Source organism: Taudactylus pleione, unplaced genomic scaffold (genome assembly GCF_031769625.1).
Source record: "Taudactylus pleione unplaced genomic scaffold, aTauple2 ptg000081l, whole genome shotgun sequence".
Lineage (NCBI taxonomy): Eukaryota > Metazoa > Chordata > Amphibia > Anura > Myobatrachidae > Taudactylus > Taudactylus pleione.
The window spans coordinates 1809585-1881673 of record NW_028284483.1 but is presented as its reverse complement, the minus strand read 5'-3'; positions in this window follow the sequence as shown (position 1 = coordinate 1881673).

Below are 72089 nucleotides of genomic sequence, written 5' to 3'. Positions count from 1 at the left end.
AATGTGCGCATGTGCGAGACCCGGCTAGCGATGGGCGCTACGGGTTTCGCACCAAAAGAGGGTGGCTGCCGATTTTGATCGACCGCTCGCACCGTTTTGGAGGCAGGCAGGGGGGGTGGCTGGCCAAACGGAGACATTCCCGACGGAATGCCTGCCGTTCGGGGGTGGCCCCACTGACATCACGAGTGATGTCAGTAGTGAGCTTCCGGCTCTACTAAGAGCCAGAAGCTCACTGGGGCTTGCGGCAACAAGACCCTACCGCAAGGGTCTCGTCGCAAGCCCCGATGGTCGAGACCATCACGACCATCACCTGGCCGCTCGCAATAGCTGTGGGTTGCCACCCACAGCTATGTGAGCGGCCCGGAGGCCGCACAAAAAAAAAAACTACCTGATTCAGAGCAAGAGCTCTTTCAGAGCGTCCGGCTCTGAATCAGGCTCAACCATGGATATCTATTAAACCATACCTGTTGGGGTACCTTGAGGTCCTTGTTTGGGAACCACTGATATAATAGATATCTATACAAATGTCAAAATATCACACAAAAGTAATTCCATGTGAATGCATTGCTTGTCCACTGTAAATGTCGCCCTGATGCAATTTTCAACCGTTGCCGAGAAATCTGTTGGTACGCAAATAAATGTTAATAATAAAATAATAATTCTGCATGTTTTTTATTAAGATGCATATTTAATATGTTAATATGTTTAATATGCTTAACTCATCCTATTACTTTCACCTTAACTGTAATTGTGCTACCAACGTTTCCATAATGAATTCATACCACACACAGACACAAATGAATGTAATCACATCATGTATACCGTGCAGACACCCTTCATGCTTATAGCTTACAAAGACAGAGAGGCAATTATAGCCTGCACACAAGACATGGGAGGGAAATGTTAGGGAAACGATGTTTGTGTCATTCTAAATGTAGTGATTAAATTAAAAGGATGTGTTTTATTGAATTAATCACATAGGGCTAGCATTATTATTAAGGGTTCAGGGAAGAAGTATGAATGCCTATCGGCACTGGACGTGCACAACAGCATTGAAAATTAGATCTATAAAACTGTAATTTCATATTTGTGCCTGTGTGGTATTATGTGTATATACTTCACTGGCTTTCCCAAACTACTTATTGCAAAATATTCTTCTTTCATCACAATACCTCACATGTATCGTTAACTCTTTGCTTGTCCCCAGTGAATTAGTAAAAAAAAATGCTGCTGTTAACCCTTAATTTCTTTTAGGATGGTTTGTGTTTGGTAAAATTTTTGTCTAATTAAATAATCTATGTACAAAGCCTTGGAGAGAGATAAAATGGGTGGAGATAAAGTACCAATCAATCAGCTCCTAACTGCCATGTTAAAGGCTGTGTTTGAAAAATGACAGTTAACGGCTGATTGGTTGTTACTTCTCCATCCACTTTATTTCTCTCCAAGGCTTAGTCAGTAGAACCCCAAGGTATCTAGTTACTAAGCAGTGTTAGGAGACAGAGTGAAAAGTGATAAGGTGCCAGCCAGTCAACTCCCAACTGTCATCTCACAGGCTGTGTTTGAAAAATGACAGTTGGGAGCTGATTGGCTGGCACCTTATCACTTTCTTATCACTTTTCACTCTGTCTCCTAACACTGCTTAGTAAATAGACCCCCAAGTCACTAATCATCCATTTCTGGTTAAAACAGTAAAGGTTACCTAGAATAATAATAATAATAATAATAATAATAATAATAATAATAATAATAATAATAATAATAATAATAATAATAATAATAATAGTTGTTATTATTATCATTATTTTATTTTTATTCTCAAAGAGGACTCAATAGACTTTACATTTGCAGAAAATAGTAAATCATTAAATATAATAGAGACATTTACATTTGCAGAATATATTGAAACCATGAAACAGTGAACTTAATAACGATGTCTACATTTGAAATAAAATGCAGAAATCATAAACACAATACAACAGTGAGGCAGCCATTTTGGGTCATCAGTTCCAAAGTTTGTTCATTCTATCAACAAAGGTGCCAGACACAGCAGCCATCTTGGATGCACAACATAGGTTACAGGTGGGTAGTACTTGTATATGTGAAACAAATTGTGGATATAGGCCCTCATTCAGAGCCGTACGCTCTGAGCAGAGCGCACGCTCTGAATGAGGGCCGGGCTCCATTTTCATGGAGCGTCCTCCTGGACGCTCATATAGCTGTGGGTCACCACCCACAGGCTATACGAGCGTGCTTTTTGATGGCCGCGATGGTCGAGACCATCGCGACCATCGAAATTGCGAGCCGGAGCCTGCGGTTGAGGTTTTCAACCGTAAGCTCCGGAGTGATTTTGGCTCTATCAGAGCCAAAATCACTCCCACTGACATCACTAGTGATGTCAGTGGGCCGGCTTCTGACGGGAGGCGTTCCCGTGGGAACGCCCCCGTCAGGGAGGCACGCCCCCGGCACGCCCACCAAAGGGGGCGTGCTGTCAATCAACATTGACAGCACGCCCCCTTTGATCGGACACAACGAGCGAAGGACTTTCCTTCGCTCGTCGCGTCTGGCGCATGCGCACGACGGAGCTCCCTCCGTCGTGCGCATGCTCAGTGCATAACATCGACCCACTTGCGAGCGGACAGCCGCTCGCGAGTGGGTCTGAATCAGGCCCATAATGTGGAATAATAGAAGCGGGGATACAGGATACTCATGGAATCATTAAATCCATGGGTTGTTCGTCCTACTAAAGTACCAGGTTAGGCAACCATCTTGGGGGCACTACATAGGTTACAATGTGTGAGATAAATAATACATGGAGATAATACATACCAAGAGCAAAATAATATTCTATGGCTCCACTGATATAACTTCAATTTTTCCACCCCACATGTCAATAGCAGGGTATATGAACTCATTATACTGGATTCTAAAACAATTACTAAATATAACATTGCAAAATAATAAATGAACGGTAACCCATAGCAACATGAAATATATTAGATTTATCTCCTGCTAGCCTAACACAGCTAATACTGTCTATATACACACAGATGTAGCCATCAGGGTCGGACTGACCAACAGGGGTACAGAGGAAACCCCCGGTGGGCCCTACTGCCTGAGGACCCCATCCCCTCCTCTAGGGATCAGGTTCTAGACTGTACACTTAAATTATACATTATACATATGTGACATTATACTAAACAGAACTATGGCGTATTTTCTACAATGCATTGCTTTTATTAATTTGGTACATTATCATGCATGCATTAGCAGTATTTACCATATGTATTTTTAAAGGGACCCAGAACATCCACTCTCTAATGGTTAGCCAAGCCTCTATGGAGGCTGGCCACACCCCTTCTGGCACTGGCCACACCGCTAAGTATGGACCTCCATCATTGCATTCGCCTGGTGGCCCTTCATGCCCCAGTGCATGTGTGGGTGCAGAGTAACACCCTGCACCTATTGTAGATACGCCTGTGGTGCCTCACATTTTCTCCCTGGGGGGAATGAAGATGGGGCGGATGTATCAAACTTTGGAAACAAATAAAGTACAAACCAATCAGCTCCTGTCATTTTTAGATGACCTGTAAAGTGTCAATTTTGAGCTGATTGGTTGGTACTTTATCTCTCTCCACTTTCTCTCTCTCCAAGGTTTGAAACATCTCCCCATGTTGGTCTCGAAGCCTTGATGATCAGAACTTTGTCATGGCGTTCTCTAGCCGTGGGCACGTTGCTCGCTGGTATGTTGAGTCAGCCATCAGCCAGACAACAAGACTGCACTGTGTGTGGGTATCCTGGGCCTACTAAAAGATTATTTTCTGTGGTTTGCGGCACATATGTATTAGTTACATTTTGGTATTATTAAATGAACTTTACAGAGGTTAATCCATCTGGTTATTCCTACGTTTCATGAATTCCTTCAAGATGAGCACAAGTAAAGATTAGGCTGAAACATTGGTCTCCCATCCTATTAACTAGTCTGACAGGATTTTTACAGTGGGGATTAAGACATTTTAGAGTTTATCTAAGCTTTGAGGCGAGGGGGCCACATAGCTACAACAATGGGTAAAGTGTTACATTTGTGAGGGCTGTTTTTCACATCTCCCTCATATTTATAACTTTTCTATTCTTTATGAAGACCCATGGGACCACTTCTATAGGCTTGGAATGCTTTTTCCGACAGCAGTGAACATGTAGCAAAGAGGTTTTTTTTACAATGAGGTTTATAATTAACTGCTGGATTGGTAACAATGGCCAGAGGTCAAATTAAATATATAAGTGCATAAAATATTCTTGCTGTCTCTTGTTAGTAGCATTAATATGAATATGACACAATACTGCACTGAATAAGATGTAGTTGAGTTATTACTATATATTTTTTTATTTCTGTTGTTTTTCTGTTGTTCATATAATAAATAAACCTCACAGGGTTGAATTCACAAATGTATAGTTTACTTTTTACCATATATATATATATATATTTTTTTTTTTTAATAATAATTACTATTTTGCAGTCAAGGTCATTCCGAATGTATGGACCCTAATCGATTGCATGGAAAAACTGATCTGATTGGTTGTGACTCCTAGTGACAGGGCCGGCTCCAGGGGTATGAGCACCCTGTGTGGCGGCCTGGCACGTAGCGCCCTGCAATTGCGACCAAATTGGGGTGTGTGGCCTCATTACCATAGGCCACGCCCCAAAGTGACATTATTTGGAAGAGTGCCAGCTTGGCACACTTCCAAATAACATCAGGCTGGGGGTAAAGCCCAGCCCTCCGTCACTGGCTGGGCTTCCCCCAGCCCTCTCCCGCCAGCGCGCCATCCATTCGAACTCCAGGGGTCCAGCACCGCCGCACAGCTGCGGCGGTGGGGGTCACCAACCTCCCGATTTGACCACCCGCAGGCTACTTCGGCCCACGGGTGGTACAGCGGGACAGTACTGTCCCGCTGAAATCAGGATGTTGGGGAGGGGTGCGCCCTCTATGGGTGGCGCCCCTGTGCGACCGCACTGGTCGAACACCCCTTGAGCCGGCCCTGCCTAGTGGGATAGGTGGAGACCGTGAATCCTATTTCCTGGTCACTGCGTCGACCAGTTTATGCAATGACCAAGTGTCAGGAAATATTCAGCCCAGAGTGGTATATTTCAGAGACTGCTAAAGACCTTTGGGGGCCATAGTCATCATACTAATTTAGAGAACCATTTGTCAAAGAAGAAATCATAAAACAGTACAGTAATCCAGGCCCCATAGTGCCCACTAGGCACTGGTCAGGAGCTTAGGTTGCCTAATATATGATCCAGCTCTTATCTGCTTGTTTGGACAAACTCACCGCACATAGTAGGGTAACGGTGGGGTCACACCGAACAAATAGATCTCAGCATGAGTGGGTTGATATAAAGCTGAATACCATTATTAGTATTCCCCTGACACCTGTGTATTCACGTTAGCTGCACGGCCTTAGGGCACAAACTCACAACTGTTTTATTGTATGAAATCCAGACACCTGTGGATTGAATTTGGAGAACAAAAATGAGGCACGGCTATTACTGTAGGTTCGCAGTGCTGTGTACAGCCCTGTATTTCTGTCACTGCAGCCTGCGCTGCTCCTCCCGTTCACAACTGCACAGGACACATCTGAATGAGTCTGTAGCATCAACTACCCCATTTTATGATCTGTTAGGGTGTATTATGTTCAATGTTCTTTGAACAACCTTAAAAGTGATGTTCACTTTTTTAATAAGTAGGAAACTCTAATGTTATAAATACTTTATATACCCTGGGAATATCTTATTTTTTTTCAAGCATTTATTAAAAGATGTGTGGTTTGATTTGGAGATAATCAAACTATTGGCCTAATATCGCACAACCTCCCATGAAAGTAGAGCAGAGTTTTCATGCATGTAATTATTTCACTGCTACAAGGGCAGTACCATAAAGTGAACCAGAACATGTGGGCAAACTAGATGTGTGTCAGGTCTGACACTCTCTGCTAATATAAATTATGTTATTTTGGCTCCATAGTGGGAGATGTATCCAGCATTGGAGAGAGATAAATTGGAGAGAGATAAAGTACCAACAAATGTATTATTATTACAATTTATTTATATGGCGCCACAAGTGTTCCGCAGCGCCTTACAAAGTATTTAAACATATAGGTGACCAAAGACTTACAGTACAATACAATACAATACAATGCAGAACAAGGACATGGATAATATACATTGCTACATTAGCGACCATAACACCCACATAAGCAGCAGAGCTAAGCAACCAAGTGTTAGGTGCCCTAGTGGGAAGTAAGAAGTAGATGAAAGTAAAGTAGAGAGAAGCACAAGAGGGTAGAGGGCCTTGCTCGTAAGAGCTTACATTCTAAAAGGGAAAGGCAGACAAACAGGTGTGACACAGATGGGGTAGACAGGGAGGAAGGAGCATATAGCAGCAAGTTAGGATGAGTGCTGGAAGGCTTTAATGAAGTAGTGGGTCTTGAGAGCATGTTTGAATGATTGTAGGGAGGTGGAGAGTCTGATGGGGAGAGGAAGAGAGTTCCAAAGGTGTGGAGCAGCACGGGCAAAATCTTGGAGGAGAGAGTGAGGAAGTAATCAGTCAGCATGAAAGGCGGGGTGCATTATTTGAACAAAGAGGGCAGACAGGAGATTGAAGGGAGATTAGACCAGATATATAAATGGAGAAGATTGGGAAAGGGCTTTGTAAGCAAGGGTGAGAACCTTGAATTGGGTTCAGAAAGTTAATGGGAGCCAGTGGAGGGCTTGTAAGAGAGGGGAGGCAGATGTAGAGCATTTGGAGAGGAAGATGAACTGAGCAGCAGCATTGAGGACAGACTGGAGAGGAGATAGATGGGATTTGGGGAGGCCAGATAGGAGGAGGTTACAGTAGTCCAATCTTGAGATAACCAGTGAGTGTATGAGGGTTTTAGTAGCATCCTGGTTGAGATAGGGTCTGATCTTAGAAATATTTTTGAGATGAAAATGACTGACTGCGAAAGGTTCTGGATATGTGATTTGGAGGAAAGGGAGGAATCCAGCATGACTCCAATACATCGCACTTTGGGGCTAGAGGCAATAGTTGTGTCATCAATTGATAAAGAAATAGTGGGAAGTGAGGTTATGGTGGAGGGTGGGAAGATGATCAGCTCTGTCTTAGACAAGTTTAAGACATAACTGGGACATCCAGGAAGAGATAGCAGAGAGACAGTTGGAGATACGAGTCAGTAGAGAGGGGGAGAGGGCAGTGTCACGTAGACCAAGGGAGTGAAGGATTTGCAGCAGGAGAGGGTGGTCCACAGTATCAAAAGCAGCAGAGAGGTCAAGGAGAATGAGCAGAGAGCAATGGCCCGTAGATTTGGCAGCAAGGAGGTCTGCTTGAATGCAGAAGGGACAGTTGAGGGGGAGAGATTATGGAGGTGGGCAAGATAGGAGCAGGCAGAAGGAGAAAGGTAGTGGAGGAGGCAGGAGGAGATATGGGTAAGAAAGGAGGTGGAGGGGGAGAGGACTGGATGAGGGCCATGAGTTCCTCTCCAGATACAGGGAAGTAGGATGTCAGAGTCGATAAAATGGATGGGGAGGGGTGATCCAGAAAGGAGGAGGTGGAGAGCTGGGGGGACTGGTTGGATATGATGTCATGACGTATGGAATCAATTTTAGATGTGAAGTAGGTAGCAAAGTCAAGGACAAAGAGTGAGAAGGGGTGAAGAGACTCTGGGGATTTGAGGACTGGGAGGAGATGAGGTTCTTGAATAATGACTATTTGGAGATGGAAATGGCAGCACTGTAGGATGACAGCATAAATTTGAAATGGAGAAAATCTGCCTTAGAATGTGATCTTCTCCACTGTTGCTCTGCAGTTCGCGAACACTTTTGGAGGTATCTGGTGCATTGAGAATGCCAAGGTTGAGGTGTGAGCAGTGATCGCCGAAGCAACAGAGTCAAGAGTAGAAGTAAGGGAGGCATTGTATAGGGAAGCAGCTTGTTCAGGGCAGGAGAGAGAGAGAAGATAGGGGAGAGAAGTGAGTCAAGCAAAAAAAGAAAAGGAAACTGTGTAGAAAGCCTCAATGTTACGCTTAGTGATGGTGGCTTTAGGAGGTCGAGGAGGGGAAGGGAGAGGGATAGGTTAATAGAGAGAAGGTGATGGTCAGAGAGGGGGAAATGGGAATTGGAGTAAATATCACTATGATTAGTGAAGACCTGATCAAGCGAATTCCCATTCACATGAGAGTGTGAGGAGGTCCATTGGGAGAGGCCAAATGACGATGTGTGGTCGAGGAGTTTGGAGGCAGAGGATTCTGTGGGGATATCAGTTGGAATATTGAAGTCACCTAGGATAATGGAGGGAAGGTCAGAGGAGAGAAAGTGAGGGAGCCAGGAAGCAAAGTTGTCAAGGAACTTGGAGGGAGGGCCAGGGGGACGGTAAATGACAGCTACTCAGAGATGTACTGGTTGGAAGAGGCATATAGCATGAACTTCAAATGTAGAGAATGTAAGGGATGGTTCAGAAGGTATGAGTTGGTATGAGTAACCAGGGGATAGAAGGAGCCCAACACCACCAAGATAGTAACTCCCAGGCCGGGGTGTGTGTGAGAAGGTGAGGCCCCCAGAGGAGAGAGCTGCAGGAGAAGTGGTATCAGAGGGTGAAATCCAGGTTTCAGTAATGGCTAGGAAATTCAGGGAGTTGGAGATGTAAAGGTCATGGGTGGGGACGAGTTTATTACAGACTGATCTGGCATTCCAGAGGGCACAGGATAGAGGGACAGAGCTTGTGGAAGAAAAGTGAATGAGATTATCAGGGTTGCTGTAGCGTGGAGGTGAGATTAATTTGGGGGACCGAGATGAATAGAGTGTAGTGATCGTGCGGGCTCCAGTGCTAGGTGTGGAACCTGTAGGAGATGGGCAGGGAGGGAGAATAATGAGATGTGGATGGAGGTGGGGTGAAATGACAGGGAGATGAGGGTGGGAGGAGAGATTAGCAGTGTGGTAGTAGGGCCCCGGTGAGGTATAAGAGAATTAAAGTGGAATAATTGGAGAAGATAGGGAGGAAGGCAAACAGAGCAGGGGAGTTAATGGGATAAGGAAGTGGAGGAGACCAGGGGGAAAGGATAAAGATAGATTGTAAGCTTGCGAGCAGGGCCTTCCTACCTATATATCTGTCTGTTATTACCCAGTTTTGTTCTATTAATGTTTACAATTGTAAAGCGCAACGGAATATGCTGCGCTATATAAGAAACTGTTAATAAATAAATAAATAAAATAAAGGTGGTAGCAAGGGGCAGAACAAAAGATTAGGTACTGTAGACACTGAGTGAAGGGGGGAAGTTGAAGAAAACATGGCCATGGTATAGATTAGGTAAATAGGGGAAGGAAGAGTTAAAAGTAGGAATGAAGGAGTGTAAGAGAAAGTGTAGATTTACAGAAATGCAAACAAAAAGTACAATGTGGGAAAATGTGTCTGTACAACAAAAGTTTATTAATGAGTATATTAAAAGTGGCGATTTGATGTTAGCAGAAAATGAATAATGAAGTAGACAGTGGTAGTAGCTAGTTGATGTAAGACTAGGCACACAAGCTAAGGTAAAAATGCATTATTAGAGAGGTTAGCTGACATTAACACAGATAGAGTATGCATTAAGATTATATAAGCACAGAGCTAGCACAAATAGTAGCAGTTGAGGCACTCGGTTTTTGTAGTGTCCAAACAGGAAGTCAAGTGATGAAAGTCCTGGTTATGTAGGCTAATTGATCTTGTAGTAAGGAGATTGTTAACTCACAGTGGTTGTTCAAACTTTATTCCAGTGTAGTTTTGGTTTTTGAAAGAGTGTAGATTGGTTGTACTCCTTCTGTTTCACTTCAGTTTAACGCCAGTATAATGCCAAAATTAGATTTAAAATATAAAGTGCAAAGGTCAGTTGGAAGCTGATTTGTTGGTACTTTGGGCCTCATTCAGAGGCGGTCGGAGGATGCAAGCGGTCGCTCAGAAACTGGGCGGCCACTTGCATCCTGACCGCCCGTCTCTGTTGCGGTCGTTAGGCTGTGGGTTTACACCCACAGCTCTAGCGACCGTTCGGGTGATGGTCGCGATGGTCAGAGACCATCGCAACCATCGGGGCTTACGACGAGACCCTAGGGTAGGGTCTCACTTGTCGTAAGCCCCAGAGAGCTTCTGGCTCTGTCAGAGCCGGAAGCTCTCCACTGACATCACTAGTGATGTCAGTGGGGCCTCCCCCAAATGGTAGGCATTCCCATGGGAACGCCTCCGTTTGGGCTACCACCCCCGTCCCGCCTTCCAAACGGGGTGAGCTGTCAATCAACATCGACAGCTCGCCCCATTTGGAAAGAGACCCGCTACGACCAGCGCTGTCGGCCGTAGTGGGTCTCACACATGCGCACGAGGGAGCCGGCTCCCTCGTGCGCATGCGCACTGGCCAAACATCGAGGCAGCAGTGCAGTCGTAGACCGTACGGCCACCTCTGAATAAGGTCCTTTATCTCTCTCCAAGGCTTGATACATCTCCCCCATAGTGCCAGGCAGATCAAGGGACAATGTGTGGTTGATGCCAGTGATGTGCTGCTGGAACGCTGGAAATAGCATCCTTCATTGCTCCAGTATCAACCCAATTTCACTTCTAAATCACGCATTTTAGTTTGCAGACCCATAAGGGTGCATATTAAAATTAGAGTTGAGTGGTTTGGATTTTCTCTCCATGTTCGGATCTCAGAATGAAGCAAAAAGTAATCTATCATGGACATCTGTGCTGAAATGTCTGTGAAAGATTACATTTTGCCTCGTTCTGAGATATGAACCTGGCGGGAAAATTCGAGCCAAAACCGAACCGATCAGCTCTGACTAAAATACGCAATTTCAATCGTATTCTTTCTCTGAAATGTACAGACTGATCTACCACTCACGATCCCAAGGTGATAGCCAACCAGTTCCGAGATTATTATAAATCCTTATACAATCTCACACCCAATATCACCTTTGGCCCTCAAGATCTAGACACAATTCATCAATATTTAGAATCCTGCGGCCTGCCTAAATTAACTGCAAGACATAATGCCTCTCTTAATCAGTCTATTACAGAAGAGGAAACAATTTTGTTGATCAGCTGCTGCTGTCCCAGATGGGATTATTGCCCTTTATTATAAAAAATTCTCTGAGCCATTACTTCCTACAGGTATGCTTAGGCTACTCTTCTTTTTTTTTTTTCCTTTTTTTTTAAATTTCTTATTCGGATTGAGGGAGATGCCATGATTCCTGGAGTTCTGTAAACAGACGCACCCCCGATGAACAAACCATCTGACCCAGTCAAAAGTGACCATCGCTCATCCAGTTTTTAAAGGACAGTGTGGAGAGTCCAGGAGGAAAGTCCAAACTCCCAAGAAAGGAAGTGAGAGGGGAAACATTAGATGAAATATGGGGGAGACGTCGCAATTTCTGCCAAGCGCGTAGTGTAGGTGTTATAGTGGGATGTCTAACAGTTGGTAGTTTGGGAAGCCATGGAGCAAATTCTATGGGCTGAGCCAGACTGCTTTCCTCTAACATGATCCACTGTTTGAAACCCTTCGCTCGAGTCCATTCAAGAACATGATTAAGCATTATAATAGCTAGTGATGTGGGGAAGCTGCAGACCTCCGTCTTGTTTATGGCGGTAAAGGATAGCATGTTTAAAGCGTGGTGTAGAGGTGTTCCAGACAAACCTACGAATAAGGCGTTCCATATCCGTAAACCATGCTGGAGGTATGTGGATTGGGAGGGTTTGCATTAAATATAAAATTTTGGGCAAGGAATTCATTTTGATCACATTAATCCTGCCGATCCAGGATAAACGAGTAGTACGCCATTTAGCCAAATCAGTGCGGATAGTTTGTAATAATGGTAAAAAATAATTTGAGAACAGTTGGGATAGGTCTTTAGTCAGGAAGACTCCGAGATATTTAAGTCTAGTGGGATGCCAAATAAAGGAGAAGGATTGTTTCAAAGAATTTACAGAGGAAGGAGCGGCAGTCAGACTCATAGCCACAGATTTAGAATAATTAATTTTAAAATTTGAAAACATGCCAAATTTTTGGAATTCTGAAACAAGGTTCGGAAGAGAGGTACCTGGGTTAGAGAGCACTGCAAGAAGGTCATCTGCAAAGAGTGCTAGCTTATATTCCTTACTGCCTATATGGATACCAGAAATGTTCACATTACTGCGTATCACTCTAGCTAGAGCTTCCATACGTAGGACGAATAAAAGAGGAGAGAGAGGGCACCCCTGCCTCGTACCATTTGATATAGAAAATGAGTCAGAGAGGGATCCATTTATCCTAATTCTTGCAGTGGGAACAGCATATAATGCCAAAATTCTCTGCAGACATGTAGGCCCTAATCCCAAATGACGTAAAAGACCTGACATAAACTCCCAGTCGACCCTGTCGAAAGCCTTCTCTGTGTCAGTTGATAAAATAATAGTCTGGGTAGATGAGAGAGAGGCTTGGTGTATTAAATTAATAACTTTTGTTGTATTGTCTCTGGCCTAAGGCAAAACCAACCTTGTCATCGTGGATCAATTTAGGTAGGAATGTCTTCAACCGGTTGGCCAGGAGCTTAGCAAAAATCTTCATGTCAATGTTTAGGAGTGAAATAGGCCTATAACTAGGGCATAAGGTAGGGTCTTTACCCTCCTTAGGTAAGACAATAATGTGTGCCTCCAGTGATTGTTTGGAGAAACCAGTACTATCTGAGATCGAATTAAAGGCGCGAGTCATAAGGGGCGCCAATCTATCTTTGAAAACCTTATAGTATGCTGTAGAAAATCCATCTGGTCCAGGACTCTTATCAGCTGGAGAGGAGGAGATTGCCTGATCCACCTCTTCAACGGAGAAAGGTGTTTCAAGAGAATCAACCTCTTCTGGTGAGAGCTGGGGATAGTCAAGCGATCTTAAATAAAATGAAATTGCCTCTCGATGGGTAATAATTTCCGATTCTTGACTCAAGTTCTTAAAGTTGTAGAGTTTAGCATAGTAAGACCGGAAGGATTCAGCGATTTGCTTAGTTTCATTATGGGTCTGGCCATGCTCGTCTTTTATAGCTTGAATAAACGTAGTAGCACGCTGTTCGCGCAGCGCCCAAGCCAACATCTTACCTGGTCTATTTCCCCATTGGTAGAAGCGACTACGGCATTTACGGTAGGACAGTTTAATATTATCCATGGAGAGTTTATGGAGGGCAGCTCTAGCTTCCTCCAATTGAGAATAGTAGTGTGGGGATAAGGAAGCTTTGTGGGTAGTTTCCAAGGATTTGATCTCAGCCAAAAGGGCATCCCTTTGCTTCGTTTTCATTGTTTTATAAATAAGGCTACTCTTCAATTCTCTTGATGAAGCCACCACCAGGGCTAATAAAATTGTTATCCCAAAACCAGATTGCGATCCTCTAGAAATGAAGAATCATAGGCCAATTTCACTTTTGATTGTCGACTTAAAACATTTTGCTAAAATATTAGCCAGCCGACTAGTTCCTATCTTACCACACCTAGTACATCCAGAACAAGTCGGCTTCATTACGAATAGTGTATAGGAAAGATTCCTGGACTGCACACCCTGAATATATATAATGGAAGGTGCTACCTGTTGAGACTTATTGCAGGCAAATCACAGGTGCACAACTCCAAATTACTGATTATATATAAATACATTGTGCAATAAAATTTTGTAATCAATAGAGGCTTTTAGCATAATCATGGCCAAGGTTATGGGCCTACCCACCATATCCAGGTAACCTCTGTAGGGTAGGTCCCTAACATACCAGGGTTCAAATCCAGAGCGCAGAACACCTCTAAATCGGCGCAGCTGAGTCACCCCAGGGCATCACCATACTAAGAAAAGTGAAATGTGAAGTAAGAAAGGTAAGAGCAGCTATGGCTGCATAGAAAGGTAATAATAGTGCAAAAAAGAAAGAATGTGTTATAATGCGATGCCCTGAATGTATTTATATATAATCATTCATTTGGAGTTGTGCACCTGTGATTTGTCTGTTTCTGTGCCTGCAATAAGTCTCATCAGGTAGCACCTCCCATTATATATATTCAGGGTGTGCAGTCCAGGAATCTTTCCTATACACTCCATTTAATGTGCTTTATTACACACCTGAGGAAAGGAGACGCCTTCTGCCTGGAATAGCGCCCCTCTACAATACACATATCCCTTTCGATGGCTGACTGATAAACTGAAATACCTAGGAACAGAGGCTGATTTAGATGTCATGGGGCCCTAAGCAAGACATCGATATGGGGCCCCCCTTCCTCAAAAAATCCATAGCACTATATTTTAATTTCTCTCCACCCCTCCTATTGTAGCAAGCAGGGTCAGCCTCAGTTAGTGTATGCCCCCCTTTCCCCATTTGTAGCAAGCAGGGACAAGGTCAGTCAGTGTATTCCCACCCCCACCCCCAATTTGTAGCAAACAGGGACAGGCACAGTCAGTGTACAGTATGCTCACCCCCTCCCCCAATTTCAATCAAGCAGGGCCAGGTTCAGTCAGGTTATAACCCCGCCCCCACTGTTTTTAGCAATCAGGGCGAGCCTGGCTCAATCAGTTTATGTGTCCTCTCCACACCACCCGCACCCCCCATTTGTAGTAGGCGATAGGTACACAAACACTTCAGGCAGGGGCAGCCTGGCAACTGCTGCACCAAATGCACATACCAAAGGGCTCAGGCTCACCCTTTCTCCACTCTCCTCTGGGCAGTGTGGGCACGTCCCGGGCTGGCTACTCTCACAGTGCGTGTGATGTCATACGTGCATGCGTCATGACAGTGCACGCGCACAATACAATATGATGCAGGCGTGCGCTGGAGCCAGGACCCGGCAGCTGTCTAATCACTGACAGCCTGTTGGGGGCCAGGGACTCAGCCAGCTCAGCACTCCGACATTTCCAGCGGAGCTTGTGGTCCACTGGAGACTAGAAATGGCCTCCATGAATCAGCACTGTCGGCGGGCCCCTGGGACCCACCGGGCCCTAAGCAGCTGTCTGGGTTGCCTAGCGGTAAATCCTTTACTGCCTAGGAATCTACCTAACCAAATCATATCCCAACCTGTATGCAGCCAGCTTCCCGAGATTACTCTCCTCCATCAAATCAGACATCTGTGCTTGGAACAAACAAATCTAGGATAGGATGTATGGCTGCAGTTAAGATGACTGTACTACCTCACCTATTATATCTGTGGCAGACACTTCCAATTCACATCCCTACTGAAATCCTGAAGAACCTTCAAATAGAAATCTCCCATTTTATATGGGCAGGTAAGCGACCTAGGGTGAAAATGCGCTTATTGCAAAAAACATCGCACCTCTGGAGGCATAGAGGTCCCGGATTTCATTAAGTACTACCTTGCTACCCAGCAGACAAAATATATTTTATGGCATGCTCCTCCTAACCAAAAAAGTATGGACAACAAATGAAGCTGTCACTCTTTTAGTATAATCTCTTTACAGTCTCCTTTGGTGTTTACCCTGTAACTGCCCTCCTACTATTTCACTTCTGCCGACCATGTACTCGAATCTATCATCTTCGCTCCTCTCACCCCCTCTTGACTCCATTGTGGAATAACCCAGCATTCCCTCCTGGTATGACCTATCGCTCATTCCATCACTGGACTTACTCTAATATCCTCTTCCCACTTGATATCGCCCCTTTCAGCTTCTTCCCTGAATTCACTGATCTCCAATCCCAATTCTCTCTCTCTCACAAAATATTTTATCAACCTTTTCAAATCTGGCATTAACATAATACTCTAAAAACATCATCACCAATCACTGACAAAACACCCATAGAATCATTATGTCAATACCATCACTCCACCAGAGGTCTTATCTCCACTATATATCAAACAATACTCTCCCTTGACCAAACTCGAAAGGAAACACACAAAATGGCTTGGGAGTGGTAGGTGGGCGAGACTCTGACCCCCGAGGAGTGGTCCACAATTAGAATGGAAATCGGCAAAAGCTCGCTTTCGGTACGAATTAAAGAAAATGACTACAAACTGTGTTATCGATGGTATTTAGTTCCCTCTCATTCGCACTCTGAACTATGCTGGAGACTGTGTGGACACCGGGGAATCCTGTTGGTGGTCGTGTCTTCATATCCAACAATACTGGTTCGAAGTCCACAAACTCATTAGAGATATAGTTGGTATTCAAATACCAAACACCCCTTTTTATAGTTTAGTTTCTCGCCCCATCCCTAATGCCATGCAACCTCAACAAAAACTAATTAAACATATTCTAAACACAGCTAAAGGTCAGATTGCAGCAAGGTGGAAACTAACAGCTCCGCCCTCACTGATCGCCACCATTAATGCTATATGGTCCACCTATAGAATGGAACGTATAACCTCGATCATTAATGATACCCCAGATCAATTTGTCAAAGTCTGGACTCCTTGGACAAATCATTTTAAGTCAAAACCTCCTTTGTCGATTATTTAATTTTGTTTTTGAATACGTTTACACTGAAATTTATACTCAACATTGACTGGTACTCCCCCTTCCTTTCCTCTTACTCCCCCCCCCCTTTTTCACCCTCTTCCTTTCCTTTTCCTTTCAATGTATTATTATTAATATTTTTCTTTTTTATTATTTTTTTTTTCTTTCAGTTAGGTTGATACGATACCCATTAGGCATTGCGTGTGTTTGCATTACTGACTCATCATATCTTCTGTTGATATTGCACTCCTGGAATATACTACAGTGTATATAGCTACTTATTTGACTTATCACGCTAATTTGCCTGCCTGACTGCCCAGATATTGCTCCAACCATACTTGTACAATTCTATTATTCTTTTACCTTATTCTTTTACATCATACTTTGTAGCAGGGCCTCTACCCTCTTGTGCTTCTCCTTACTTTACTTTCATCTACTTCTTACCCCCCACTAGGGCACCTAACACTTGGTTGCTTATGCTCTGTTGCTTATCTAGGTGTTATGGTCACTAATGTAGCAATGTATATTATCCATGTCCTTGTCCCATATTGTACTGTAAGTCTCTTGTCAAATTATTTGTTTATGTACTTTGTAAGGTGCTGCAGAACACTTGTGGTGCCATATAAATAAAGGATAATAATAATAATAATAATAATAATAATAATAATAATAATAATAATAATAATATTGAAACATTTTCAATAAAAAGTAAAAGAATAAAAAATAAAATAAAATATGAAATTTCGGGACTGCTGTATGTACCTTAAATGTCCACAGTGTATTGGCGGCATCACACTTATGGTAATCATGAATGTCGGAATGGGAGGGGGCGGCTCGCCCCCCCCCCCCCCCCCCAAACATTTCTAAGGAGCGGAGGTTGCAGACTGCCAGGGCTGTGCAGTTTTATAGTAATAGGCTGCACGGCCCCTGCACCGCATAGAGGAGTTGTAATATGCTGTCTTTAAGTTAAAACACCGCACATTCCTCCTCCATGTGGTGCAGGGGCTGTCAGCCTCTTACTATAAAGCACAGCCCCTGACAGTCTGCGGCCACCGATTAGGTAATATGGAGGGGAGGGGAAGAGGGGGGGGGAGGTGAGGGGAGGGGGATTTGCAGGGGCAGCGCTGGAACGATTTTATGTTTCCCCCCAACAAAAAATCGTTCCGATGCCCCTGATGGTAATTAATAATTTTAAACTGGTTAATTGAAACCTACTCCACTAGGAAAAATCTCTGTCTCCAAGTACCATCTGAAGTGGTGAGAGAAATAATTTCTTCCAGCTGGAGTTAATGTTAATACTGCTGGGTATTTGTACATCGTTTTATTTATATATATTTTTTATTACTATATTAATTCACTTTTTTTTCTAATTTTAACATTTATGTTTTCATTTGTTTAGTTGGTTAGTTTTCCTGGTGTTAGAAATGTGTGTTCAGTTTGATCTTGAAATATCTCAGTGGTTCTCAAACTCGGTCCTCAGGACCCCACACAGGTCACGTTTTGCAGGTCACCCAGCAGGTGCACAGGTGTAGTCATTACTCACTGATACATTTTAAAAGGTCCACAGGTGGAGCTAATTATTTCACTTGATTCAGTGTGGAAACATGGAAAACATGCACTGTTTGGGGTCCTGAGGACCAAGTTTGAGAACCTGTGAAATATCTCATTCTTATTGGCCACACTTGTGCATGGTAATTAATAAACCCAGAATGCAATTTTTTTTTCAAGTTGTTGTTTTATTATGTTATAATTTCCTTATCAAGTTACTCATGATCCTTCTGGAAGGACATACATTCACATAGTGTTGCTCAAATGTTAAGTTCTGAACTCCTGGTGTGTTTGGCTGCTTGTCCCACAATCCCCTTAGCCTGTTGATATAAAGGCAACGCTATGAACATATTCCCACGATCTAGCACTTTCGGCTTCTGGCAAAAATTGACCCTAGTGTGTGTGTCCTTGTGGTGGGGAATATAGATTGTAAGCTCCACTGGGGCAGGGACTGATATGAATGACAGAAACACACTCTGCAAAGCACTGTGGAATATGTGTGAGCTATATAAACAACTGTTTATAAATAATACTAGATTTCCCGTAACTTCCATACTTCAAAGTCTTCAGCTGCTTATTTTGTTTATTTCTAAAATGATTTCACTGATTTCTTCCTGTTTCCGATACTAGTTATAAGAATTAAAATTATTATTTTTTCTTAAAAATTGTATATAAATATTCCATGGAGTCAATAAAATGTCTTTGAGCCCCCATAAAATCTAACTTTCTCAAATCCTGTGTGCTCGCTGCTATCGTTTCATGTTGTAATATTTAATTAAATCTTTTGTTGAAACAAACTGCTTATCTCGCCAAGAGGCTCTCTGTAATCATGGGATGCTGACACAGTTCTAACGCTTAGCCGCAAACATTACAGAATCACAGGAGTTCCGATCATTTGTACATATCTTGATTTCCCAAACGTCCACAATCAAACATGTTTTATTTAAGTAATCAGCATGAATCTTCAGCTTTGTTTTAAAGGCTGTATTGGGTTTATGGAGCCAATTTCTCCCAACTTTGATACTAAATACTCTATACGTGTTAATTTTGGCAACCGTCGTTGATTCCGTAGATATCTTGCTATGTTAACACCACCTACGATTCAACCCTGCAGACTCTCAAGAATCCCAGGGAAGCAATTTCTATCTGCCACTACTTTACAAGGTTTTCTCATGGAAGTCACAGAGAAATATAAGATTCCAACTGACTGTAACTTGATCTCAATTTGTCTGTAGGACCAGAAGATTTTAAAGAAAACATTATTGGAGATGCTTGCTCACTGCATGTCCTGCCGTCCAATTAAATTAAATGGGAATTGGAGAAAGATTTCACTGTGCATTAAAGATATAATAGCAAACAGGACCCTACACAAATAAACATTTGACTACGGTGTGTCCATGGCCAACATCTCCTGGAGGTTGACCTCACTCCCTTTTGTAACTTCAATGTCCCAGCATTGAAAAGGACTGTGGGTTAATAAGATGTGACTTTAGTTAACAGCAGCAATTACTAAAGAGCAATTAATCAGGGAAAGTCTCCAAAAGAGAAGGATAATAAATAAACCAGGAACAATCTGCTGATAATGTTGCCTCCAAGATAAGGAGAAGGTCCAGGTGTCACTGGGAGGTGGGGACAATCTGTCTTCCTTCCATACTTTGTATCTCATTCATATCTATCATTTTCAGTGCAAAGCTGAAATTTATTTAACTAAGCTGCTAAAAGCCATCTCATGCAATGAGTGTTATCTTTATAAGCAATTCCAGAAGTTCACTAATCAGATCAATTGTTCTGGAATAGGTTAAGCTGCTCAAATCTTTTTCTTTGACCACACGTAATTCGAGCTATGGCTTGTAGAACACTGTATCAATTATCTGGTCTGCATTAATGCGTCGGAGTAGGTCTCCATACTTTGTTTAATATTTAGTCCAATCAATTTGATTCTTGTAAGGCGACAAGGAATATATAAGTGATCGCACTATTGCTAATTACTGCTAATAATATAAGAGCAATTTGTATTCTTTGATATTTTTTTTTAAGTTTAGCCTATTAAGGGCTCACCTACTGCTATTTTATTTAAATTAACTTTATATAGCACATATATAACCCTACTGTGTATGTCTGTGTACATGCGTGAGCGCCGAGAGGGGGGGAGCGGGTACAGTTTACCTGGGCCTGGGCTTGCTAGAGGGGCCCGGCAGGGCCCAGGTCTGGCATCGCCCCCCCCTTCCCTCACAGCAGCTCAGCACACAGTTTGTGCTGGGCTGCAGCGTGAGACTGCTCGCAGCTACTGCAGCAGCCGATGCAGTCTCCTATGGCTGTGGGGGGGAGCGATCACACTGATCGCGCCCCCACCTGCTTAGCGCCAGGCTGGGGGGCTTACAGCGCCCCCCCCTCCCCGACACGCTACGCGGCGCTGAAAAAGTTATGTTTTATTGGATTTTTTTTCAAGGGGGCATGGCCACGCTTCCCGCGATTAGGCCACGCCCCCTCCTTTACCCGGGCCTGGCCAGACTCTACACAGCCCTGTGTACATATTGCAGGGAATATAGCTCCACTGGTGCAGGGACTAATGTGAATGGCCAAACGTTCTCTTGTGTATGTATGTGCTTTATAAATAACTGTTAATAATAATGTATAACTGACATGGGGGGAGATGTATCAAAACTTGGAGAGAGAAAGAAATGGAGGTTTCAAACCCAATATGTAAAATGACAGTACACACAAGGTCGACTGACCTATCTGATGATTTGTAAGTGCATATATACTCACCAATCATCCACCCGAGTTGTCCGGCCTGATGTCATAACTGGGCGGGCACTTCAATTTGCCTGCCCAGTTGAGCTATCACTCACCGCCGTGTCCCTGCAGCATGTGTATGGGCGATCGGCAGGTCGCCCGTACACACCAGCAGCAGCACCGATATATCTGCAGATATATCGGCCATCTGCTGTGCTGCAGAGCCGATGCGATATGTCTGTGAACAATGTCGTTCACAGACATATCGGAGTACACACCCGCCGACGCACTCGCAATATATCGTCCGTTCGATTTTATGGCTGATATATCGCCCAGTGTGTACCCAGCTTTAGACACTTAGGGCCTGATTCAGAGCCGCTCGTAAGCGGCCGCTCATTCGTTCCGACCGATGTTCGCACAACTGCGCATGCGTATGGCTTTTAATACGCATGCGCGAACCAGTCAGTGCGGCCGAAAATCATTTGTTCGCTAAATAGCGAATGCCTGCTATTTTGAGTGACAGGAGGAGGCGTATGTGGGTGGTAACAGGGGAAGGTGCTTGAAAACTGGGAGTGGAAATCAGAACGCAGGCGTGCTTAAAGGTCAAAACGGGCGTTTTATGGGTGTGCATAATTAATACAGGAGCTTCATTAACCACGTCACTTGGTTGATTTATAGTCAGAACTGCTCACAAGATTGTGGTAGGAAAAACCAACCACAAGAATAGCGAGCAGTTCATACGCTGTTCGATGTACTCGATTAATCTATTAAATAGCGGACATGACGTATGGTGTGAGCGGCCAGGGGGCGTCTTTTTCAAAATTACGACCGCAAGTTTTGTTCGCTCGTTCAGACATAGAGGCGTGAACAGACCGCAAAGTGCGAACGGTTCATTTGAATAGCCACCCCTTTTTAATGAACGAGCGAGCGCAAATAGCGTCCGGCTCTGAATCAGGCCCTTAGTTGGTACTTTATTTCTCTCAAAGGTTTGATACATATCCTCCTTAAATTTTTAATGCTATGATTTCCGGGCACATAATGGCATGTTTTTAATTGTCGTAGGCAATTAAATGGACTACAATTAGATTGCTACAAATTTGGAAAATACCTTCTGATAGATTTAAAGTTGTATCATTAAATTAATAAATTAAATAATATTTCATTATTATTATTATTATTATTATTATTATTATAATTTTATATAGCACTAAGAATTTTCACAGCACTGTACAGTACCTTAATAAAATCTATAATTAACAAACTGCAATAGGAAGTTGTGCCAATCATTTTGTTGATACTCCAAGTCCTTTTCATGATCCGGAAGTTGTTTCAGATAAACAGCTAGAAGGAATTCTGTGATTACCCATGTAACAGGGAGTGGAATGCTGCCAGGAGTTCTGCCTGACCCCAATTTGTTTACAAGGTGCTTGAGGAAAGCATTTCAGGAGCTTCCGAAAGTCTTGATTTATTCAAGCTTCCTTTTATCAGGGTATATTCAGATGCAAGTTTGAGATGGCTCTTTATAATAAAACAAAAGATTTTATTGTTTTGTTTTGTTTTTAGCCCCCATTGAAAACTGGCCTGGTTGCCAAAACTTCTTTTAGATATTTTTGTGTGTTTTCATAACAGCGTTGCCTTCTTCTATGCTTGTAATCTTGGGTACTGTCCTGTACGGTATAACAGGGGACATACACTATACTGCACAATATAACAACTTACATACACTGTATTGTACAGTATAACAAGTAACATACTGTACATTGTAATGTACAGTATAACAAGGGACATACACTGTACTGCACAGTATAACAACTGACATACACTGTTCTGTACAGTATAACAAGTAACATATTATTGCATTGTACAGTATAACAACAGACATACAATGCACTGTACAGTATAACAAGGAACATACATTGTATTGTGCAGAATAACAATGGACATACACTATACTGTGCAATATGACAAGTAACATACATTGTACTAACCAGAATAACAATGGACATGCACTGTACTGTACAGTATAACAAGGAACATACATTGTACTTTAGAGTATAACAAAATACATACATTGAACATTATAACAATGGACATATTGTACATTGTACTATGCAGTATAACAACGGAAATACACTTCTTAAGAGCTGCAGAAGTTTCAGAGATACCAGCTCAAAACTAGGGCTTTCATGCATCAATTTGCTTTGGACTGTCTACAGGATACTGAGGAGCATATCCAATTGACCATAAGGTTTTCCCCACAAAAATTAATGCCGGGGTTGCAACAAATTTTTTCTGGCAAAACCCTGCGGGAAATTTAAAAAAACTGTACCATAAAAAAAATAATGGGTAATAGTTATAATGGTTATTACTATCCAAAAGAAAAATATATTGTTTTTTTTTTATTGCATCAAATAGCTGATTTGCACATTTTTTTAAATAAAAAAATTATAAAATGCAAACTGTATTTTTTACAGTTGAATAATACGAAAATGGCAAAAAAAGTTGAAAAAAAAGATGATTTTGGGTCATTTTAGGACAATTACAAAAATTACAAAAAGAGAATGAAGCAGTTATTTTTCATTTAAATAAATGCTTTATTTAAATTTGGGATGCAAAAATTACTAATAAATTAAATTTGGGGTAACTTGAGGCCATTATTGTTAATGTAACATGTATTAAACTAATTAAGCTAATTGGAAACTTCCAATTGCTTAATTAGTTATTAGCTTGGGGGTTTAGGGATTCTTAAACAAGTCTTAACAATTTTTCCTTAAAATAATGATTTTAGGAAAAATTTTACTTGCTCTGAAGCTGCGGAAAAAAAAAGCCTTGATCAATTCTATAGAAATTACCTTGCCTGATTTTCTCCCAGGCAAATGAATAGGAAAAACTTTGCGGTTGGGGGAAAAATCCTGCGCCATGCTGTTTGTTAAAAAATCACCTACAATTGGATATGCCCCTATGGATGAGGGGGATTAAGTTTTTTCTTTTAAACATATTCTTATTTTGGAGGGTTTAATTATTATTTTAAATAAGATATAGTATTATTATTATTATTATTATTAATAATAATAATAACTATGTCCTTTACTCCAATGAACTTAAAGGGTGTATACTGTACACAAAAGGTCAGTAACTTATAGAATTGATCAGGAGACTATCCCGCCAACACATGGGTTTGTATGCTTGTCTGTACTCACATAAAAGACCTGAACTAATGGTTTGCGTACATCTCCTATGTTTCTGGGTCTGCGCAGGCACAAGACCCGTCCTGTACATGTGCAGAACTGGTCCTACATGCTCGCTCGCAGACAACCATAGCTGCAGCATGATTGACAAGCTGCGTAATTTCACGGCAGAGTGGGGGCGGCGACCGGACCCTTTCACCAAAATGGGGGCGTGATGCCCTCGTTTTTGGAGGTATGCCAAGCCAGAAAACGGGGGCATAACACCCTTGTTTTTGGAGGTATGCAAAGCACAGGGTATGTGTCAGCGTAAGTAGACTTCTTGGACCGGGCTGTCCAGATCCGTCCTGGCCAAAGCTGCAACCATCATGACTGACTGAGGCAGCGTCTAAAGACACTGCACTCGGATCACAGATTCATGCAGTAGGTGTCTATTTGCTACATTTGCATTTATCTGGTTGGTACTGCACAGCTGCTTCCTTGCAGCTGTGCAATACCGTCCATCTCTGAAATTGAATCAGACCCAAAGTTTAGAAGTATGCCTCTATTATGCACAGCCATTCAAGTGTATTTTTTTAATAGAGGAGGGAGTTGAGGGCAGTATAATACTTTAGAAGTGCTTGATAGGCCTCTGGGACATGCTCACACCCAATCAGATATTGACACATCCTAACATGCCGTGGTAATGCCCTTTTGCGGAGGAGAAATTTTAAATGATGGGAGGTATGTAATAGCATTCACATTATTATTATTATTATTATTATTATTATTATTATTATTATTATTATTATTATTATTACTATTATGTCCGAGCCTGTGTCCATATGGGTGATAATATTTTTTTGTTGTTTCAATTATTTTCCCACACAGGCTTGAACCTCCGACTAAATGATTGTACTTATTGCATTTTGATTTTCATAATATCAATTATTATTTAAAAAAAATGTTTATTATGCTTATTAATGTTCTAAAAAATGTTTGTTTACATAAACTTTGAGAGCCCAGTTTCTTTGGAAAAATGCAATAATGCATAGTGCTGCACAAGAAAAAACTCACAAATGATAATATCTTGGTTTTACATCAATTATTTTTTTCTTTCAAGATAGATACCGTGGGGTTGATTCAGATTTTAGGGGCAATAAAAACCCCAGAGAGATTTAAGGGTAAATTTACTAAGAATTGTGTTTTGGCTGAGTTTAAACACAATTGGTAGATTTGAAATTCATGAGAGTTTTCCAAGATCAAACACTAAAATTTACTAAGAATCATGTTTGACATAATCCTGTTTTTCGATGGGGTATGCAATCATGTTTAATCGTGTTTTCTCCCCCATGTTGTTTCTGTCTGACTGTGACCAATTACTCCCAAACATGAGGCCTGCACAGATCAGTGTGATCTGTGCAGACTTCTGTTTATGTTAAAGTTAAAATAAAAGAGTTAAAAATCCGAGTAAAAATATGTATGGGGTCACCCCCAAGCACAACTAGCTCTTTGAGCTGGCCCTGGTTCAAAAATTACAGGGTACAAAATGTGTAGGGGTCCCCCATAATTAATGAATCAACACCGGGCTCTTGGAGCCGGTCCTGGTTTTAAAAATACGAGGAAAACATTACATAGGGGTCCCACCCGTATTCTTAGAACCAACTCCGGGCTTTTACTAGTAGGGGGGTAATGCCACAGCCAGAGACACACACTTGATGGGGTCCTCTGGCCGAAGCATTAACCCTCCTAATTAGTCAGCCCAGGCTGGGGATTCCTGGGGAAGTGGGGACTCTCCAATAAAGGGGTCCCCCTTTCCAGGTAACCCCAGGCCAGGGTCGTGGCTCGGGGCAATCCCTCACACTTCTGGATGCTGCAGGGTTGATATCAGTTTTGTTAAAGTTAGATTTCAAGTAATACTGTCTTTTAGGGGGGGACTATAGGTCCCAGCAAGCCTTCCTCATATGCTGGTACATAAAGAACCACAAGTACCAGCATGCCGGGCATCAGTGTCGGACTGGGGCATGAAGGGCCCACCTGGGGAAGGCAGTGGTAGGGGCCCATGCTTAAAAGTTGTGGCCAGCCTCCAGAGAGGTGTGGCCAGTCACCACAGACACTTGGCTAACCATTATAGAGGACAATTGCATGGTCTGTTCATCCATGTTCCTGGTCTACCTAACTAGCTGACTCTGTAATAGAGTAACAATGTATTCAAGTGCACTGTCTCAAACCTGACAATAGAGACATGGTGGGGCCCTCAGGCAGTAGGGCCCACCAGGGATTTCCACTGTACCCCTGTGGGCCAGTCCGACCCTGCCGGGCATTACAGGGCCACTGGTACCTATAGTCCTCCTGCAAAGAAATTATTAAAATAAGGACAGTACACGCACACTGTAGAAAGTAAAAATGTAAATGGAATACTCACACTATACTCACCTTGTCCCTGGTGCTGATTAGTCCTCTTCTCCAGTAGAATCCCACTATATGGTTTAAAAAAATACATACTCACGCAACTTTTGCCACAGGTCGGTCCTCTTCTCCAGTAGCATACCCTGACCATCAAAAATAAAAAAAATGCAATCCCAATCCATTCAGACAACAAAGAGCTGTATGTGTAAACACATTCAGCTCTTCTTCGCAAGTGCCAGGACCCATGAGGTTTCATGCACTTGAAGGACCACCAGCCAATCAGTGGCCACTACTATAGTAACCGGCAGCTCATTGGCTGCTGATTGGCCTGTCTGTTAGGTGATCAGCATCCTGGCTGTTGATGAGTTTGACTTCCGAGTGTACTTAATCCTTTTTTTTTTAACTCCTGCGTTTTGCAGTTCGAATGATCTTTTTACTCCCGTGTTTTCCCTTAGTAAAGAAACAAACGAAACTCCCCCTTGATGGCACCTCGGCCAGACACGATGCTTAGTAAATTTACCCCTTAGAGTTTTAATGTGTGGGTGTGTCCTGGCTTAATTCAAAATGTCAATGTAAAAACAAAGCTGCCCATTATATGCTTTCTATATTAAAGAGCAGCCAGTATTTTCCCTGCATGCACAAAATAACTTATTCCTATTTTGCACCGTAGTTTGACCTACTCCTGACCCACAATCTCTCTCTCTCCCCCCCCCCCCCCCAATATAGATGGGTTCAGAATCCTTCTTCCCAGTCCTTATTTAAATGTGTATATGATGGACTGAATTAACACCTATCATTAAATTCAAATTTTCCATTTTCTCCTGAAATACTGTTCAGTTTAGTGTCATTTATAACTTAAATTAATGACTAGAATGAACTATTGCCATTTGGCTGGTCACATGTGTGTCCACACTGGACACAGATATCTAGCTTAGTAAATAGGCCATAGGACCAGATATGCCAAACTTTTTCTGAGCCACCAATAATAAATGCTCTGTGGCATAACCTCCATTTCATTCTGTTGCTGGGTTTGCTGATTGCAGGGGAGATGTTTCAAGCCTTGGAGAGAGATAAAGTGGAGAAGTTGCTAAAACAACCAATCAGCTTCTAACTTTCATTTTTTTTAAAGTGTGCTAGATAAATGACAGTTAGAACCTGATTGGTTGTATTAGCAACTTCACTTTATCTCTCTCTAAGGCTAGAAACATCTCCTCCTGCATGTTAAATTACGTGTCAGTGTTCCAAGCCTTACATCCACCATGAAAAATAATGGATGGCGAGTGGAAAGATTTCGCTTATTTTAAGGAATTAATAATTACCCTTTAATTGATTGAATTTCATATATCCAATATAAATAAACAGACTAAAGTTAATTAAGTTCCCCCGTAACGTCTTCTCTCTCCAGCTGCATTCTTGAATCTGACTTCACACTTGGACAGAGACTTTACACTTCAATATTGGACGAGGCAAGTGGCGCATGATCTGCCTTTTCTCATTGCGTTTTTATCTTTTGACTATGACAAGACTGTGGACCTAGTGTTTCATTACATCAAATTGCTGTATTAGCCAGGTCTGAAATAAGTCTTAAAATAATATGAAGAAATGGAAGAAAAATAACAACTTTATTATGGGATTTATTTTACCTTAAATGAATTGTAAAATGAAAAGACGTAGCTCCTTAAATCCATGGAACATGCTTTCGATGCACAGTGGTACAGTGGTTAGACTTACTCAGAGCCATAGTACATGGGCCTGGGGCTGAAAATGTTCAAGGCCCTTTTGTGAGAAGAAGAGGAGGTGTGACCAGTGATGTGTAGGTGTGGCCAGTGATATGTGGGTGTGTCCAGTGCTGTTTGGGTGTGGCCGGTGCCATGTGAGCATGTCCACCCCCTACACTATCAGCTCCTGTGTCCCCCTCGATATGTAAAAGTAGAAAACTGCATCATTTTGCGAGGAAAATAGAAATATAATTTTAAGGCTTATGATTTATGGCCGACCGTGTGGCTGGCTAGCTAGTGGCTGGTCATCATCATGCGGTCCTGATGATGGGTCTCTTTTATGTGGAGGCCTGAAGCTGCAGTTCCATTCGCCTCATTATTAACCTGGCCCTGGCATTACTTCCTCAAAGCACTGTGGTCATGGGTTCACTTTCAATTTAGGCCATTTCTGTGTGGAGCTTATATGTCCTCGCCGCATTTGCGTGGGTTTCCTTTGGGTATTCTAGTTTACTCTCACAATCCTAAAACATACTGGTAGATTAATTGGCTTTGGACAAAATATAACCTTGGTGTGTATGTCTGGTAAGGAATATTGAGGGTAATGTTTTAAAGCTTCTATAAGGACAAGTGGAGAAGTTGCCCATAGCTACCTATCATTCTATTGAAAGTACTTGATAAATGATAGCTAGAAGCTTATTGGTTGCAACATCTCCAATAGAATGTTTGATTCATCTCCCCAATAGATTGTAAGATCCAGTGGGACAGGGACTGATGTTAGAGACTAAGGGGCCTATTCATTAAACCTAAAAATTCGATGGAGATAATTAGGTTTAGAACTCGCATGGAGTTCTACCTAATTATAGGTGGAATTCATCATTCCTCCTCTCCATAACTATCTATTCCGAAAAGCTGTCATTTTTGCAATGACAGCTTTTCGGGAAATAGATACTTTTCCCTGCCTACACTACCTTATCGCATCTGGAAACAGTGCTGCGCATGCGCTGTTACATCTGTAAAACCAGCGCTTGCGCAGCACTGCCTACAGATGCGGTAAGTTTGTGTACCCCCCCCGACCCCCTCCGCTCACCTCCCCCCCCCCCGTCTTACCTGTCCACGCAACAGCCTCCGGCTCCGTCCCGCTGGTCTGTCATGTAGTTTCCCAGCAGACCACATGACAGATTAGAAAAAAAAAAAAAACTTTTTTTTCCTTTTTCTAAACTTTCTTGTGCTCTGCTGGGGAGCACACATGTTCGACCAGCCTCTGGAGCCTGAGGACGGAGCAGAGCGCCGGAGGGACTCATCGGGGGACCTGCACACGTGGATACAGGTAAGTCGATTCTGCTATTCGCCACCTCACAGTAGCGAATAGTAACTGCATCAAATTCCGAAAATTCATAATTTTCGGAATTTGATGAATACCACAATTTCCACATCCCCATACTAATGTATGGGGAGTGTGGAAATTAATGCAGGGGAACTTAGCAAGGAGATATCTGAGATATCTCCTGTGCTAAGTCTGTTCATGAATACCAAAATAATGTTATTTAAGGAAAATGTCCTTAAAAACGTTATTTTAGTGTTGATGAATAGGCCCCTAAATGTTCTCAGTAAAGCGCTGAGTAATATGTGTGTACTATATAAATAACTGGTAATAAATAAATGTATATGTTTTTATTGGAAGCAGTAAAGTGATACTATCTGTAGATAGAAACACCAACAGCACTTCTACAACCACTGACGTTTGTAAAAAGAAAAAGACACCTCAAAAATTCCTTCATTATCAGTTAGACCGTGACTTAGTCATTTAACTAGATGAAAGAGCATACTAGTGGGTGAGGAGCGCAAGACATTGTGAGTTTAAGTAAGCAAGTTTGTGTGGGAACAGGTCTATTGGGCCTATTTAACAAGTATGGCGATGCACAAGGGCGTTGGAATGATTTTATGTTGGTGAGCAACATAAAATCGTTCCGGCACTCCACCTTCACTCCTCCACTCCCCTCCTTCCTCCCTCTTTCTTACCAGGGACTGTAGCGGGCGGCGGCCACGGACAGTCAGGGGCCGTGCATTACACCTTCTCCTATAAAGCACAGATCCCGACCGTCGCTCCTTTCAAATGTTTTTTTTGGGGGGGGGCAATTGCGTCTCCGTCATAAGCCAAGCCCAAACATGTTTCATCCTGAAGGACGCTGTGACGTCATCAGTCCAGGAAGCGCTGGTGAATTGGAGTGGACGCCATGTTTGCCGGCTTATGTGGGATGACCGGAGGTCCTTTTACTTTACGTGCTGTTTATGCTATTTCCATATATCACAATTTTATATGTGAGTGGTTCTTAATTATTTTTAGTAAAGAATTGAGCTTTAAACGTACTTCACCCTAGTGCTCCTCCTATTCTTTATATATATATATATATATATATAATATATATATATATATACAGTGGTGGAAGTGGGAATTTTGAAGTGGGGATATGGCAAATGTAGAAGTTGTGGCAGTGGTGCAACCAGAAACAACGCGTCAGCAGTGATATGAGTCGAGGGTGTGCAGAAAAAAATGAGCATGGGCAGTGATTGAGGGGAGAGAGTGAACGGAAGAGGCAGAGGGTGAAAGTAAGGGGCAAAGAGTGATGGGCAGAGGGTGACAGGGAGAGGCTGAGAGAGACAGTGAGGCAGAGGGTGACAGAGAGAGGCAAAGAGTGATGGGCAGAGGGTGATGGTGAGGCAAAGGTGACAGGGAGAGGCAAAGAGTGATGGCAGAGGGTGACAGGGAGAGGCTGAGAGTGATGGGCAGAGGGTGACAGGGAGAGGCTGAGAGTGATGGGCAGAGGGTGACAGGGAGAGGCTGAGAGCGACAGTGAGGCAGAGGGTGACAGAGAGAGGCAAAGAGTGATGGGCAGAGGGTGATGGTGAGGCAGAGGGTGACAGGGAGAGGCTGAAAGTGAATTGTAGAGGGTGACAGAGAGAGCCAGATGGTGAGGCAGAGGGTGACAGGGAGAGGCAAAAAGTGATGGGCAGAGGGTAACAGGGAGAGGCTGAAAGCGACAGTGAGGCAGAGGGTGACAGAGAGAGGCAAAGAGTGATTGGTAGAGGGTGATGGTGAAGCAGAGGGTGACAGGGAGAGGCTGAGAGTGAATTGTAGAGGGTGACAGAGAGAGCCAGAAGGTGAGGCAGAGGGTGACAGGGAGAGGCAAAGAGTGATGGGCAAAGGGAGGGAGAGGCAAAGGGTGAAGGTCTTTGTGTAATAATTATAGGGTGCAGAATGACAGTCTTACAGTAGGTCCAGTATAATGTGTAAGTGTGATAACCCTCGGGGGTGTCACATAAGTAAGGCGATAAGTGACAGAACAAAGCAGTAACACTGACACCATTTGCACTTACCTAGGTACAGTGTAGAAGGTCAGCAGTGTTGTGGGGCAGAGTCTAGGCAGCAGCGTCTGTCTGTGTGCACTGTGCAGCTGAAGAATGCCTGTTTCCTGTGGCTGCTTCTGCAGGGGATAGGACAGCAGAGCACACACAGGAAGTGGGAGAGCTCTCCGGGACACCAGATGGAGGAGGCAGCGGCTGATAACAGTGCAGGACAGGCACACCTGCAGCAGTGACGTCCCTCCCCGCGGTGTCACCCGGTGAGGGGGAGAGACAGTGGCGTAACTAGGGCAGGGCGAGCGGGGTGCGTGCCCTGGGCGCCGTTGGACCGGCGGCGCGGGGGAGCACCGCCGGCCACGGTACCAGCCCACCCACCCTAGTTAGCCAGTGTAGCGCCGACCGCAATGAGTGCGGTCAGCGCTACACATTTACACAGGACCGGCACTAGGCTTCCAGCGCCGGTCCTGTGCTTCACACCTGAGCCCGTTCCCTCCCCCTGAGCGCTTGCCCAATAGCGATAGGAGGCGGGCTCAGGCTGTGCATAACACACGCATCGCCGCCAGTGCTGGCGGCGATGCGTGTGTTAAACAGCAGCCAATGACAGTCAGATAGACTCTCATTGACTGCTGCAGCACCCACTGCAAGTGGGTAATGGGACTGACGTCATGACGTCATGACGTCTGTCCCATAATGCTGAGCGCGCCAGCCCGGGCAGACTGGCGGGAGGGAGCGGCGTCGCGGACAGGAGCAGGAGCAGGAATTCAGGTAAGTATATTTTTATATATATATATTAGAGATGAGCGGTTCGGATTCTGTGGAATCCGAACCGCTCCGAACATTGGGGATCCGAGTCCACCCGAACCCTGTTCGGGTGTTCACCGCCTGACTCGGATCCCCGTTCGGGGCCGAACGGCGGCCGCCTGATGTCGGATTCTCACTAGAGAATCCGACATCAGGTCTCCTCGCGTGTAGGGCAGAGCGCAGTGATAGCGCTCTGCCCTACACAGACACAGACACACAGCCGCCAGCGGCAGCTGTGTGTTTGTTACAGCAGCCAATGAGAGTCACACAGACTCTCACTGGCTGCTGCACGGAGGGAGCCGGCTGGAGCTCACACATGAGCTCCGTCTTCCGGCTCCCTCCTCAGCGTGTGACAGAGCGGACGGCGCGGGAGCTGGGAATCAGGTAAGTTTTATTTTTTTTATTTTTTTACTTGTCAAAGGTCCGGGGGCGCTACTGGGGGGGGGGTCTGCTACTGGGGGGGGCTATACTACTTGGGGGGCCATACTACAGAGGGGCCTGCTACTGGGGGGGGGCTATACTACTGGGGGGGGTCTGCACTACTGGGGGGGGTCTGCTACTGGGGGGGGCAATACTACTGGGGGGGCCATACTACAGAGGGGCCTGCTACTGGGAGGGGCTATACTACTGGGGGGGGGTCTGCTACTGGGGGGGCCATACTACTGGGGGGGATCTGCACTATTGGGGGGCCATACTACAGAGGGGCCTGCTACTGGGGGGGGGGCTATACTACTGGGGGGGTCTGCACTACTGGGGGGGGTCTGCTACTGGGCGGGGCTATACTACTGGGGGGGCCATACTACAGAGGGGCCTGCTACTGGGGGGGGCTATACTACTGGGGGGGTCTGCTACTGGGGGGGCCATACTACTGAGGGGCCTGCTACTGGGGGGGGCATACTACTGGGGGGGCTTACTACTACTGGGGGGGGCTGCTACTGGGGCAGCCTACTACAGGGGGGGCCATACTACAGGGGGGGCCCATATTACAGGGGGGGCTACTACTGGGGCAGCCTACTACTGGGGGGGCCTGCTACTGGGGCAGCCTACTACTGGGGGAGCCATACTACTGGGGGGCATACTACTGGGTGGCATGCTAATGGGGGGCATACTACTGGGGGGGCCTGCTAATGGGGGGCATACTACTGGGGGGGGCCTGCTAATGGGGGGCATACTACTGGGGGGCATTCTACTGGGGGCACTGCATAGTGGACCCTACTACTAAGGGGACTGCATAGAGGGCACCACTGCTGGGGGACATTGTGTAAGGGACACCGCTACTGTGGGCATTGTGTAAAAGGGTCACTACTGTGGGCATTGTGTAAAAGGGGCACTACTGTGGGCATTGTGTAAAAGGGGCACTACTGTGTGTCGTAACATAAATAAGAGACACTTCTTTATGGTGTAATGTGAATCAGGCCCTATGTGCGGTGTAATGCTAATAAGATTGTGCACTGTGACTCCTAGGGCCGTAGCCCACTTTGTAAACAAGTACTGTGACTCTGCTGGCCGTACCCACTGGGTGGGTGCACTACTTTTCATTTCTGCCACTGCTGTGTGGCAATGTGTCATAGATGTGCTTTATACTGTGGTGTCTGTGTCGTTGTGCCGCTGCTTTGTCGCTTAGTAACCAGTCAGCTCACTGCAACCTTTGGCCAATAATGTTGAAAACAATATTATAAGCTGTGATATGGTCTAAATTGACTGGAAATTAATGTTATTGAGGTTAATAATACTCTAGGAAGAAAAAAAAGACCAATTTATGTGATTTTAGCTTTTTTTGTCAATTTTTGTAAAAAAATCCAAATCCAAATCCAAATCCAAAGCCAGTCACCGCAGTTTGGCAAATCCAAATCCAAATCCAAAGCCGGACGACGAATTAGAACCAAATCCAAATCCAAATCCGGCAAAAATGGTCCGGCGCACATCCCTAATATATATATATATATATATATGTATCTATATATTTTTTTTTAACCTATCTGCACAACGGGGGAGGGGGGTGGCTACTACTGGGGGGACCTCTACTGGGGGAGGGGTGGCTACTACTGGGGGCGCCATTGGGAGGACCTCTACTGGGGGGGCTACTCTACTGGGGACTACTACTTGGGGGGGAACTACCACTGGGGGCATTATAAAAGGGGCCTACTACTAGAGGCACTGCACTCGGGGGACCACTACTGGGGGCAATAATAGGAAGGGCCACTACAGGGGGCAATAATAGGAAGGGCCACTACAGGGGGCACTGGATAGGGGGGATCACTACAGGGTGCCTGCATAAGGGGACCACTACAAGGAAAACTGCATGGGGGGGACTACTGCTGGGGGCACTACATAAAGGGCACTGCATAAGGGGATACCTCTACTGGCCGCACTGCATTGTGGGGACTGCTACTGGGGGCACTGCATAAGGGGGAACACTACGTGGGGCACTGCATTTGGGGGGGCCACTACTGGAGGTACTGAGTAAGGGGAACTAATTGGGGGCTGTATACGGGGGACCACTACTGGGGATACTGTATAAGGGGCACTACTATGGGCCTGCATAAGAGGGACCACAACTGCATACTGGGGGTACTGTATAAGGGGTACTACTGGGGTTAAGGTGCATATGGATAGGAATGTTCAGTTTGAAAATAAAGGGGTGTGTCATGTTGACACGCCCCATTTTTAAGTGACCACGCCCATGTTTTGCTGCGCGCGCCTTCGGGGGGGGTGGGGGCTCCCTTTTCAAATTTGCCCTGGGCTCCAAATACCCTAGTTACACCACTGGGGAGGGATGCTGTGAGGGGCGTGGCCACAAGGGGGGCATGGCCACGCAGCTCAAACCCCATGCTCCAGTGTTTATTACCGGGGGTAGAGGAGGTGAGGGCTATGTAGTGGGAGGCATATATAGAAACCGTTGTAACTCCTACACCGTACACCTGATTTGGATGTAATTACCCTCAAATTAAATCTGAAAGTCTGCAGTTAAAGCACACCTTGAGGCCAAAATATGAAAATTCTGTCAATGTCCCAATATTTATGCACCTGACTGTATATATATATATATATATATATATATATATATATACACCATAAGAAAAAGGCGGCACTCCCGAACAAATAACACAAAGAATAGCTGGTAATTAAATACAACGTTTCGGGGTTAAAGGCCCGTCATCTGCTTTAACCCCGAAACGTTGTATTAAATCACCAGCTATTCTTTGTGTTATTTGTTCTGGAGTGACGCCTTTTTCTTTGTTATATGTGGAGGGGACTGAGGGCCTGATTCAGAGCAGCTCGCTATTTGCGGTCGTTCGTTTAAAAAAAAAGGGGTGGCTATTCAAATGAACCGTTCGCACTTTGCGGTCTGTTCACGCCTCTAAGTCTGAATGAGCGAGCAAAACTTGCGGTCGAAATTTTGAAAAATACGCCCCCTGGCCGCTCGCATCATACGTCATGTCCGCTATTTATTAGATTAATCGAGTACATCGACCAGCGTATGAACTGCTCGCTATTCTTGTGGTTGGTTTTTTCAACCGCTATTTTGCGAGTAGTTCTGACTAAAAAAAAAAAACAAGTGACGTGGTCGCTGCCGCTGCTGTATTAATTATGCACACCCATAAAACGCCCGTTTTGACCTTTAAGCACGCCTGCGTTCTGAATTCCACTCCCCGTTTTCAAGCACCTTCCCCTGTTACCACCCACATACGCCTCCTCCTGTCACTCAAAATAGCAGGCATTCGCTATTTTGCGAACAAGCGATTTTCAGCCGCACTGACTGGTTCGCGCATGCGTATGACAATCCGTACGCATGCGCAGTTGTGCGAACATCGCTCAGTGCGAACGAGCGGCCGCTTACGAGCGGCTCTGAATCAGGCTCTGATTTCCCCAAGGTAAGCACCCTGGCAAGCTTCTTATGAGCTCAGCTCTACAAGAGTGCCGGGAGTTTGGAGCTATATATATACTGTATATATATTAGGGGTGTGCACCGGCCACTTTTCGTGTTTTGTGTTTTGGTTTTGGATCTGGATCTTTCTTCGTGTTTTGGATCTGGATTGGTTTTGCCAAAACCACCCTTCCGTGTTTTGGGTTCTGGGTTTTGTGTTTTGGATCTGTATTTTTTTGAAAAAAAGCATAAAAACAGCTAAAATCACAGAATTTGTAGGTTTTTCTGCTCCTATGCTATTATTAACCTCAATAACCTTAATTTCCACTCATTTCCAGTCTATTCTGAATACCTCACACCTCACAATAGTGTTTTTATGTCCAAAAGGTTGCACCGAGGTAGCTGGATGACTATGCTAAGCGACACGAGTGGGCGGCACAAACACGTGACCCATCTAGGCGTGAAACTGCAGTGGCAGACAGGATGGCATTGAAAAACTAGGCCCCAAACTGTACATAATGCAAAGAAAAAAAAGAGGTGCAAGATGGAATTGTCCTTGGGCCCTCCCACCCACCCTTATGTTGTATAAACAGGACATGCACACTTTAACAAACCAATCATTTCAGCGCCAGGGTCTGCCACACAACTGTGGCTGAAATGATTGGTTCGTTTGGGCCCCCACAAAACAAGCTGGCAATTAATCTGTCCCTGCACAAACTGGCTCTACGGAGGCAAGAAGTCGTCCTCATCCTCCTCATCCACAGATTCCTCACCCTCTTCAGTGTTATGTACATCCTCATCCTCACAGAGTATTAATTCATCCCTGCTGGAACCACAGGTCCCTCTGTACGTTCTGGAGGCTGGTCTCCCTGGAAGAGTTGATCATTCATTTTATGAACATCATCTTCTCCACATTTTGTGGAAGCAACCTCCTACGCCTTTCGCTAACAAGGTTCCCGGCTGCACTAAACACTCTTTCGGAGTACACACTGGAGGGGGGGCAACTCAGGTAAAATAGAGCCAGTTTGTACAGGGACCTCTAAATTGCTTCTTTTTCCTGCCAGTACAGGTACGGACTGTCTGACATGCCTACTTGGATGCTGTCACCGATGTAATCCTTTAACAGACAGACGCACGCTTGTCGCTGCTGCTTTGAGGATTCAAGTGCGGCTACAGCCCACACAATTCACAAAGACAGAAAAAAAAAAAGAATATTTTTATTGTTTGTGGAGCACACTTTGAGGGTTACACCACCCTCTAACAGACAGACGCACGCTTGTCGCTGCTGCTTTAAGGATGCAGGTGCGGCTACAGCCCACACAATTCACAAAGACAGAAAAAAGAAGAAGAATATTTTTATTGTTTGTGTAGCACACTTTGAGGGTGTCACCACCCTTTAACAGACAGACGCACGCTTGTCGCTGCTGCTTTGAGGATGCAAGTGTGGCTACATCGCACACAAGTCACAAACACATTAAAAAAATAGTTTTTTATTTTTTGGAGCACTTCGTGAGTTACACCACCCTTTAACAGACAGACGCACGCTTGTCGCTGCTGCTTTAAGGATGCAGGTGCGGCTACAGCCCACACAATTCACAAAGACAGAAAAAAGAAGAAGAATATTTTTATTGTTTGTGTAGCACACTTTGAGGGTGTCACCACCCTTTAACAGTCAGACGCACGCTTGTCGCTGCTGCTTTGAGGATGCAAGTGTGGCTACATCGCACACAAGTCACAAACACATTAAAAAAATAGTTTTTTATTTTTTGGAGCACTTCGTGAGTTACACCACCCTTTAACAGACAGACGCACGCTTGTCGCTGCTGCTTTAAGGATGCAGGTGCGGCTACAGCCCACACAATTCACAAAGACAGAAAAAAAAAGAAGAATATTTTTATTGTTTGTGTAGCACACTTTGAGGGTGTCACCACCCTTTAACAGACAGACGCACGCTTGTCGCTGCTGCTTTGAGGATGCAAGTGTGGCTACATCGCACACAAGTCACAAACACATTAAAAAAATTTTTTTGATTTTTTGGAGCACTTTGAGAGTTACAACACCCTTTAACAGACAGACGCACGCTTGTCGCTGCTGCTTTGAGGATGCAAGTGCGGCTACAGCCCACACAATTCACAAAGACAGAAAAAAAAAGAACAATATTTTAATTGTTTGTGTAGCACACTTTGAGGGTGTCACCACCCTTTAACAGACAGACGCACGCTTGTCGCTGCTGCTTTAAGGATGCAGGTGCGGCTACAGCCCACACATTTCACAAAGACAGAAAAAAAAGAACAATATTTTAATTGTTTGTGTAGCACACTTTGAGGGTGTCACCACCCTTTAACAGACAGACGCACGCTTGTCGCTGCTGCTTTGAGGATGCAGGTGGAATCTAGACAGGATTTGGAACCGAGGACACACTACCTCCATCAATTGTCTAAATCCCACTGCACTAATGTCGGATACCGGACGCACGTCTAACACCAACATAGCAGTCAAGGCCTCAGTTATACGTTTTGCTTCAGGATGACTGCTGTCGTACTTCATCCTCATCGCTAGGGACTGTTGGAGGGTCAATTGTTTAGTAAAAGTAGTGATGTTCCTACTTCCTCTCTGGGATGATGAACAACTCCCAGCAGCAGCAACAGCACTAGTAGGAAGTGGTTCTTGATCTTTCCCTATTTTATTTTTATCAGAGAAAGTTTGGTCCTCCATTTATGTTATATTGATATATATACGTGCGGCTAAAGCGCACACAAACACAGAAAATATTTTTTTATTTTTGCTGGAGAGTAGTGCACTTTGTGGGTTACACCACCCTTTAAGAAATGAGCCAGCCGGCTCTTTACTTATGGGACACAGGCGCACGCTTGGCGCTGCTCCTTTGTTGATGCACGTGCAGCCACAGTGCACACAAGTCACAAACACAGAAAATATATATTTTTTTGGTTTGGAGTGTACTTTGGGGGTTACAGAACCCTTTAACGGTCAAGCCAGCCGACCCTTTACTTATGACACAGGCGCACGCTTGGCACTACTTTGTTGATGCACGTGCGGCTACTGCGCACACAATTCACAAACACAGAAAATAAATTTTTTTTTGGTTTGGACTGGAGTGTACTTTCGGGGGTTACAGCACCCTTTAACGGTCAAGCCAGCCGGCCCTTTACTTATGACACAGGCGCACACTTGGCACTACTTTGTTGATGCACGTGCGGCTACTGCACACACATTCACAAACACAGAAAATAATTTTTTTTCGGTTTGGACTGGAGTGTACTTTGGGGGTTACAGCACCCTTTAACGGTCAAGCCAGCCGGCCCTTTACTTATGACACAGGCGCACGCTTGGCACTACTTTGTTGATGCACGTGCGGCTACTGCGCACACAATTCACAAACACAGAAAATAATTTTTTTTTTGGTTTGGACTGGAGTGTACTTTCGGGGGTTACAGCACCCTTTAACGGTCAAGCCAGCCGGCCCTTTACTTATGACACAGGCGCACGCTTGGCACTACTTTGTTGATGCACATGCGGCTACTGCGCACACAATTCACAAACACAGAAAATAATTTTTTTTTTGGTTTGGACTGGAGTGTACTTTGGGGGTTACAGCACCCTTTAACGGTCAAGCCAGCTGGCCCTTTACTTATGACACAGGCGCACGCTTGGCACTACTTTGTTGATGCACATGCGGCTACTGCGCACACAATTCACAAACACAGAAAATAAATTTTTTTTTGGTTTGGACTGGAGTGTACTTTGGGGGTTACAGCACCCTTTAACGGTCAAGCCAGCCGGCCCTTTACTTATGACACAGGCGCACGCTTGGCACTACTTTGTTGATGCACATGCGGCTACTGCGCACACAATTCACAAACACAGAAAATAATTTTTTTTTTGGTTTGGACTGGAGTGTACTTTGGGGGTTACAGCACCCTTTAACGGTCAAGCCAGCCGGCCCTTTACTTATGACACAGGCGCACGCTTGGCACTACTTTGTTGATGCACGTGCGGCTACTGCGCACACAATTCACAAACACAGAAAATAATTTTTTTTTTGGTTTGGACTGGAGTGTACTTTCGGGGGTTACAGCACCCTTAACGGTCAAGCCAGCCGGCCCTTTACTTATGACACAGGCGCACGCTTGGCACTACTTTGTTGATGCACGTGCGGCTACTGCGCACACAATTCACAAACACAGAAAATAATTTTTTTTTTGGTTTGGACTGGAGTGTACTTTCGGGGGTTACAGCACCCTTAACGGTCAAGCCAGCCGGCCCTTTACTTATGACACAGGCGCACGCTTGGCACTACTTTGTTGATGCACGTGCGGCTACTGCGCACACAATTCACAAACACAGAAAATAATTTTTTTTTTGGTTTGAACTGGAGTGTACTTTCGGGGGTTACAGCACCCTTAACGGTCAAGCCAGCCGGCCCTTTACTTATGACACAGGCGCACGCTTGGCACTACTTTGTTGATGCACGTGCGGCTACTGCGCACACAATTCACAAACACAGAAAATAATTTTTTTTTTGGTTTGGACTGGAGTGTACTTTCGGGGGTTACAGCACCCTTTAACGGTCAAGCCAGCCGGCCCTTTACTTATGACACAGGCGCACGCTTGGCACTACTTTGTTGATGCACGTGCGGCTACTGCGCACACAATTCACAAACACAGAAAATATATTATTTTTTTAGCACTTGGGGGGAGCACCCCTGATGGACAGAGCACCCCCTGGACAACACTACAGCACCTCTTTAGGACTGGGACACTGCACAGGACTTTGGAGTGGACACAGCCCCTATGGAGAACTGACTGCACAACACAGTCCAGCCAGCCCCTATGGACTTTGAAGTAGTGGACACAGCCCCTATTAACAACAGCAGCACAGCACAACACAGCCAGCCCCTATGGACTTTGAAGTAGTGGACAACAGCAGCACTACACTACACTACACTACACAGCCCTAACTCCCACCCTCCCTCTTCACTGTCCACAGCCGAGTGAGAAAATGGCGCCGACGTGGGTATCTTATATAGGATCCAAAACCCGCGAGACTCGGAAGGCGGGAAGATGACGTTTTGCCTCGATTTCAGAATCCGAGTCAGGCGGGAAAAGTCGAGCCTGACTCGGATCGGACTCGGATCGGGGGGGCTCGGGGGGGTTCGGATTTCAGAAATCCGAACCCGCTCACCCCTAATATATATATATATATTAGGGGTGTGCACCGGCCACTTTTCGTGTTTTGTGTTTTGGTTTTGGATCTGGATCTTTCTTCGTGTTTTGGATCTGGATTGGTTTTGCCAAAACCACCCTTCCGTGTTTTGGGTTCTGGGTTTTGTGTTTTGGATCTGGATTTTTTTGAAAAAAAGCATAAAAACAGCTAAAATCACAGAATATGTTGGTTTTTCTGCTCCTATGCTATTATTAACCTCAATAAACTTAATTTACACTCATTTCCAGTCTATTCTGAACACCTCACACCTCACAATAGTGTTTTTATGTCCAAAAGTTTGCACCGAGGTAGCTGGATGACTATGCTAAGCGACACGAGTGGGCGGCACAAACACGTGGCCCATCTAGGAGTGACACTGCAGTGGCAGACAGGATGGCAGCTTGAAAAACTATGCCCCAAACAGTTCATAATGCAAAGAAAAAAAAGAGGGGCAAGATGGAATTGTCCTTGGGCCCTCCAACCCACCCTTATGTTGTATAAACAGGACATGCACACTTTAACAAACCAATTTTTCAGCGCCAGGGTCTGCCACACAACTGTGGCTGAAATGATTGGTTTGTTTGGGCCCCCACAAAACAAGCTCGCAATTAATCTGTCCCTGCACAAACTGGCTCTACGGAGGCAAGATGTCATCCTCATCCTCCTCATTCACCGATTCCTCACCCTCTTCGGTGTTGTGTACATCCTCATCCTCACAGAGTATTAATTCATCCCCGCTGGAATCCACCACCACAGATCCCTCTGTACGTTCTGGAGGCTGGTCTCCCTGGAAGAGTTGATAATTCATTTTTATGAACATCATCTTCTCCACATTTTGTGGAAGCAACCTCCTACGCCTTTCGCTGACAAGGTTCCTGGCTGCACTAAACACTCTTTCGGAGTACACACTGGAGGGGGGGCAACTCAGGTAAAATAGAGCCAGTTTGTACAGGGGCCTCCAAATTGCCTCTTTTTCCTGCCAGTACAGGTACGGACTGTCTGACATGCCTACTTGGATGCTGTCACTGATGTAATCCTTTAACAGACAGACGCACGCTTGTCGCTGCTGCTTTGAGGATGCAGGTGTGGCTACAGCCCACACAATTCACAAAGACAGGAAAAAATTTTATTTTTTATTTTTTGTGGAGCGCACTTTGAGGGTTACACCACCCTTTAACAGACAGACGCACGCTTGTCGCTGCTGCTTTGAGGATGCAGGTGCGGCTACAGCCCACACAATTCACAAAGACAGGAAAAAAAAGATTTTTTTTTTTTTTGTGGAGCACACTTTGAGGGTTACACCACCCTTTAACAGACAGATACACGCTTGTCGCTGCTGCTTTGAGGATGCAGGTGCGGCTACAGCCCACACAATTCACAAAGACAGGAAAAAAAATATATATATTTTTTGTGGAGCGCACTTTGAGGGTTACACCACCCTTTAACAGACAGACGCACATTTGTCGCTGCTGCTTTGAGGATGCAGGTGTGGCTACTGCGTATACATTTCACAAACAAACACAGAAAAAAAGAAGATTTTTTTATTTTGGTTGGAGCGCACTTCGGGGGTTACACTACCCTCTAACAGACAGACGCACGCTTGTCGTTGCTGCTTTGAGGATGCAGGTGTGGCTACTGCGCATACATTTCACACACAAACACAGAAAAAAAGAAGATTATTTTATTTTGGTTGGAGCGCACTTTGGGGGTTACACCACCCTTTAACAGACAGACACACGCTTGTCGCTGCTGCTTTGAGGATGCAGGTTTGGCTACAGCCCACACATTTCACAAAGACAGAAAAAAAAAGATTTTTTTATTTTTTGTGGAGCGCACTTTTGGGGTTACACCACCCTTTAACAGACAGATGCACGCTTGGCGCTGATTCTTTGATGATGCAGGTGCAGCTACAGCCCACACAATTCACAAAGACAGAAAAAAAAAGAAGAATTTTTAATTATTTTGGAGTGCACTTTGGGGGTTACAGCACCCTTTAATGGACAAGCCAGACGGCCCTTTACTTATGACACAGGCGCACGCTTGGCGCTGCTCCTTTGTTGATGCACGTGCAGCCACAGTGCACACAATTCACAAACACAGGAAATAATTCCTCCACCATTCTGTCAGTGGTGACAGTATCATATGCAGTGACAGTAGAAATATCAGAAATTGTTGGCACGTCCTTCAGTCTTGACCAGATGTCCAAACCGACCCTTGACTTATGACACAGGCGCACGCTTGGCGCTGCTGCTGTGTTGATGCACGTGCGGCTACTGCGCATACATTTCGCACACAAACACAGAAAAAAAAGAATTGTTTATTTTTTGTGGATTGCACTTTGGGGGTTACACCACCCTTTAAAAGACTTATGGGACACAGGCGCACGGTTGGCGCTGCTCCTTTGTTGATGCACGTGCAGCCACAGTGCACACAATTCACAAACACAGAAAATATTTTTTTATTTTGTTTGGAGTGCACATTGGGGGTTACACCACCTTTTAACAGACGAGCCAGCCGGCCCTTTACTTATGACAGACAGACGCATGCTTGGCGCTACTCTGTTGATGCACGTGCGGCCACAGTGAACACAATTCACAAACACAGAAAATATTTTTTTATTTTGTTTGGAGTGCACTTTGGGGGTTACAGAACCTTTTAACGTACAAGCCAGCTGGCCCTTTACTTATGACACAGGCGCACACTTGGCGCTACTTTGTTGATGCACGTGCGGCTACTGCGCACACAATTCACAAACACAGAAAAAATATTTATTTTTTTTGCACCCCTGATGGACAGGGCACTGCACAGGACTTTGGAGTGGACACAGCCCCTATAGACAACTGACTGCACAACACAGTCCAGCCAGCCCCTATGGACTTTGGAGGAGTAGACACAGCCCCTATGGACAACAGCAGCACAGGACAACACTACAGCACCCCTTTTGGACTGGGACACTGCACAGGACTTTGGAGTGGACACAGCCCCTATGGACAACTGACTGCACAACACAGTCCAGCCAGCCCCTATGGACTTTGGAGGAGTGGACACAGCCCCTATGGACAACAGCAGCAAACCACAACACAGCCAGCCCCTATGGACTTTGGAGGAGTGGACACAGCCCCTATAGACAACAGCAGCACAGCGCAGTACAGCACAACACAGCACAACACTACACTACACTACACAGCCCAGCCAGCTCTAACTCCCACCCTCCCTTTTCACTGTCCACAGCCGAGTGAGAAAATGGCGCCGACACGGGTACCTTATATAGAATCCAAATCCCGCGAGACCCGGAAGGCGGGATGATGACATTTTGCCTCGATTTCAGATCCGAGTCAGGCGGGAAAAGTCGAGCCTGACTCGGATCGGCCTCGGTTCGGGGGGGTTCGGATTTCAGAAATCCGATTCCGCTCACCCATAATTAGGGATGTGCGTCGGACCATTTTTGCCGGATTTGGATTTGGTTCTAATTCGTCGTCCGGCTTTGGATTTGGATTTGGATTTGCCAAACTGCGGTGACTGGCTTTGGATTTGGATTTGGATTTGGATTTTTTTCCAAAAATTGACAAAAAAAGCTAAAATCACATAAATTGGTCTTTTTTTTCTTCCTAGAGTATTATTAACCTCAATAACATTAATTTCCAGTCAATTTAGACCATATCACAGCTTATAATATTGTTTTCAACATTATTGGCCAAAGGTTGCAGTGAGCTGACTGGTTACTAAGCGACAAAGCAGCGGCACAACGACACAGACACCACAGTATAAAGCACATCTATGACACATTGCCACACAGCAGTGGCAGAAATGAAAAGTAGTGCACCCACCCAGTGGGGTATGGCCAGCAGAATCACAGTACTTGTTTACATAGTGGGCTACGGCCCAAAGAGTCACAGTGCACAATCTTATTCACATTACACCGCACATAGGGCCTGATTCAGATTACACCATAAAGTAGTGTCTCTTATTTATGTTACGACACACAGTAGTGCCCCTTTTACACAATGCCCACAGTAGTGACCCCTTTACACAATGCCCACAGTAGTGCCCCTTTTACACAATGCCCACAGTAGCGGTGTCCCTTACACAATGCCCCCAGCAGTGGTGCCCCCTATGCAGTCCCCTTAGTAGTAGGGTCCACTATGCAGTGCCCCCAGTAGAATGCGCCCCAGTAGTATGCCCCCCATTAGCAAGCCCCCCCAGTAGTATGCCCCCCATTAGCATGTCACCCAGTAGTATGCCCCCCATTAGCAGGCCCCCCCAGTAGTATGCCCCCCATTAGCAGCCCCCCCAGTAGTATGGCCCCCCAGTAGTATGCCCCCCCAGTAGTAGGCTGCCCCCTGTAGCAGGCCCCCCCAGTAGTAGGCTGCCCCAGTAGTAGCCCCCTGTAGTATGCCCCCTCCTGTAGTATGCCCCCCCAGTAGTAGTAAGCCCCTCCCCAGTAGTATGCCCCCCCAGTAGTATGGCCCCCCCAGTAGCAGGCCCCTCAGTAGGATGGCCCCCCCAGTAGCAGACACCCCCCCAGTAGCAGACCCCCCCCAGTAGTATAGCCCCCCCAGTAGCAGGCCCCTCAGTAGTATGGATGCCCAGTAGCAGACCCCCCCAGTAGCAGACCCCCCCAGTAGTATAGCCCCCCCAGTAGCAGGCCCCTCAGTAGTATGGACGCCCTGTAGCAGACCCCCCCAGTAGCAGGCCCCCCATTAGCAGCCCCCCCAGTAGTATGGCCCCCCCAGTAGTATGGCCCCCCCAGTAGTATGCCCTCCCAGTAGTAGGCTGCCCCAGTAGCAGGCCCCCCCCAGTAGTAGGCTGCCCCAGTAGTAGCCCCCCTGTAGTATGGCCCCCCCTGTAGTATGGCCCCCAGTAGTAGTAAGCCCCTCCCCAGTAGTATGCCCCCCCAGTAGTAGTAAGCCCCCCCAGTAGTATGCCCCCCCAGTAGTATGGCCCCCCCAGTAGCAGGCCCCTCAGTAGTATGGCCCCCCCAGTAGCAGACACCCCCCAGTAGCAGACCGCCCCAGTAGTATAGCCCCCCCAGTAGCAGGCCCCTCAGTAGTATGGACGCCCAGTAGCAGACCCCCCCAGTAGCAGACCCCCCCAGTAGTATAGCCCCCCCAGTAGCAGGCCCCTCAGTAGTATGGACCCCCAGTAGCAGACCCCCCCAGTAGTATAGCCCCCCCAGTAGCAGACCCCACCAGTAGTATAGCCCCCCCCAGTAGCAGGCCCCCCCAGCAGTATGGCTCCCCCGCATCCCCAGTAGCAGACCCCCCCAGTAGCAGACCCCCCCCAGTAGCGCCCCCGGCCCTTGCACAAGTAAAAAAAAAAACTTACCTGTATCCCCGCTCCCGCGCCGTCCGCTCTGCTGTCACACGCTGAGGAGGGAGCCGGAAGACGGAGCTCGTGTGTGAGCTCCAGCCGGATCCCTCCGTGTAGCAGCCAATGAGAGTCTGTGTGACTCTCATTGGCTGCTGTAACAAACACACAGCTGCCGCTGGCGGCTGTGTGTTTGTGTCTGTGTAGGGCAGAGCGCTATCACAGCGCTCTGCCCTACACAATAGGAGCCCTGATGTCAGATTCTCTAGTGAGAATCCTACATTAGGCGGCCGCCGTTCGGCCCCGAACGGGGATCCGAGTCAGGCGGTGAACACCCGAACAGGGTTCGGGTGGACTCGGATCCCCAAAGTTCGGAGCGGTTCGGATTCCACAGAATCCGAACCGCTCATCTCTACCCCTAATATATATATATTATTATTATTATCCTTTATTTTTATGGCGCCACAAGGGTTCCACAGCGCCTTACAAAGTACAGAAACAAATGAGCACACAGACCACAGTTATTAACAGTACAGACAATGCAGGACATGATTTATAAACAATGCTGCATAACACCTAAATAAGCAGCAGGGTGTCAGTAAGCAGTGTTAGGTGCCATTGTAAATGAAAGTAAAAGTAGGGCAAGAAGAAGCATGTGAGGAAAGAGGGCCCTGCTCACAAGAGCTTACATTCTAAAGGGGAGGGCCAGACAAATAGAGGTGACACAGATGGGCTAGATAGTGAGGAAGGAGCATAGAGTAGTGGGTTAGGATGAGCGCTGGAAAGCATTGAGGAAGAAATGGGTCTTGAGAGCCCATTTGAAGATTAAGAGCCAGGAAGCCAAGTGAACAAAGGACAGGGAGACAAAAGAAAAAAAAAAAAAAAATATATATATATATATATATATATAAATCAGAGAGGTGCGGTTCAGTCTTGACTCAGATCTTTTCGCCAAATTAGCGCAAGTTCAGATTAGTTTGGATTTATCTTATTGGCTGTCCAAAACTTGTGAAAGCTGGAGAGCCAATATGATGGCATTTTTGAGATCCGAACATAACCGAGCAAAACCGAGTACAACCAAAGCGCTCATCTCACCTCTAATATTGTAATACGTAACTGTACTTGAGTTCATTTACAGTTGGACCTCCCTGAAATGGTTTTTCAAAAGTAATGTTACATGTGCTTTGAAGTCTTCTCCAGAGCAGAAAATACATCACGTTTGCTATAAACACTGTATAAAGCGTAAACACTTTGGTAAAACACAGAGGTTTTCCCTGTAGAAATGGCAGGCTTGTCCTTACTATGTTACATTTTTATTTTTCTCTATGTTTTTGTAGTTTTGCATTAAATATAATTGGCATGCATATAAAAAAAATACACAGCAAAATAAAAGCAAACCCGTAATCCATATACTTGTGTTGCCCAAAAGCAATAAAAACTGCCTAAAACATCCTACGCGATATTAATAGTACTGCTCATATTTCTATAATTCATCTCATTTCATAAAACATTCTCCTTCCTTTTTACAGAACATGGTGACTTGGTCCCCCTTCTGTCACTCTTCAAAGAAAAAAATTATAAAAAAATAGGTCTCTCAATAAATTGCTCGTCAGCTCTTCTAAAATAAAGATAGACCAAGGCACTGGTTGGTAGTTAACTTTCAGCAGGCGAGTGCCAAAATATTTGTGGCAGCAAGCATGTACAATTACGTGATTTGAAAGTATTTTCGTTGCAAGGGGGTGGCTAAAACTTTAATTATAAAAATGAATTCTGTTTCCATTTCCAATTGCCAAAAGGAACTTATCCTGGAGCTACACTGTTTGAAAAACCAGAAGAAATTAAGTATTCTGCTTTTGGAAAATTAAAGAACAAAGGGCTTTGAAATAATGTCACATCTAGGGGAAAGGCCAAAAGCCATATATAGAGCTGGATATTGGCATTAAAGTGGTAATAAAGTAATAGTTCACAAAGTTCTTATTTTATTTCTCTCCTTCTGTAAAGGCTCCATTTTTGGAAATATATAGATATATATATATTTTAACTGCTTCTGTTTTCTATAGGCTATTTTCTATAAACGTTATATTTATTTGTACATCAAAAGGAACGAGTTGGCAAAATAAGTGCACCATATGTATCGGCGAAAAACTCAATTCTATTATTTTATTTTTTTATGTAGTGTTTGCGGTCAGTTGTGATGAAGTCAAGTTGTTAAAGGTTGTGGGAAACTTTTGCATATTATTGCTATTATTAATATTTTCTGCTGAATTATTTTTTGCTCTTGTTGGTAAAATGATGTGATGATAGCAGGGCAGGTTTAAAAGACCTGTGAATTTCGTGAAACTATATTCTGCCATTAACACAACTGGCGAAGCTTCAGAAATTGGTGTCACAGGACAGTGGATGGAGCAGTCTCTGTTTGAGAGACTAGAGCATGTAGAAATTATACTGAATCAGTCCTTGCTGATTATACATTTACTAGTATTTTGGATCCCTCTTTCATGTTATTTTTATTCCAGCACCTCCTCCATGTTTAAAAATAAAGTTTAATACTAGCATTTTTTGAATAGTGTCTAAAGGCTGCGTCCATCTCCGACGTTTGCCAGTGATTAACTGGGCAGCTTCATATTCACCAACGGCTTTTCAAACCCTGCAATGTGCATGATATGTTCAAGCATGTGCACAAACTACACACACATGTATTTGTGGAAGGCTGTGCTGGGATCACGTGTTTGATCCCAGCTTCAGCCGAGGTGCAGGGGCAAGCAGGGGGGATGTGTCCTCTGCGGGACACATCCGTTGCCGGCGCTGGGACAGTAATGTCCCTAGCGTCGGTGCAGATACCGCGGGCACCTGGTGAAGGGACCGCCTGGTCCCTTTCACCAGTGCCAGCGGTACTGTGGCGCCGGGAGAAGCTTGGCTCCGGGCGCAAGCTCAGCGGAGCTTGGCGCCCGGCAGCCAAGAAGCGGCGGGTAGCCGGCGCTGGGAGAGAGTACCTGCTCCCAGTGCCGGTCAGGCGTTGGGCGCGGTGCACTGTGCGGCGGGCGTTTGGCTCTGGCCGCGAGCCAAACCTGGCTCGCGGGCCAGCAGCCAATCAGAGGCGGACGCGACGTGCCAATCGCGGCTCGCCGCGTCATAGCCCCGCCCACTCGCGCCGTCTTGTATTAGACGGCGCAGAGCGGGAAGAGCGAGTTCGGCGGCGGAGAGGGAGGAGAGAAGACCTCCCAAAGAGCAGCAGTTCGGCGCGTCAACAGGGGCGGCGGCCGCGGAAGAGGCCAGAAGACGCCGCTGTCAAGAAAGAAGAAGAAGACAGACGGCGCCAGCTGGAAGAAAGGAAGAAGAGGCGGCACCGCTGGCCAGGACGGGCCAGCGGCCGAAGAATGTGGCTGAGGACCGGAGAGGACTGCGGGGGAGGAAAGTAAAAGAGCGTCACGAAGTTCCCCCCCGCAGCCTCTTCCAACGTTGCAGGTAGGCCCTCCGTGAGGCCCACCATATACCCCCCTCCCTAGACCGCCAGGATTGTCGGGCGCTAGGCCCGTGGAGTATTGTCGTGCACTAGGCCCGTGGGCAATTAGTCGGGCACAAGGCCCGGGGGACAGTAGTGGGCATTAGGCCCTATAAAAGGATTGGCCTGTAATAAGGTGTGAGTGGCCTGGGTACTAGGCCCAGGCCACTAAATGATCGAGTAGGCGGGCACTAGGCCTGTGGCCATAAATCAGGCGTAGGCCTGTACCCATACAGGAGGGCACTAGGCCCTATATCTGAGCCCCATAAAATGTGGTCTGGGCATTAGGCCCAGACCACTACCAGAGCCCACCGTTAGGCAGGCCACTAGGCCTGAGCTGCAAAATAGAGCGGGACTCTGGGCAGTAGGCCCAAGTCCCTTGAGTACCCCGCAGTAGGCAGGCATAAGCCCTGAGCCGCTGGTAAGATCCTGGGCGTTAGGTCCAGGGCCCTGAGCCCATTAGGTAGCCCCCGCATAGATGATTAGAGGTGTGAGCAGTGGTGGAGAGCTGTACGGCTTCCACCCATGAGGTAGTGGTCTCCCCAGTCACCGAGAAGAGGAGCTGGCCAGCTCTGGATAGGTAGCAGACATTTAAAGGGACAGCACTGTGTTTTGCTCTTGTGTATTTAGTCTGTGTTTGGTGTTCCGTGCAGGGCAAATGTTTAGTTTTTGTTATATCTGTCGCACTACACACACTGTAGGTTGAGGGTGATGCCGTTTTAGTATGTGTAGTTGCTTGACATAGGTTTAGGCCCTGCACGGCTGTATTGTGTATCTCCTTACAGGGACCTGTAGGCGAGTGAGCGGACGAAGAGCAAGAGTGGACACGGTGAGGAATATCTGTGTGTACTGTCTCTCCCTGTTTGTCACTATCTATCTCCTTCCTTCTGGGCGGACGGTGAACCTTGCAACCCGGTGCAAGGACGGATCTTCACCTGGTGCGTGAGTACCGATAGGTGAAAATTCGGGATCTGAGGCAAAAAGTGCCAATGATGATCTTCACTTAAAACCTGAATTTATCCCCCGGTTCGGTAGGGCGCGTCGGTCGACGTGAGGAAGGACGGTACTCACCTCGTCTCCTTCCCCCTAGGTCATCGTGTCCGTGTTCTATTCGGAGGTTCCAGGACCGTCTGCTCAACACACGGCCTGAAGGTGAGAGGGTGCGACGCAAGGTAAGTAACAGACATACACCTGCACGGCAGCAGGCATTGCACCGCACCCGCCCCTCACATATTCACTGTACGCACATTGGCCACCTCTGAGCAGTCGTCCCAATAGTCTGAGTGTTATGTGGTCTGACAATTTGAGTGCCACTATATGGTTATCTATCTATCTATCTATCTATCTATCTATCTATCTATCCATCTATCTCAGGCTTTCCTACTCTCCCGATTTGCCCAGGAGCCTCCCGATTTTCGGGTGCCCCCGCAGCGCGGGGGGCGGTGACACGATTCGCGCTGAATCGCATCATCGTGGCCCCGTACCCTGCTTTACAATGCCGAAAAATAACGGCATTGTGTAGAGAGGGCAGGGCCACGATGCCGCGATCATGTGGCCCCGCCCCCGGCTCCGCCCCAATGTGATGTCGGTGACCGGCCATGCCCCCCGCTGTTAGCCGACAATCCGCTCCCTCTCGGAAGGAGGGAGCTGATTGTCGGCAAGTATGATCTATCTATCTATCTATCTATCTATCTATCTATCTATCTATCTATCTATCATACTTTATATAGCACACACATGTTATGCAGCCCTTTATGGGGAATTTCTAGCCATTGGATATAATGGGGGCTATTCACGAATGGTATTTACATAGACGAGAGAAGCAAATCTTGTTTTGAGAATAATAATAACTCCATCGCTAGATGGTATTTTGGGCCTTCCTACCAGCAGAATTTGAAGCAAGAAAGAGGGGTTTTCTTCCTGCTTTTCTTCTCTGTCCCGGCCGTCTCTGCCATCTTTGCTCCCCAACCAGCTCCCTGCTACTTCTCTGGCTGGCTGTCATCTCTCCATTCCCCCGAGCCAGTTCTCCAGAGCGCCAGTCTAATGGAGCATGCAAACATCTTTCAAAAATGCGAAACGTAGAGACTCTAGCCACTGTCTGGGTCCGCCCTTTACTGCAGAGGCTGGAGGAGATTATTGCAAAGCAAAAAGTGGTTATTTTTTGTGCTGCTTTTCACTCTGCTTTTTTAAATAGACCCCTATACTCTCTACCACAAATGCACTTGTCAGAGGCCAAATTAACCAAAAAGTATGTCTGGAGCGTGGGAGGAAAACTGAGGAATAAGAGGAAAGCCGCGCAAACGCAGGGAGCACAAGCAAACTCCAAACCAATAGAGCACTGGTCTGAATCAAAACCACAACCCCCTGCACTGTGAGGCAGCCATGCTAACTACTGTGCTACAATGCCATGGCTCTCACTCTTCAACAGCCATTCCATGATCAGGCCTAGTGAGCAGATTGCATGTGGTCCACGTAGTGTGGGTGATGGCATGAACAGAGTTATAAATGGTCCAGAGGATTGTTTTGGTACCAATTACGGAGGAATGTCATTGCCCAAGGTCACATTGTCAGACCTGTTTGCTCTGCAGTGGATAGTTTATGTCATCATACTGGTAAGATTTGAATAGAAATGAAGAACCTACTGATTTCAATAAGAGTGAGGTGGTTTAAACCTCTAGGATGGGGGTTGGCTTGTGTGGCTATCACATGTTGGCCCATAGTGTCTTTAGGGGTGTGTTTTTTCAGTGACCTGATTTAAGGATGGGGCTGTGTGGACCAAAGTCTCTTTTGTTTGTGACTTACCCCCCCTCACTACCCTATATTTCTTTGTTTTTGGCAGTTGCTGATGGTTTTAGCATTGGCTTTTGCGGCAGGAAAGAATGGCAGGTTATCGGTTCAGGTGCAATAAGTTTCTTGTGCACTCACCTTCATTGACTGATTTGTTTACTGTAGTTCTTCATTCTAGGCTGAGGCTTCTAGCACACTCAGCTAATGCAAAAAAAATGCTGAGATACAGACCAAAGTGTGCTAGAAGCACCAGAGCAGAGAGCGACACCCCAGGCAGGAAAGAAGAAATGCATGGTTTGTGACAGGTGCAGGGTGCTAGAATTCTCACTGGACTGTACCGCTCTGATGGGGCAGCGACATCACCCTTCCACATGGGTAGTCAAGATTCGAGTGGATACCATTTGTATTTGAGCACATTGGGTGGTATCTGCCTGTAATGTATGTTGTTGTTAGTTTGTTGTTCATTGTTGGTAGAGACAGATCCAGGGGAGACAATCAGGATGATGCACCTGTGGTAACACTTCACTCCTGCCCGCTACTGCTGTTATATAAGTAACTGCTAATAAATATTATTATGCCCAATCTGGCTGTAAACTTTAATTATCACAACTGATAAAAAAAAAAAAAACATCACCCAACTGTTGTTCTGTCACATCCGCCGGTTGTTCAGGCAAATTGGTTAAATCAACGGAATGTAAGTAATTTGTCTGGACCACGATTTTCAGCCCAGTGTTTGGGAGCAAATGATCGATTGTCATTTGCTCCCATGCATTACCAGATTTTTGTTTCACCCAGCCAACTACTTGGATGTTGAAAATATAATCTTTAGGTGTATGGTCAGCAAGGCACTATACATGTATATACTTCAGTGCAAATATGTTCTAAACCTTAGCAATCAATCAGAAACTTGCTTTTATTGTCTAACTTACACTAGACAGATAAAGTTAATTACTGATTGATTGCAAAAGGCAGTGGCAAACGCAGGATTTCTAGAGGGGGGTTTCCAAATGCCTGATTTTAGAGTGAGTGTGGCCAGTCCATGAAGAGGGTAGAATTAGCATTTAACCAGCTTTAATATGCATCATACAAAGTGTATTGTGTGTATATGTACATATTGGGCTCTATAGCAGCACATCCCTAACAGTGAAAGTTTTCCAGATATCCTATTTGGTGCACAGGTTATTTATTACTGGCTGATACATGTTAGAAGATTTACAGGTGGTGCTGATTATTTAACTTGTGATACTGAGAAGAACATGCAGCACTAGTAAAGTTCTATTACAGTACTATTTCTATTGTGGTCATGGTGTGGGCTGGGGAGGGGGGTTTCCAGGCAGATGGAAACCCCCCCTGCGTTTGCCTATGAAAGGCTACACTGTCAGCGAATAAAGGGGCCTATCCATTACACGTCTTTGTGAACAATCCGACCAAAACCAGGAGGTCGGATCGTGTAAAAAGTTGTGTAATGGATAAACTACGAACGTCCTGCGACGCGCACTCCCGAGAACAACTGTCGGAGTCTTTTGCCATTTGAACATGCTGGTCAATTTCTGTATATTGCTGAACAACTTTAGAAAGTCGTTCAGTGGATATGCAGTGAACGACCAACAGTGAACGGCAAACGACTTCTTTAATGAATTTTCACTGCACTCATTAAAAATTTGGTCCTTGGTCTATAAAGAAATTGTTCACAAAAGTCTATCATGTTTGTGAAAGACTTTTGCATGGAAGATTTTTTTGCTGGCAGGAAAAGACTTTGGTCTCTGGTCTTTCACAAAAAAAATATTCTAATGGATAGGCCCCTTTACCCACACTGTCTCTATAAAGTGTGTGTGTGTGTGTGTAAATGCATGGCACTGTATGGAGCCAGTTCAATTATGAGTGATGTACGGGCACTGTTAATGATGTGCTGCGACACTGTCTGAATGCCAGCAATGGCAACCTATATCACCCGTAACTCGCCCCCTAAATCATACATTTTAGTTTGCAGCACCATTTTAGTACAAATGCACAAGAAAATGTACAATGTAAGCCTACCGTACTGTATACAGGATTTGTGTGCTCTGCACATCACCCGTACAACGCATCAGAGCAGGGGTACATGGGTTTCTAAAGCCTCTCTTTTACAGCGCTATACTCTATTTTAGAGCTGTGCGCTAAACCCCCTGTTTTGGTTTTGGATCTGGATACACCTTTGTGTTTTGGTTTTCCAAAACCACCATAAAGTGTTTTGGTTTTGGATCTGAGTTTTTTTTTTTTAAAATTGATAAAATTATTATTATTTTTTTATTTCTTTTTATTAAGTGCTTTGCATCACAGAAAAATAATATACAATATACATAAAAAATAAATAAAAACAGCTTAAATCATGGAATTTTTGCAATCCAAAACCTGAAATTCAGATTTAAAATCCGAATTCCGAACCATGGGAAGATCAGAACCGTCACTCGTATCTGTCCGGATCTCCTTAGGAGATCAGAACCGCCACTCGTATCTGGCCGGATCTCCTTAGGAGATCAGAACTGCCACTCGGGTCTGTCCGGATTCACGAAATTCGAGTAGATTCAGATTTCTGGAGAAACGAACCAAATACCTCTACACTATATACAGTGTTATACTCTATCTACAAACCTATGCTAACGTATTGCTACATTTAACATGAATTCCGTCACAAATGTCACAATCTCAATACCAAATTGTTCTGTATAGTTTCTAGGTGGGTTATGAATAGTCAAACAAATACAATTTACAATACGATCCACATTAACGAGTCACTGTGTACACATCCATGGTCACATTATAACAGCTACAAGTGCCATTAAGTGACTCTTTGACATTGTGTGGGCTACGTTCCTGAATGAGTCTAGAAGGTTAGAATTTTTAACACTGATACCTGAATCCTGGGAATTGTCTGATTGTTTGAACACTCCCAACAGAGAGCTCTATAGAAACCACTGTTTAACTATGTGGATTGTGCTAAATTAACCAGTGGTCTCCTCTACAAGGTCATGTGGGGGACATGACGACAATCAAATCTAATCAGAGCTTTCCAGCGCTGCCCTTATGTTTCTAGGAGGTGTGAACTCCGTCTGTGTTGATTTGATGCAGATAGAAGGAGCGATGGTGGCATATTATTATCTGTAAAACCACACAGGATGGAATTTCAGAGTTTATACTGGTCTAACACATGGAATTCTAGCTCCCATGCCCATCAACAGGGAAGAGCTCTTCAGAGCCTTTTGCCAAAGTTAGCTGAAGAATAAAGCACGATGTTGGCTATAGTGAAAGTAAGCAGGGAGCAATCAAACAATGGCACGGAAGGTGATGTTAAAGAAAGCAACCAACCACATCTTGGTGCTTCCTGCACCATTCTGTCAACAACTTTGAAGTCTTCATGGAAAATGTGCAAAGTGTTGATATAAAACCTCACATGTAGACATACCAATAGACCCCTAGCAATAAATGCAGTATTTATATTTTATTAGCATTCATAATTTTAAGCAGTGCTGCACACAAGAAGTCAACATTAGTTTTGCTGACATACAAGCCTTTTTTTATTCCTATTATTATTATAAATATTTTTATCATATTTTTTTTTTCTCCAGATCTCAAATGACCACCTGTTGGAGGCAGGTCCAATTATTATTATTATTATTATTATTATTATTAGTAGTAGTAGTAGTAGTAGTAGTAGTAGTAGTAGTATATTATATAGTAGTATATTATTACTATTACTAGTATATTATTATTATTATTATTATTATTATTATTAATAATAATAATAATAATATATTGTTATTATTATTAGTAGTAGTAGTAGTAGTATATTATATAGTAGTATATTATTAAGATTGCTATATTATTATTATTATTAGTAGTAGTAATATTATTATTAATAGTAATAATCATAATAATATATTGTTATTATTATTATTATTATTATTATTATTTTCTTTGGTATATTTCTTAATTACATTTCATTTTTAATTGGTAGGTAAACTTCTGGTGTGATGTAGGAGTTGCTGCTTATAAGATGTTAGCAATAATATTCACTGGGTTTTGTTGGTGATAGCCAAAATAAATCATTGGGAAGCCTATTTAACAACTACCACTGCATTTCTTGTTCCATCTCCGGATTTATGATGACAGAAAAATTTATTAAAAAAATGCTTTATTTTATAAACTTATTGTCAAAAATTTGCATTTGTTTTTATTACAATTTATTTGTTTTACTAGTGGAACTAAAGCATACACATCGGCACAGCCACCAAGGCTGGCTTGGCAAAACAGTAAGTGATCCTTATCATTCCAGTCCAGTATGGCCAAGGCAGCTGAGTATTTTAATGGTAAAACACTGTCAATAATAGAAATAATTGTTATTGCCGCATATCGATTGATAGGCCCATATATTCGAGTCATTCCTGTATAATAACCTTTTGACTCTTTTAAAACAGGGCCAGATTAACAATGGGGTCGATGGTGCTACAGTTACAGGCCTCCACATAAAAATAGGCCCATCATCATAGCAGTTTAGGAATGGCCAGCTGACTAGCTGGCCACACAGTTGGCCATAAATCATTAGTATTAAAACTATATTTCTATAAATGATGCATTTTTCTATATGTATTTAGAGAGACATTGTGGCTGATAGTGTAGGATTATGCATGCCCACACGGCTCTGTCCATACCCACACAGCACTGACCACACCCATGTGGTACTGGTCACATCCACATAGCACTGGTCTCAGCTCCTCCCCTTCCCAGTATAGATCCTTAAATAATTTCAGCTCCAGGCTCATGCGGTCCTTAATCCAGCCCTGTTTCAATATATAAAATGAATGATAATTATTTTTAAATGAATACCCTTAATATTACACTTGTACGACACTTAGCTCCCTGTGTGAATTTGTGCCTTAGTGCCTCATTGTTAATCCACCATTTGTTTTAATGCTTCCCAGCACAGTATTCCAGATTGGTGTTTGGAAGAGTTCAGCAAATAAATGGAAACGGGAGACAATATTACAAGATTACCAGGGAACACAGCAGTAGCAAGTCATTTGTCCCAGTGTCTATTAGTAGAATTAGCCAGTTTCTCTTTTATTTTGTAACTGGAATTAAAGGATTATCACCCTGGTAGAGTTACTTTCCTACCTGCTCGTCAAGTTTTGACTGAACAATACATTACATTATAGAGACACCTAGCACTATGATGCTCCATGATATATTAGCCCTCCTCATAACGCAGTACTTTACCCCACTGACCACCCCACCTACACTCATCCTCTTGGTTATACCTCTCACTTTAGACCAAAACGCCTCATGTACGGGGCCCTTTACCTGGGCGTTGTCTAGGGATGTACCAGTGATATTGCCACCCAGGACGCAGGGCATAGACAGGGCCATTGTGTGAAATCCCCTGATCTAACAATTTTATATTAGCAAACTATATATATATCACTCTGGCCACCGGAGTGAGCGGAGGGGGCCCGTGATGGAGGATGCACTATGCGCGCTCCTCTCTAAAGATGCCCTGGTTGAGCTGCCTCTGTGGCCGCCGCTCCCCCTGCTCCCAGTCATCCACAGTATGACCGTCGAAGGGGTCCCAGGTGTCAGCAATGTTGATTTGGTGCCTGCCCACCAGCTGATTACAGCTGGCGCACTGGCAGGCAGTCATGGATAGACAGCACTGCAGGTCTCGAGGCAATCAGAGCTTGTGGACCAGCAGCCAATCAGCAGTGGCAGCTCCTGATTGGCTGCCAGTCCATGAGCTCTGATTGGCTTGCAACCAGCACCAGGTTCAAATTGTGCCGGCGCTGTCTGTCCATGTCTGCTGCTGCCTGCTGGTGCGCCAGATGTAATTAGCTGCCGGTCCGGCCCCATATCCACACCTGCTAGCTGCTGATGGCAAACAAGGGGAGGCAAGAGGCTTCTGGAGGGATACATAGAGGTAAGTTACTGGGAGGGCATAATGTGTAAGGGGCACTACTATTGTGCGGAATAATGTGTTATATGGGGCACTGCTACTATGTGACATAACCTGCAAAGGGCATTATTGTGTGGTGTAATGTGTAAGGGGCATTATTGTGTAGTGTAAGGGGCATTACTACTGCATGGCATAATGTGTATAATAGGTAATACTGTGAGGCATAACCTGAATGGGCTCTGTCTGGGGTAACCTGAATGGGGTCTGTGTGGCATCACATGAATGGGCTCTGTGTGGGGGAAAATGTATGTATGTATATATGTATGTCTTTTACAACCCAGTAATAATATGATAATGTTGATTCAACTTGTAAAGCGCAACGGAATTTGCTGCGCAATATAAGAAACTGTTAATAATAAATAATTTACCTGTGGGGGGGGCTTTTAAGATCTTGCTATGTGGCCCAGAAAGTACTAGTTACACCCTTGCATGCAAACACAGAGGTCCCGGATTTAATATGAACTTGCATGAGTCATAAAGTTTCACACTTGGTCAGACTGTGAGAGTAAAACCACCATGCCAAATTTGGTGGAGCTAGGTTCAAAACTCTGCCCATGCATAAAGGACAAACAGACAGACACACTTTATTGCTTATTAAAATATTACTGTGAAATTGCAGCTCCTTCCCATAGCTTCTGTGCCTTTCCAGCCTCATTCTCAGTGGTGTATCTGCAGTAGAATAATCACCCCCGTGTCTCCCCAGCTCCAGGCCCACTATATAGTTATTATTATTATTATTATTATTATTATTATCCTTTATTTATATGGCGCCACAAGTGTTCCACAGCGCCTTACATAGTACATAGAACTAATAGGTGAACAAGAAACAAGTAACTTACAGTACATTACAGTGCAGGACAAGGACACGACTTATATACATTGCTGAAATAGTGATTAAAGCACTCACAATAAGCTGCCGGGAGTTGGCGGTCCCGTGTAAGGTGCCCTAATGGGGGGTAGAGAGTAGAAGAAAATGTAAAGAGAAGCACATGAGGGAAGAGGTCCCTGCTCATGAGAGCTAACATTCTAGCAGCCTCATCCCCATGTGTCTTTCCAGCTGCCTCATTCTCCCTGCATCTCTCCAGCCACCTCATCTCCCATGTCTCTCTCCAGCAGTCTCATCCCCTCACCTGTTTATTTTCAGCAGCCATATCCCCCCTGTGGCTATTTAGCAGCCTCATCCCCTCTGAGGCTCTTCTGGAGCCTCATTCCTCCTGTTGCTATCCAGGAGTCACATCTCCCTTGTGGCTATCCAGGGGTCACATCTCCCTTGTGGCTATCCAACACCCTCATCCACATTGTGGCTACTTAGCAGCCAAATCCCTCTTGAGGCTATCCAGCAGCCACATCCCCTCTCCTGCTCTCCAGCAGCCTTATTTCTATTGTGGCTATCCTGTAGCCTCATCCCAGCAGCCAAATCCCCCTTGTGGCTATCCAGCAGCCACATTCCCTATGTGGTTTCCAGCAGCCACATCCCCCTGTGGCTCTCCAGCAGCCACATCCCCAATGTGGTTATCCAGCAGCCTCATCCCCATTGTGTCTATCCAGCAGCCTCATCCCCATTTTGGCTATCGAGCAGCCTAATCCCCATTGTGGCTCTCCAGCAGACTCATTCCCTTTCCTCATGTCTCACTGGTTCCAGCTCTCATGTGTCACTTCAGCTGTAGCATTTCCTCCCCAGGGTAAATCCAGCTCCCTCCTTCTGTGTTACTCCAGCTCCCCTGTGTCACTCCTGCTTTACCCATGACACTCCAGACCCACCAGCTTCACTCCAGCTCCAGCCCACCCCTCTGTGTCACTCAATCTCCCCACGATGTTACTCCAGCCACCCCATGCCACTCCAGTCCCCCCCCATGTCATTCCAGTTTCCTTGTGGCACTCCAGCCCCCTTGTCACTCTAATTGATGCCAGTGTCACTCCAGATCTAGTCGGACCCGTTTCATTCCAGCCCAAATTTATCATCTTGGGCTTCTGTCTGCTGCTCCTCTTCTCTCTTTGGCTCTTCTGCTTCCCTTTAGAAAAAAAAACGCTGCTGGGTGATGAGAAGAAAGGGCTCGTCTCCATGCCTCTGCCCTCCTGATTACTGCATCAGCGAAGGCACTGTTGGAATCTAACTGGCCTAGGGGGATGGGCAGACTGTATCATCCGGGCCCTCTATAACCAGGGCCTCTGGGAATCTCAGGGTCTAGTATACATGTTCCTGTGGTACCCCATTGTTGCAAGGCCTGGGCATAGGGGGTGGCACTATCGCTGCCTCACGGCACATGCATTTTACCTTAGAATATCACCCTGACATCAGTGTGCTTCTGTTGTCCTCTATCTCACTTTCCCTACCAGCCACTCTGATCCTGTGTGTCCGCCCACTGTTTGCCCACTTTTTGGGCATAGGTTCATAGGGATAGGGCAAAGGTTCATTGAATGATGATTTACTTCCTACTCTTCTCCCCATCATGAAGCGACTTTTGATAACTTGCTTACAATAGCCATAAACTCCACCCTGAAATTTGGTTGTATCAATTTGTTATGATTATCTTATGTAATGATGTTCAGTTGTATTATTATCTCCTGTACAGTGCTGCGGACACCTTGCAGCACCATATAACTAAAATATAATAATAATATGCACATAATTGCATCTCAGAGAAGCAGCAAAGTTGCATGGTATTGCAGGTTAATAGCAACACAGGGGTATATTTACTAAGCAACAGTTTTGCAAAGCCGCCGATTGTTGGCAGGGCCACAACAAGGTCTGCGCAATCAGTGCAACCACCCCGTGTGCAAGGCCGTGAGGATGGCACTGCTACATATCCTGACAGCACCCTGGAGAGGCACCCCAGGTGTGTATCTAGGGATCCAAGCTCCCCTGGCAATGTAATGGACTGGTGCCCCCCTCCCTCCCCCCTTATGCAGTGCTGCATTGCCCCCAGTAGTAGTCCCACTATACAGTGCTCCCAGTAGTAGTCCTCCTATACAGTGCCCTCAGTAGTAGTCCCCCCTATACAGTGCCTCCAGTAGTACTCCCACCTTTGCTGCATTGTCCCCAGTAGTAGTCCCCCCTATACAGTGCCCCCAGTAGTAGTCCCTAGTAGTAGTCCCTCTATACAGTGGCCCCAGTAGTAGTGCCCCCAGTAGTAGTCCCCATAAAGTGCCCTCAGTAGCAGCCACCCCTTATACAGTGCCCCCCCACTGCTGTGCCAGGCTTACACAAACACACACACACAATAAAAAAAAAATACAACTTACCTGATCCCTGCTCCTAACGCGACTGCCACTGTCCGCTGGCGGCTGTGTGTTTGTAAACTGTGTAGGGCAGGCTGCTCTCACTGTGCTCTGCCCTACACTTGTGGGCCCGGAGGACTAGCGGGGGTAGTCCACTCCTTGGCTGCTGGTGGCACTGCCGGACGGCGCCCCCCCTTTGGTCGGCGCCCCTGGCGAGTGCCATCCTGGCCATTGGGTAGATACGCCTCTGAGGCACCCCACTACCCTGTTCTACCTCGCAGGGTGTCTGAAGAAGTGCTGCAAAGAAAGGCACAAGGGCATTTCCTTATGACACCTTTGTGGTGCTTAAACGTCACTTGCTGTTTGACATCGTGACGCAACTACAGTGGGGATGGGGTGAGGTACACTGATTGCTGGTGGTTCTATGAGTGGGCTTTGAAACACCAAAAATCTTAAATGCAAAACATACCTGATTCTGCATTCTATTATTGTCAATTTTGAACCAATAACCATGCTTCCCAAAAATGCTGTAACCCACCCCACACCACCGTCGCATGCGACAGACATAGCCATGCCCCTTCAGGTGGCCAACCCGCCCCCCCCAATACCAGGGACAATCCAATATCACAGCAGATCTGTTTAGACCACAGGTTCTCAAACTCGGTCCTCAGGACTCCAAACAGTGCATGTTTTCCAGGGCTTTTCACAGAATCACAAGTGAAATAATTAGCTCCACCTGAGGATCTTAAAAAATGTGTCACTGAGTAATGAATACACCTGCGGTCCTACTGGGAGACCTGGAAAATGTGACATGTGTGGGGTCCTGAGGACCGAGTTTGAGAACCACTGGTTTAGACCATAGCAACAAAGACATTTGTTTCCTTTGCAGTACAAGGATGAAAGCTAATCGTGTATTGGCTGATGTTACAGTGCAAATTTGCTCTTAAATGCAACGTTCGTTAATAAATAATCCCTATTGTGTTTTCTTACCTCTCATAGGCAGGTAATACATCAGACTCACATTTCTTACCATATATACCTGTAGAAAAAGACACACAGTTACCTGCCAGTATGACTATTGATTTCTGGAAACAAAAAAAGATTAACTGCTACTTGTATGGAGGAGGTCTCTCTTCTCTTGCTGTTACCTTGTGGCCTATTCATTAGTCATTAGGTGATATGGCCAAATTTGTATGAAGTCCCAATGATTATCTAACCCAAACAAACGGCATGACACCTATCCATCCATAGACTTTGTCTATCTTTAACAATCCTCTGTCTTTATCTAACTAGACCAATAATCTGCAATGTCTAAAAAACTACTATTTGAATGTGAATCTAGAACATACATGAAATAAATGGTGTACTTCTTTCTTTTTTTCCCCCTTTTGAAGTAATTGTTTGCTGTAAAAGTATATTGTATGTAGATAAAGGCCAGGGGAAGGATATCTTCTCTATGACCTTGTACCAGGTCAGCAAAACATGGGTGCTACTGTATGTGAGAGTTTAACTTGTCTTCAATTACCTGTTCCATAGTTCCTTTCAACACACCAGCAGTGGTGTATCTATAATGGGTGCATAGATCAAGTAGCAGTGGCGTAGTTATGGCATACATGCCTACCCTCCCGGTTTTCGCAGGAGGCTCCCAATTTTTCGTGTAACCCCCCGCACCCCCGGAAGGGTAAGCATTTCTCCCGCATTCTACCCACTTCCTAGTGAAGTGGTCAGAATGAGGAGAATACCCGCGGCGATCGCTGGTCTCCGTGTAGGGGGCGGGGCTTAAAACATGATTCTACATGAATCATGTCATTTGGCCCTGCCCCCTATGCAAATTCTAGCCTATCGCGGCAATTTTACCGTGAGGGGGCGGGGCTTAATAACGCGAATCGTAAGGCCCCGCCCCCATCACCCCCCTCCTGCTTCTCTTACCCGGGAAGAGATCTGAAAAGGTAGGCAACTCTGAGTTATGGGGGTTCAGCAGGATTGACTTCTCCCCCTGCTGAAAATCTGTTTAAAATTGAGCCTAGTTGGGGCCGCCAGCGGTCGGATGGCAACTTCGGCTCCTCTGCATTCTCTCACTGCGCACAGTCTGCAAACTACTTGTAAGAGCACAAGTGCATTCAACAGTGTCTAAATTAGAGATGTACGGGTCCGGTTCTCAGAGAACTGACAACAACCGAACTTAGGGGTTCTGAGTCGAACCGAGTCCGAGTTCGTAGTCACTTTGGGATACCGAGTCGAACCGAGTCCCAGTTCAGATCTTCCCACTGTTCGGAACTCGGATTTAAAAACCGAACTCGAACTCGGGCTTTGGATTGCATGTAAACAGGATCAAATGATGTTATTTTAGCTGTTTGTTTAATTTTTAAAAATATAGATCCAAAACCAAAACACGTGAAGGTGGGTTTGCAAAACTAAAACACGAAGATGAATCCGGATCCAAAACAAAAACCAAAACACAGGGGGCTGGCGCACATCTCTAGTCTAATTACACTTGTATAGTGGTAATTAGTTTGCAGACTGTTCCTTGCTCCCAGCTTGCTACGTCCTAGACAATGGGAGAAAGCAGACAGATGCCAGCAGCCATCCAGCGGGGTAAACATTTACAAGGGCTAACAAAACACATTCTGGGCACTACATTGGGGCACTGTGATACATTGAGGCACTGTGATACATGGGGGCACTGTGATACATGGGGGCACTATGTGGCATTAGTAAAATAGTGGTAGACACAACCCCTTGCTAATGCTAAATAATCCCATTGACATTGCTAAGAATTTCCTCTCCTTTGATGCACACCCTAATGAAATGTATTGCACATGACTAGGGAGGCATTGCAATAATATGAGGGCATGGTATCATCGATTTCGGTACTGGGGAGGGGTTTGGGTATTGCTGTCATGTGGGAGAATTGTTGTAATGTGAGAGGTATTTCTGACTTCTGTAATGTGGTTGGATTGCTGTAATGTTTAGGGTTGTGCGTGTGTAGGGATAGTAATGTAAATCTAGGGGGTAATTAATGAGGTCATTTGGCTGCAAATGTGGTAGGAGAAGAGAAAAACATAAATATAAAACAAAATAAAAACGTTTGCAAAACATCCACTTTTTAATCCAAGACATATAAGGGAATGTTTTGTTGAAACATTCAGCAAACTTACATTAGAAGATTTACATTAGGTGGATAAGAGTTTTGAAAAAATAATTTAATATAAAAGGAATAATAAGAAAGTGATGCTATTAGGTCACCCAAAGAGTATAAAAATATAAGACTTAAACCCGCGACAAAGAGAAACCGTTGTAATTCCTACACCGTTCACCTGATTTGGATGTAATTACCCTCAAATTAAATCTGAAACTCTGCAGTTAAAGCACATCTTGTTTGTTTCATTTCAAAGCCATTGTGGTGGTGAATAGAGGCCAAAATATGAAAATTCTGTCAATGTCCCAATATTTATGCACCTGACTGTATATTCCATTAAGAAAGGATCACATTGAAACCATAAAGAAAAATCAATTTAATTTAGTAAATAAATACCATAAAGAAAGTCTTTTAACAGATAAAGAAAGTGAATATATTAAAATATCAGATCCTGTTCCACCAGTAATATATGGGTTCCCAAAGATCCACATGGACGAAAAAAATTCCCATTTCCAACCTATTGTAGTGGGAGTAGGTTCAGTTGTGTCAAAGCCGTCCCAAATAATAGATTACTATCCTCAACCATTGATTATTAAAAGAAAAGCTCATCTGAATGATACAACACATGCAATTAATAAACATTAGCAATTGAATAATAGGAAAGGTACTTGTTAATAACAGCAGATGTAGGATCTTTGTATAGAATTATTCAACATGAGAAGGAACTTACAGTAATAGAACACTTTTTAGTAAAGGATGAAACAGATGTGGAATTAAGAAATAAACAATTTTGGATGCCATCAGTTTCATATTATAAAAAAAAAAACTACTTCCACTTTAAAGATGGTTTCTTCTTGCAGCGGTTCGGCACGGCAGTGGGCACGATGTTAGCCCCCTATTTTGCCAATTTATATATGAGCTTTTAGGAGGAGCATCATATTTGGCGGGAGCTGGGGGCGGATTTTGTGTCACAGAGCCGGTATATAGATGAGCCTGGTTTTTAGATATGGAGGGGTAATTCAGAAAAATTGAGTGAATTCTGTAAATGTCTAAACATAAATGATTATGGATTAAAATCAATTAAAATTCAATAAGTAAGTGAGAGGTACATTGTTTTAGACCTTGCAATATGCAAGGGTGGTTTAATAAGTAAGGTAACAAGACCTCTCACGTGTGTAATGTTATCTATTTCATTCTAATTTTTCCACCAGGCTAGAGCTGGTAGACTCATTCAATTCCCTCTGAAGAAACTGCCATCAAATACAGTGGATAAACATGTCAGGGATCTTTTAACTGTCCTGGAATCCAGATATTGTTGCCATGACGTTTGAAGTCTCCTTAGTGCATTACAAGCTCTGTGTCATGCTAGTGTTTGTTTGTGGAACCGAGGTCGGGTAGATGTCTGTTTGAGAAGTGGGAGGAGTGTAAGCAAAGCTGGCAGGCCTGAGGAGACTCTTGACATGTGAGTAGATGCCTCTCAAACAGGGAATCAAACCCGGGTTTCTGCAGAGAGATGTCGGATCATACCCACTAGACCATCTGTGACGTCGGTGTTGATGATGGTATTGATATATGTAGCAGAGAGGAGTGTAGAAGTAGATTAACCAGGCTGAACTAAGTTGTTACTTGATAAAAATAAAAGCACTCTTCTTACTTGGTTCTGTAGGACACTTGAGTGGCAGATCTTGGCATAAGTATTTACCAGGCTTGGACTTGGTTTTCTCTGTAGTCTGGAAGTACTCTAAGGGGTAAATTTACTAAGATTCGAGATAGGTTGAGATGACCATCTCGGGTGAATTATTAATTTTTTTCCCAGGCCGCAAGCCAATCAGCGGCGGCTTAACAGTAGCGGACACAAATTGGCTGGGACCCACGTGGACACAACCAATGAGCGGCTGATAATGTTCAGCCCACGTGGGTACCAGCCAATGAGCGGCCCCTAATGTTAAGCCGCTGCTGATTGGCTCGCGGCCCGGGACTAATGACAGCTGAAACCCATGAGCTGTCATTAGTGTACTGTATCAACATGCTAAAGCGTGTTGATACAGTGTATCCGGGGCCCTTTATGGATTACTGTGGAGAACATCTTGGGACAAAACATGAGTATTGGATCTTTTTTTATAGGTACTTCCATTGGATACTTACGTTGAGAAAGTGATGTGAATATCTTGCAGCAGGTGAGTATGTATGAGTGTGTATGGATGTAATAAATCTTTATTCTCACGGTGTGTGTGTCTTGTGTTTTTTTTTACACATTTCTTTACAGGTGAACTACATGTACCAGCGGGCCCTTAATGCCCCGCATGCTTGTACTTGTGGTTCTCCAAGTACCAGTATGCTGGGGAGGCTTGCTCGGACCTGTAGTTCCACTGTAAAGCCAATGTTGATTATTGTATTTTTAATACTATATACACTCTCAACCCGCCACCCACCACCCAGTGGTGGTGGGAATAGCCCGGGCTATCAGCCTAGGCCAGGGGTGCCCTAGAGAGGGGACCCTTTATTGGGGGGTCCCCAACTCCCCAGGGATCCCTGGTCTAGGCTAACTAGTGGTCAGGACTGACGCTGTGTCTGGGGACCCGGTGAAAGGGCTCCCCTGGCTGTGGCATCAGTACCCTGCTAAAAAGGGTCCGGAGCTGGATTTAAATATAGGGGGTACCTCACACAAATTTTTTCCCCCCCTATATTTAAAACCAGGTCTGACCCTGCAGCCAGGTGCTGGTTCTTAAATTACAGTGGAACCCTACACATTTTTTCCCCTGTAATTTTTAGAACCAGGACTGGCTGGCAACTCCGGGGCTGGTTAGCCTTTTGGGGGGGCCCTCACGTCAGTTTTTTTAAAACATTAACCCGTTTTTTACAGGAACAACACAAGCAGCTTACACATATCTCACTGATATATGCAAGCTGCTTGCTGGGGAGAGTTGTGCAGAAAGCTTGCTTTAAAATCACCCGAAAAATTTGACCTACATCACTATCGGCAAACTCGTTTATCCTCAAATCGCCTGTTGGTAAATTTGAGAGATAAAAAGAGATTAAATCAACCGAGTTCAGGGGAATTACACCGAGATTAATCACTTTGAAAATCGGGACAATCCCGATTCTTAGTAAATTTACCCCTAAAGATGACAGGACTGGGCACAGACCGAACCCCGGAATGGATGGTAGCTGTGGAATAATCAGGAATGGCTGATATTTACCTGAGCAAACAGGTGAATGCTTTGCACAGGTGTAGAATAGAATCAGCACACTGGAGCAGGCTGAAAATGCCTGTGCAACTTGAGATTCTGATTACACAAGAGTGGCAAAGAAGGTTAGTGCAACAAATACAATCAGAACTGCACCAGCAGGATAACAAACAAATGTAACCAGAGCACAATTGAGCTTCACTCAGTAAGGACTGAGCTAGACATTGTACTGGTGATGACTTAGAGCCAGAAGCTGGAATATATATCCCGGGGTTAGCCAGGATTGGATGAGCAGCGTCAGATGTTCCCGGCTGACTCAGGCTGGCTAGTGACTGGCCGAATCAATCAGGTGATCGGGACAGCAGTACTCCGGGCCTGGCTGGATGTGAGCTGCCGCCTAGCAGGACAGAAACACTGAAGCCTGCATCTCACAGGTATGACAGTGGATGCATGAACTGAGCTCAGGGAGTGAGCTGGCTGACCACAGGAGTGGTAAGTGACCCAGCAGAAGGGGTAACAAGTCCGGGTTGTGACACTCTGGATACCTAGCAGTGCTCTCCCTCTACCCGTTCACAGCAAGTGCCTGCCCGGCTGATATTCACCTGACTGCAATTGCCAAAGCTTGAACGGTGCAAGCGACCACCCGGCTGATACCTACTGCTGACTGCAACTGCTGGAGCTTAGATGCTAGTAAGAATCATCACAGCTGAGAGTTACCTGCCGGGTGCAGAAGAAGTCTCCAGGGGGAGGTTGAGCAAGTCACTACTGTGTTTGAAACTGTGCTTGTTAACCCAAATCATTAAAGCTTGGAAGTAATGTTGCATGGAATATTGTTTGGCTGATTAACACACTAGGGGCAGATGTACTAAGCTCCGGAAAGTGATAACTTGGAGAGTGATAAACTACCAATGAGCTCCTGTAATTTTTAAAAAACAGCCTGTAAGATGACAGTTAGGAGCTGAGTGGCTCCAATTTATCACTTTCCAGAGCTTAGTACATCTCTCCCAATTACAGTGGAATCAGTATGATTTACCGCCGGCCGCATGGCCGGCTGTTCTAATCCCAACAGCGGCAGCACGACAGAGTAGGAAATCCTGATCGTCCTTAGGGTAAGTATAACTAACCTAATTCCCCCCCTAACCCTAACCCTCGTTTAGTGGTGCCTAACCCAAACCTCCCCCCCCCAAGTGCCTAACCCTAACCCCCTCTAAGTGCCTAAACCCAACTCATTTTCCCCACAGCCCAACACTAAATCTCCCGGGGGGGTGCCTATATGGCTAACTGAGAGATTCAGGCTTTGAGAAAATTAAAGTGAAGCATTCATTGGATACTTATTTATGCATATAAATACATGAGGTCTAATGAACTATTTCCTCGTGGCCATGATATAATCCATTGGTAACGATATAATATAACAATTTTGTATATATATATATATATATATATATATATATATATATATATATATATGTATATATGTATAAAATCCAGAATAAGTCTATTGTAGAACTGTTGTCCATGTGTATTTTTGTATGTATTTATGTTAATATATTAATAAATGTGTGTTAAACTTATTAAGCACTCTCTTGTCAAGTGTTAATCTTTGAATTACTGTTTAGAGCGGGTCGACCACTGCTTCCCCTCAAGGCCATTTAGACTGCACCTCATATCAGTCACACTGTCCCAACATCAGTTGTAAGATGACAGGGTTGGCGGAAACATGGTTAAATATTGAGGTGCATAATGTGATCAGATTTCTGCATCTAAAGAGGGCTGGAGAGACAGAAGGGGGCTGGAAGGAGCTGGAGGGACACTGAGTGGATGGTGAGACAGAAGAAACTTGCTGAAAAGACACAGAGGGGGCTGGAGAGCAACTGCAGGGCTGTAGCTGCAGAAAAATGGGGGAATGAGGCTGGAGAGACACAAGGGGAGATGAGGCTGGAGATTACTGGGGGTAAGTGGCTGGAGATTGCCCACAATGAGCAGGATTACTGGCACATTTACTTCCTCCTTTGCCCCCTTTGCTGTGCTACGTAGGAGGGAGATTGGAGCTATAATTTCCAGCTCTGCAACATCGCTCGCATCAGACCCTACCGCTCCCGGGATGCCACCTAAACTATTGCCCACTCCCTGATCATTTCTCTACATCTGCAACCTCTCCTTACCGGCCTTCCCCGCTCCCACCTCGCTCCTCTCCAATCTGCACTGAATGCTGCAGCTAGGCTTATCTTCCTCTCCCACCATTCCACATCTGCTTCCCCTCTCTGCCAAGTCCTACACTGGCTCCCCCTCCCAAAAGAACCCTATTTAAACTCCTCACCCTCATGTACAAGGCTCTTTCCAACTCTATTTCTCCCTACATCTCCAACCACATCTCTTTACATACTCACCCACGCCCTATGTTTGTCGGCCAACGACAGTTACCACCTCTCTCTCCCATATCCAATACTTCTCCCATGCTGCCCCCCACCAGTGGAATGATCTCCCTTTTTCCATCAGCCTATCCCCTAGCTGCATAGCTTCATATGTAGCGTTCCCGCTAGGCTGTTTCAGCAGGGTATCGCACCCTGCCCTATTTCTGAAGGGCAGAAAGCACCCTGCCTTCCAGGGCGGCTCCCCGCTAAAACAGCCCATGGATTCTGTCCTCCACTCGTGGGCTGCAGTGTCCTGCAGGTGGGGAAACTGGCAGAGCAGCGATCACCGCCGGTGAATGGACGCCGGGCGCATGCACCCGGAATCCCTTCACGGTGACCGTGGCACTTGGGGCTGCCCGGCATGACCTTAAGTGCCAGGGCACGCCCCCAAGAGTGACGAAAATGGGGAGATTCATAAAGATATGCCCCCTTTTCATTGGCCACGTCCCCTTCGGCGCCCGCAGATGTGCCCTAGCTCTAGGTCCTGCGCCCTGCCTGCCACCGAACCTAGAGTGAACACTAATACAGGCAATAAAAACCCACCTGTTCATAAACTCATGCCCGCCCACCAAGTAACCATCCCACTGTGTTGTTAACCTCACTCTCTTTCTTCCACCTTCTCTTGCTTTATTCCCTAAGCTTCCCTGTGTCATTGGTTTGTCTCCCCCTCCCTTTAGTATGTAAGCTCCTATGAGCAGGGCCCTCCTCCCTTCTTTCTCTTCTAAGTCTAAGGGGTCTATTTACTAAGCAGTGTTAGGAGACAGAGTCAAAAGTGATAAGAAAGTGATAAGGTGCCAGCCAATCAGCTCCCAACTGTCATTTTTCAAACACAGCGTGTCAGATGGCAGGTGGGAGCTATACTCTTCACTTCCTCCATGGGCTGTCTGCCCCTTCTTTATTTTTCAGTGCGCACCTCCTTTAGTGGCTCTAAACTTGTTTAGAGGCGCCTAAACCTATGGGTACAGGTTTCAGCTTGCACTGAATACTTATCCTCCCCCCTTACACCAGTGACTGTGTCAAATGTTATAGTATTATCTATTAATTTGTGTACTGTATTGTACTATTTACTGTATTGTTCTGTCTTGTTGTTTTCCCCTCTGTACGGCACTGCCAACCACTTGTGGCGCCCTGTAAATAAAGCTGATTATTAATATTAATAATAATTATAACATTGACGTGTCATAATATATCGCTTGTATCCATGCTGTCTAATGTTTATTGTGTTCTTCATTGTACTTTACTGCAA